Genomic DNA, 72,089 nt, shown 5'->3' on the forward strand with positions numbered 1-72,089 from the left:
CGGGGATGGATTAATAGTCACTGGACTCATTAAAACAGGGGTGGATTACATTCAAGGGTAATTGGTGTAATTGTTAATAAAGTATTAAAACCTTGGATTACACGCAGTCGATAATCTGGTATATTCATTAAACAAAGTATTAAGACCTTGTTACAGTTCGAATTCCCAATTAGTTGGAATATTTGATTTCGGGTATAAGGATAATTTGACGAGGACACTCGCATTTTATATTTATGACTGATGGACTGTTATGGACAAAAACCAGATGGACATATCGAATAATCCAGGATAAAGGACAATTAACCCATGTTAATAAATTAAAATCAACACGTCAAACATCATGATTACGGAAGTTTAAATAAGCATAATTCCTTTATTTCATATTTCATCGTACTTTTATTTATCGTCATTTTATTTATCGTACTTTAATTTATTGCAATTTTAATTATCGTCATTTACTTTACGCTTTAAATTAAGTCATTTGTATATTTAATATTTTACATTAGGTTTTAATTGCGAATTAAGACATAAAATCGACAAACCGGTCATTAAACGGTAAAACCCCCCTTTTATAATAATAATACTACTTATATATATAAAATATAGTTTAAAATATAATATAGCGTTATATTTAGTTGTATCCCTGTGGAACGAACCGGACTTACTAAAAACTATACTACTCTACGATTAGGTACACTGCCTATAAGTGTTGTAGCAAGGTTTAGGTATATCCCATTCAATAAATAAATAAATAACTTGTGTAAAATTGTATCGTATTTAATAGTATTTCGCTGTAAAATATAATCTATTTCGTACTACACCTCGCACACATCACTACCATAAATTGCTTGATCTGGGGTATAATTTTTCAAACCCTAATCTTTTAATCTATTATTTCATACATACTAGCTTAGAACCCGCAAATTGTGGGGAAACTAAAAATCTTTGCTTTATCAAGATTTTTAGTTTAAAAGTTATCTATATGTTGGAATCGATGTTAAAATTTGATTGTTTAAAAATTGCATTTCCAACCTTGGTGTAAACACGACCTCCAAATCCTCTAACTACTTCATAATCGATTTTAAGAATATCTAATGTATAAAAAAATTATCTAAAACTACACATTACAAGCACTAAAAACAATTAATCACAACCAATAACTTATATTTTTGTGATGTAGATTCTTCAAAATGTTAATCTCACTTACAACAGTGATGGTAAACACTTGGCAATCGAGCTTCGGCAAACCAGTGAATCTGAATTGAGGCTTTGTAAATATAAATATGTTGGATCATTTGTTTACATGTTCTTTCATCTTCGACGAATGCGAACTTCTGGTTAAGCAGGCTTAAGAATTATATGATGTGGTCAGTTCAACATTAACATGTGGTTTATTGAGTATCTATTCTAAAAGGTGCTCATTTCCCATATACATACTAAATTCATTACATTCTCCCACTATTATGTTCTATGTAGTTTTGTTAGTATCTACTCCGTATATAATAAAGAGAAGAAAAGGTTCGTAAATACATAGCTAGTTCTAATTTACGATTTTTGCATAAATGCATAGTATAGATTGAATATTGTTAAAATATATTAATGTATTTCTAGTAGAATCTAGAATTAACTACAACTATAAGATATTAATTAAAAGATATTTAGTATGCATATACTAGAAGAGAGGTCATGGTTAAATTAGTCAAAAAATCAGAGTTTGCTAGAAGATATACAACGGACATATGTAGTCTATAAATATAGAATTGTTGCTCTGCAATCTATGTACACAACAAAAACCAAATTCAATCAATAAAGCTTAATAAGTCTTCTACTTTTACAATATAAAATTCTTCTTTTAAAAGGTCCCCTCATAAAGTTCAACAACTACTCATTACTAGTGCACTAAATTTAAATTAATATTTATATGTAAAATAACACTTTTAAATAAACTAAATCTTACAAGTGGTATCAGAGCCGTATTGGGCGTTGTTCGAGTACACCATGACTACCGTTGGTGCATACAATATTTCCGTCCCCATCTTTGATGGCGACAACTATGATTTTTGGAGTATCCGAATGAAGACATATTTCCAAGCACAAAGCTTGTGGGATATTGTTGAAGTCGGATTTACAACTCCAAAAGAAGACGAAACTCTGTCCGCGGAAGAACAAGAAAAATACAACAAAAATGTTGTAAGAAATGCTGCCGCTCTAGGCTATATTCAACAAGCCTTGACACCGTCTATCTTTCCACGAATCATGGGAGCTACGACAGCCAAAGAGGCGTGGAAGATTCTTCAAGAAGAATTTCAAAGAAATGTCAAGGTGAGATCCGTCAAACTACTAACTCTAAGATGAGATTTTGAAAATTTAAATATGAAAGATACTGAGACCGTAAAAGATTACTATTCTAGAATTAAAGAAATAGTAAATCAAATAAGAGCCTATGGAGATTCCTTAACTGATAAAAGGATCGTAGAAAAAATACTTATCGGTATGACAGAAAAATATGATCATGTCATTACTGCTATCGAAGAGTCAAAAGACATCGAGACTCTGTCGGTACCATAATTAATTGGCTCTCTTGAAGCATACGAGGCTAGACTGAGTCGGCGCAGTGAAAACTCACTTAAAAGTGCCTTTCAGTCTAAACTCAAATTAAGGTCTCAAAAATCTAATAATGGGGGGAAAAGAATTTTTGAAGAAAAATCAAAAGGAGGAGAAAAACCCAGAACTGGGTTCGACCAAAGAAGGGACGACCACCCTGCATGTGGTATTTGCAAAAAGACAAACCACTTGGAGAATGATTGTTTTCACAAAGGGAAGCCAAAATGCAATAACTGCAAAAGATTTGGTCATCTAGAAAAAGATTGTCGTTTAAAACAAAATCATCGAGCCAACTATACGGAAGAAAATAAAGATATACAGGAGAATAACAATCAGCTATTCTATGCTTGTCATGCTGCAAATGAACTAAAAGACGACACTTGGTTCATCGATAGTGGGTGCAGCAATCACATGACAGGAGATGAGACGCTATTTCATAGTATCAATACCTCCGTCAAGTCCCGCGTCAAACTTGAGAATGGAGCGCTTGCTGACACAAAAGGCAAAGGTACAATAACTGTTCAAACTAACAACTGCACTTGATCTGCTAGTGACATTCTTATAGTACTAAGCTTAGCAAGTAACTTGCTAAGTGTTGGCCAAATGATGGAGCACGGATACTCTTTACACTTCGAAGATAAATCATGTGTTATTCGTGACAAGAAAAACAACTATAAATTAATAGCCGAAGTGCCAATGGAGAATCGTGAATTTCCGCTTTGTTGGCCGTATATCAGAGACATGGCCATGAAAGTTCAAGTCGAAGAATCATGGCTATGGCGTCAAAGATTTAGCCACTTTAACTTTCACGCACTAAAAATCCTCCAACAGAAGAATATGATGAGAGACTTGCCTAACATAGAAGAAATCACTGACACGTGTGAAAGCTATATAATGGGCAAGCAACATCGAAAACCTTTCCCTCGTGACAAAACTTGGAGAGCGAAAGGTATACTGGAGCTGGTGCACACTGACGTATGTGGACCAATGAGGACCCCGTCTCTTAACCAAAATAGGTACTTTATTCTCTTCATTGATGACTATTCTAGAATGACGTGGGTTTATTTCATGCGTGAAAAATCAGAAGTCTTCACGATATTCAAGAAATTCAAGAATTACGTAGAAAAGACTAGTGGCCATTATATAAAAACACTAAGGGGTGATAGAGGAAAAGAATACACCTCTACACAATTCAATAAATTTTGCGAAGATGAAGGTGTTAAACGCCAACTCACTGTTGGTTACTCCCCTGAGCAAAATGGTGTCTCTGAACGTAAGAATAGAACTGTAATGGAAATGGCCAAAACGATGATACATGAAAAAGGCCTTCCAAACAGAGTCTGGGCAGAAGCTTTATTGAAAGGACCCGTTCATATACATTATAAATGATTCACAATAGTTGATTACATCGCGAGGTATTTGATCTCTATATGATACGTTTTACAAACATTGCATTCGTTTTTAAAAGACAAACTTTTTTTACATCTAAAATTGACGGCATGCATACCATTTCATATTACATCCAACTATAATTGACTTAATATTAATCTTGATGAACTCAACGACTCGAATGCAACGTCTTTCAATGTATGTCATGAATGACTCCAAGTAATATCCTTAAAATGAGCAAATGCACAGCGGAAGATTTCTGTAATACCCGAGAATAAACATGCTTTAAAGTGTCAACCAAAAGGTTGGTGAGTTCATTAGTTTATCATAATCAACCATTTTTGTAATAGTAATAGACCACAAGATTTCATATACATAAACATTTTAATAAAAATATTCTAAGTGGTTGAGCACTTGGTAACCATACTTAACATTTAATCAACGTCGCATATTCCCTTTATTATGAAATCTCACTACACTGTACCAAGTGTAGTCACTGAAACAAAGTACTGTGCAACCGTTGAATACTGGTCGTCCAGTCCGGTTGGGGTTGTCAGACCCGATAGATCTATCAACAGGATTCTCGTTTACAATACCACATGTAAATGGTAGTTACCAAGCTATTAGGGAAAAATATGCAAAGTGGTACAACTCAACGTAGAATATGTTTTTAGTACTTGTGTCCATTTTGTAAAACAGTTATAAAACAGTGCATGTATTCTCAGCCCAAAAATATATATAAAAAGGGAGTAATGAAACTCACAATACTGTATTTCGTAGCAATTATGTATATGACGGCACTGAAAAAGTGCAGGGTTTGTCTCGGATTCACGAACCTATATTAAGTATATATATTTATATGTTGGTCAATATCTGTCTAACAATTTAGGTCAAGTCATAGTGTATCACAATCCTAATGCTCGAGACCGACATGCAAAAGTCAACAAAAGTCAACTTGACCCAAAATGACTTCCAAAATCTATACATGTTTATTATATAACTTATATATAGTCATTTTATATATTTAAATATATTTATCAGATCTTATTATACTAAATAATACAAGTCATTTATTAATAAATAAAAATTTATATTTAAATTCATATATGATAAAAATATACTTTTATATATCTCAAGTAATAAAATTTATAAAATTCACTTAATATCATAAAAATATAGTGGTATGTATTATTAATGTAATTATATTACGTGTGGTAAAAATATCTTTGTACGCATATTTATTTGATAAAATAATATTGATAATAATAATAATGATAAAAATAATAAAATGATAGTTTCAATAAAAATATTAATTTTTATTAATAAAGATAATTTTAGTAATAACATCAACTGATAACAATTATAATAATCGTTTTAATAATAATATTAAAATTAATAATAATTCAGTTGACCATGTCTTTTAATCCGTTCATCGAATCCACACGAATTCTAAATAAAAAGTTATTAATTTTTCTTTAGCTTTTCAACGACATGCATATCATATACCTTATCTCAGTAGCATATGTATCAAATTCGTGATTTATCATAAACTATTTAACAACGAAACTAAGCATACAAACATGCATAATCATATATACTCGAGCACTAGTCAGGGATACGCTATTAATATATAAAAGATAAGATATGAATGCTCACGTATCAATATTGTGATTCAATATTGCAGGAAAGTACGTAGACGCAACAAAAATGATAAACGTTAGGTTGACCTCACGAGCAATACCCTCGAACAATACCCATAACCTCCATAGCTATAACCCATAATTTCCTTAGCTCTATCCCGTTTGAAAACTTAGCTCTATCCCGTTTGAATTATTAAAGTGAATTATTAAAGTATGAATTATTAAAGTGAATTATTAAATTATGAATTATTAAAGTGAATTATTAAAGTTAAAGTAAAGTAAAAGTAAAGTAAAAGTAAAGTAAAGATAAAGTTAAAGTATAGTAAAAGTATAAAACTATGTACGTATAATACGCGTATAAATATATTTAATATTAATTTAAATCGTTATATCATAAAACATTTTAGAAAAGTAGAATTATATATATTCATAATAGGTTTCAAGTTTTTAAATTACAGTCTATTGGTGAAGCATGTGATAAAGTCCAAAGGTTTAATAAACGTATGAAATCATCTTAATGAAAAATGTCGAGTTATTTAACTTATCGATATCCAACATCTAAGTTATTTACACTCCACGTTCTTACTTATAGATCACTTTACCATTTTCCGAATATTGTCAAAAAGAATAGATTTCTTAAATCACAGTGGACCTCATAACATTGGCCCGTAATCATATCATAATGTATCTGATAATTCAATCATTTGATATTATCTCTTAATTCTGTCGATAAATATATCGAAACAAATACGTTCATGTAAAGTATCATATATCTAATACTTTGTTAATGTTTTCAGTTAATATTATATATTATATATACATATCTATATACACATAATTGTTCGTGAATCGTCGAACACGATCAAAGGGTAATTGATTACATGAATGTAGTTCCAAACTTTTTGAGATTCAACATTACAAATTCTGCTTATCGTGTCGGAAACTTTATCTTATCGTGTCGGAAACATATAAAGGTTAGGTTTAAATTTAGTCGAAAATTTCCGGGTCGTCACAGTACCTACCCGTTAAAGAAATTTCGTCCCAAAATTTGATCGAGGTCGTCATGGCTAACCATAAAAATGTTTTCATGACGGATATGTGTTGATAGATAGTATTTTATTACCATAGAGTAGTAATATGGATAAAATGATCCAATTACTCGAAGCGTATGAGTGAAGCTATCACAAAATAGTGGAATGAGGAAAATAAGTTTCGTCATAATATTTGACGTAGTCATGGTTGAATTCCGGAATTCAAGGGATTCAAAAAAAAAATCTTGGAAATCTATAAGATCTGTTTCTTCGAGATTTAAGGAAATTAGGATCTCTTTAATTAAATGCGATGATCTGTCCCGATTACTACGTCTGATATTTCCCTTATATATTTACCTTTTACATTCCATTAGTTTTTACCACTTCTATACTCAATTCCAATTTCAAAAGATTGCGAAAATGCTTAATCCAGTTCTAATCCTTGTCCTTATCCTTACTATCGCAACAATCATTCTCTTTTTCCAACTTTCACCGGAGGAATCTATTTTCTTCTACTTTGCCCTTGGGGTTATAGTGTTTTTTATTCTCCCGTGTCTTTATGTTGCGATAAACATTGATATACACAGTTTGTAATTTATGTGTTGTTATTGTACTTTATATTCTCCCTTACATTTCGGAGTTTCATACTTTTGTTGTCTCTTCCCAGCTTTAAGTCAAGCGAATAATGGTCCAGAATTAGTAGGTATGAAGTTTTGTATGAACATAGTTAATGTTCTAAAAAGGAAATCGTAATGGTATGATCTTGATTTGGCAAATTACCAGAATATCCGAAAAGATAGAACTATCAAGAAGATATGTTCTTAATATGTTTAAAGATTTGGTAGAATGTAAGAGTCGTGTAAATGGCACATGATGATGGTATGTTCTGTGAATCATCACGTTCCATTAGAAACTCAGCATGAATTACTGTAATATAATCACGTTGATCAAGTGTCATTATATTATACTAACTCATGCTTCAGTTCCCAACACTACTTCAAAACATTCATATTTGAATTTTTTTCAGAATTTAGAAACCAACACAGTTTCTTTTATGTTGCAGATATTATGGAGAGATAAATGATCTCAGATAAGAATAGTTGCGAAAATATCTCCAGAAATATGGGGAATATGTATAATGAGAGATACAAAGATATCTTATAATATTTAAGATAAGATGATGATGAAGAATAAGGTCCGCAAAGGTTTAGAGTCAGGAGCAAGGTATTCGTTAATGACTTCGTCAGAAATAGAATCATCAAGATTCTTTAAATACAGACTTTGGTCCTTGTATTTGTCCTTGGTCTCCTTCACGGTCTGCTCAATCCATTGCTCAGTACCAACTCTTCTCTTTTTCTGGGCTTTACCAACACATTATTCTTTGTCATCAAACTTTTGACTGTTAAAGTCGTTTACAGTTTCTGCTGCTTCATTAGCATTTCGAGAACTAATTCATAGTTTGAGATGTTTTTCAGAAACTTCACATTCGAAGTGTGTAAGTTTAGAAGATAGACGTTATATGTATATATAACTATTGAAGTAGAAACGCTGCGAGATTTCAAAATACTGATTGCTGATTTTCAGTAATTGGTATGGCAATTCTTGTTGCAAGATGCGGATGAGTAAGAGATAGAGTTTCAATGAATAAGTATAGTGACTTTTTGGAGAGGTTTAAGTCGAAGGTTAATGAAGTTGTTGATAAGTTTACTGCTAATGTGGTGAGATATGAAAGGTTCCCCAGTAACGATGGTGAAAGGGCAGCGTATCTATCGAAGTTATAATAAAATTAGTTTTACTGAAAAGTTGAAGTTGACTTGTTGGAGCTGTGACAAAACTGGCTACTTTGAAAAGAATCGTAAGGTTGTTTTTGCTAATAAATGCTAAAGAATTCAACGCGGGTACATGTTAAACTATGACTTTGGGTTCGAGAGTTTTTCAGTTACAAGACTTCGGGTAATGTGTGATTGGATCATCATCTCGATTGTTCCTTATTTGAAGTGTCTTCTGAAATTTCGAAGCGTTTTAAATGCAGCTTGTCATTGTCAATATCCAAAGGATAAATTCGTCATAAATCTCGATTGATTCTCGTATCCTTTTGAGTGTTACAATTAAAAGTGATGTTCTATCACAGTTTTGAAGTCAAAGTATAGCTTTGAAAAAAATGTAAGGATCTAAGAGTGATGGTTTTGCTTATATCTCGAGTTGCATTCTGAGATTTCAAAAATCAGAATAGGTGATTGAATTTGAATGAGTATGGTTGTTTTGATTTCTTATAAAAGAAGGTATACTGTTGTGAAAATAGGGAGTATAGTTGATGATTTACTGAATTAGAATCGAAGAATGTAATATATTAATTGTGCATTTATATATCTCTCGGGTATTACCTACCCGTTAAAAAAATGTCACAAATAATATTTTGAACAAGAATTTTTCATTACAGTCTTTATGAAAATATATGTATATATATTTTCTTCAGATGTAATACAGATTTAATGAGTTAATATCATATTAAGCTCATTTGATTTTCGGCTTGGATTAGTAAAGAATAATCTCTAAAACATTAGAGATTACATAATCTTCGCGGAGTATTTCTCTAATGTAATCAATACTTCAATATTTATTCTTATAGATATTTCCTTAGTGAATTATGCTGATGCTCATAGAACTCTTGCTAACTTCACAAGATACGAATGTTGTTTTCCAGTAAGTTTCGAGTACGTTGAAGATGAAAGTGTAAAATCAAACATGTTATTGAATGATACACTTGGTTTATTATGAAACCGAATTCATTTAATTGAATCAAAGATTGTAGTTACGATGGTTAGGTTGTTAACGAAGGATGTACATCATAGCATATTAGTAATATGAATTTAACTAAGTAGTATCTACCCTTTTTCAATTCATATTCAATAGCTTAGTACGAAAGATTTTTATAGTTTCAGCATTCATATATATAATATATATATATATATATATATATATATATATATATATATATATATATATATATATATATAATTTCTTCAGAAGAATGAGTTAATACTTCATAACTCATTGATACAAAATACTCGTTGTTGATCAATGATGACGTCCACGACGATTCTTGAACTGACAGAACTTGTGATGTTATAGGTGCTGCTAGTGCTGATGATGCTGACAGTACTGACGGTGATGGTGGTGCTGACGATATTGTTGATGCTGATGATACTGCCGGTAACTGCTGGTGATGCTGCTAAAGCTTGTGGTATTGAGGCTTGCGATGTAGATGTTACTGGCGGTATTTGTTATGTTGCTGGTGCTGCTGATGGTGTTTGTAATCCTTGCACCATGTGTTCTAAAGCCACTACTCGGGCGCGAAGTTCGTTAATTTCTGCTAGTACACCGGGATGATTGGCGGTTGGAACGAGCGGATGAATAAGATTCGCAGTATGGGATAGTATATAATCATGACGAGATACTCTAGTAATGAGTGAGAAAATGGTGTCTCGAACAGGTTCGCCGGTAAGTGCTTCGGGTTCATCGCCAAGAGGGCAATGTGGTAGATGGAAGGGATCACCTTCTTCTTGTCTCCAATGGTTGAGTTGACTACGGACCCATCCCCAATTCATCCAAAATAGATGATGGGAAATTGGTTGATCCATTCCGGTGATGCTACTTTCGGAGCTCAGGTAGATATCCATATCGGAATAGCTGTCGGAATCTGAGGAATTCGAACTGGTTGAGGGATCCATCTAGTAGGATCAGGGAAAGAATTTTTGGTATGAAATAGATTGTAGAATTTAGATTTGGTATTCTTCAATTACATAATTTGCATATGTATATATAATACTAAAATTCTGTAAATTACGGAGAATCTTTGAAAAGATGTCAGTCAAAGTTCACAGTAATAGATGTGCTAAGATAAGAATCCGTCTATACACTATTATGCAATAAATGCAGGAAAACGCGTCTAGACTTAAGATGATAAGCAGGTAATTTCCTAAGGATGATAAGTAGATGATTTCCGACTAGAATTGATAAGCAAACTTTTTGACATGCAGACATGGTCGAAGTCCAGACTCACTAATGCATCTTAACAACTATCAGTTAGACACACTAATGCAAGACCTAGTTCGCTAAGACCACCGCTCTGATACCAACTGAAAGGACCCGTTCATATACATTATAAACGATTCACAATAGTTGATTACATCGCGAGGTATTTGACCTCTATATGATACGTTTTACAATCATTGCATTCGTTTTTAAAAGACAAACTTTCTTTACATCTAAAATTGACAGCATGCATACCATTTCATATTACATCCAACTATAATTGACTTAATATTAATCTTGATGAACTCAACGACTCAAATGCAACGTCTTTCAATGTATGTCATGAATGACTCCAAGTAATATCCTTAAAATGAGCTAATGCACAGCAGAAAATTTCTTTAATACCCTAGAATAAACATGCTTTAAAGTGTCAACCAAAAGGTTAGTGAGTTCACTAGTTTATCATAATCAACCATTTTCATAACAGTAATAGACCACAAGATTTCATACACATAAACGTTTTAATAAAAATATTCTAAGTGGTTGAGCACTTGGTAACCATACTTAACATTTAATCAACGTCGCATATTCCCTTTATTATGAAATCTCACTACACTGTACCAAGTGTAGTCACTGAAATGAAGTACTGTGTGTGATGACCCGGGAATTTCCGACTAAATTTAAACTTAATCTTATATAATTTAGACACGATAAGCAAAGTCTATTAAACTGAGTCTCATAATGTTTGAACAATTTTCATGAATTCAATTTGACCTTTGACTATTCCTGACGATTCACGAACAATTAATTGTAAATAAATATATCTATGTGTATATAAAAAATATAAATATATGTATATATATATAATAATAATAATGTGAAGTAATATATGATTAATTGTATGAACTAAGTTGTAAAATTATAAATGATATGATAATTAATTTGTTATTAAATTATACATATAACACAGGATGTTTGTACATATTTATCAGTAGGTGCATATTATAAAATATATAAAAGGGTATAAATATTCAATTATATATATTATATAACAATTATTAACCTATTACATAATTAATGAATTGTAATATTAATATATGAAATTATAATTTGAAATATGGTTATTATATTAATATTATTATTAATACTTCCATTAAAATAAATATTAAGACTAATGTCAATATCAATATCTGTAATACTAATATTATAAAAATTTTATTATATAAAAAGTTGTTACATATAATTTGTTACATTATTATTAGTATTATTTTTAGCAATACTATTATTATTATTATTATTACTAATACCATTATTATTCTTAAAGTTATTATTAATAAAAAAATGATACAATGTATTATTATTATCATTAATAATATAATTCTTATAATTTGTAGTATCATGATTGTGTATTATTGTAAATTATTATTATTATTTCTATTATTATTAATCTGTATTATAAATATAATTATTATTAAATCAGTATTATTATTACTAGAATATTTAATAATTATAATTATTTATATTAAAGAGATAAGGTTAGATATATTAGATATATATACGCATATATACAAATAGGTCTCAATCAGTTTTTTTTATTTTTTTCTCTGCTTTCTCTGCTCCCTCGTGTTTAACTGTTGAGCCAAAGGATTGATGAAATAATTAGATCTTCCACAATCTTTAACAATTACAAATTTCTAACAACCTTGCTGCTTTTAGATTATGAAAACAAATTTTTTTTTTTTAGAAACCAAACCAATTTTTTTTTTCTGTCCACGATCGATTAAATCAAGAACATGAATTCGACTCAATCATCAAAATTTGAGAATACAGAAGTGTTAGGAATCACGTACATAAACTATCTGTAAGTTTCCAGTTTTTAGTTCGTTCTAATCATGTTGAATTTTGGAGTCAAACTTTTAAAATTAAAAAGTCAACCATTGTTCTTGATCCAAATTCGAAATTTCTGTTATGAGTTGAGTTCAATTGATGATTCCATTAGTTTCTATGAAAGCTTTACCAACTAATTTGTGTTGTAACATTTGGCCAAAACAAGCTCAAAGTTAAAAATCATTTTTTTTTTCTTGGCAGCGACGGGCTGTACACATGTGTGTATATATATATATATATATATATATATATATATATATATATATATATATATATATATATATATATATATATATATATATTTTTTTTTTGTTGTTTCTATTAAATCAAACCTGGATGTTGATTGTTTATGAGTTGTTTGAGGTATCAAAGTCGTTGACATGATGCTTTGAATGAATTAGGATCGATTAATTTTTTTAAAGGAGTGAGGAAGAAGATGATATAGAGATACGGGATATATAGATTTAGGAGTAACACAAATCAGGAAAGGAATGGGACAGAGGAGTGGTCAGGATGTTGTGTCGGGTTACGAGAGGTCTCGGGTTCGAGTCCCGCTGGTGACATCTTTTATTTTTAAGCCATTTTGAGAGGTAGTTCTATCTTTAACTTATTATTATTATTATTTGTATCATTTTTATTTTTAATGTTTTTATGAATATTGTTATTGTTAAATATTGTTACTAGTACTAATTATTATAGTTATTATTATTATTATTATTATTATTATTATTATTATTATTATTATTATTATTATTATTATTATTATTATTATTATTATTATTACTAGCATGTATTAATTACCATTCATCATTATTATTAGTATAATTATGATTATAACTAGAAATATTGCTATTACTATTATTATTATTATTATGATTATTATTATCTTATTTATTAACTACTACTAGATGTGTTATCATTGTTATTATTACGTTAACATAAATACTATGATTAATATTATATTCATTTTGTTATTAAGTAACGCTATTAAGTGTTATTAGCGTTATTATTAGTATTACTAATATTAAAATATGTGTTACTATGATTAGAATTATTATTATTATTATTATGAAAATAATTCGAACAATCATTATTTTCAGTATTAGTATCACTTTTGTAATTACTTGTATTATTATTATTATTATTAAACAAATGTATTATTATTAACAATATCATTAGTTTTATTAATATTATCATTCTTAATTATGTTATTATTATTATTATTAGTAAATCATTAATATCATAACTATCATAAACAATAAAATTAATACTTTTACAAGTACTATTATTAATATCACTGTTACTATCACTAATAGGGATGTTATTAACATATGTATACTATTAATGTTATTATCATTATTTTTACTAATATTAACTTAGTATAATAAAACTATTGTTTTGATAAACAAATGAAATATATATATGAATATATATATATATATATATATATATATATATATATATATATTTAACACATATAACATAACAAAATTTAATATATTTTTTTTATATACAAAACGAACATATAAAACATATATATATTATTAACATAAAAATGATATAACTAATATAATTATATATATGTGTTCAATTACAACTATGAATATTAATAAATATACAAATGATATAGGTTCGTGAATCCGAGGCTAACCCTGCATTGTTCAATATCGTTATATGTATTTTTACTACAAAATACATTGGGTGAGTTTCATTATTCCCTTTTTATATACATTTTTGGGCTGAGAATACATGCAAATGCTTTATTAACTATTTTACAATATTTATATGCGTGAGTTTCATTATTCCCTTTTTATATACATTTTTGGGCTGAGAATACATGCAAATGCTTTATTAACTATTTTACAATATTTATATGCGTGAGTTTCATTATTCCCTTTTTATATACATTATTGGGCTGAGAATACATGCAAATGCTTTATTAACTATTTTACAATATTTATATGCGTGAGTTTCATTTACTCCTTTTTTTAAATGCTTTTGCAATCTATATTTTTGGGACTGAGAATACATGCGCTGCTTTTATAAATGCTTTACGAAATAGACACAAGTGATCGAAACTACATTCTATGGTTGGATTATTAAACCGAATATGCCCCTTTTTATGAAGTCTGGTAATCTAAGAATTAGGGAACAGATACCTTAATTGACGCGAACTCTAAAGATAGATCTATCGGGCCCAACAAGCCCCATCCAAAGTACCGGATGCTTTAGTACTTCGAAATTTATATCATGTCCGAAGGAGGATCCCGGAATGATGGGGATATTCTTATATACATATTGTGAATGTCGGTTACCAGGTGTTCAATCCATATGAATGATTTTTGTCTCTATGTATGGGACGTATGTTTATGAGAAATGGAAATATGAAATCTTGTGGTCTATTAAAATTATGAAATAATTATTTATGTTAAACTAATGAACTCACCAACCTTTTGGTTGACACTTTAAAGCATGTTTATTCTTAGGTACGACAGAAATCTTCCGCTGTGCAATTGCTCATTTTAAAGATATTATTTAGAGTCATTCATGACATATTTCAAAAGACGTTGCATTCGAGTCGTTGAATTCATCAAGATTATTGTTAAGTCAATTATAGTTAGATATATTATGAAATGGTATGCCTGCCATCAACTTTTGATATAATGAAAGATTGTCTTTTCAAAAACGAATGCAATGTTTGTAAAATGTATCATATAGAGGTCAAGTACCTCGCGATGTAATCAACTGTTGTGAATCGTTTATAATCGATGTGGACTTTGTCCGGATGGATTAGGATGGGTCCTTTCAGTTGGTATCAGAGTGGTAGTCTTAGTGAACCAGATCTTGCATTAGTGTGTCTAACTGATAGTCATTAGGATGCATTAGTAAGTCTGGACTTCGACCGTGTCTACATGTCAAAATTTTTGCTTATCATTCTGTCGGAAATCATCTGTTTATCATCCTTAGGAAATTACCTGCTTATCATTCTTAGTCTAGACACATCTTACTGCAATGATTGCATAAATAGTGTATAGGCAAAAATTCGTATCTTAGCGTATCTGCTAATTCATATCTTAGCATATCTGTTACTGTACACTTTGCCTGACAACTTCCGTAGATTCCTCCGTAACTTATAGGATATTAGTATTATATATGCATATGTAAATTATGTATTGCAGGGTACTAATCTACGTCCTATAATCTAATTCTTATCGAAAAATCCTTCATCTGATCGTACGAGATGAATCCCTCAACCAGTTCGAGTCTCTCAGATTCCGATAGCTATTCTGACATGGATATTCACCTAAGCTTCGAAAGCGGTGTCACCAGAATGAATCAATCAGTCAGCCATCCCCCAATTCATCTGATGGGTTCATAGTCTACTTAATCATTGGAGACAAGAATAAGGTGATCCTTTTCATCGACCGAATTCACCTCTTGGCGATGAACCTGAAGCACTTACCGATGAACCTATTCGAAACACCATTTTCTCTCTCATTTCTAAAGTATCTTGTCACGATTAAATACTATCTCAAATTCTAAACCTTATTCATCCGCTCGTTTCTATCAACAATCATCCCAGAGAAATGAGTCAACGAGCTTCGCGTTCGAGTTGTAGCTTTGGAACATATGGTGCAAAACGTACCAGCTTCAGCAACAGCACCAGCAACACCAATACCATCAACAATCCATGACTCAACATCTCATCCTATACCTCCTGTATAAACATCGTTCTACGTATTGTTCTACATCAATTATCTTCGTTCTTCATGGCGATTATGTAATCTCTAATGTTTTAGAGATTATGTATTCTAGTTCGAACGTTAAACCAAATGAGATTAATATTATATTATCTCATTAAATCCATAATTACATCTGAAGAAAATATATATATGTAAGTATATTTTCATAAAGATTGTAAATAAAAAATTCTTTTGTACAAAGTGTTAATGGTGAAAATATTTTAACGGGTAGGTAATACCCGAGGAATATTTAGATTTCACATTAATAAGTTACACTGTACATTCTTTGAATCTGATTCAATAGTCGTTTACTATCCTATTTACAACCACCGATATACGTATCCGTTCACCGCAGAATAACCATTTTCATTCAATTTTAAATTTGGATTTTGACCTATCAGAATCCAACAAGTGGCATAATGAAGAAAACATTTGATAAAATAAAATTTGTTAGAAACAGACTAATTAACTATGAAAAATTTTGTTAAGAATTCACGCTAACTGTTCCTAGCTAACTGATTACACTTTATTTATCGCAGTTTATTTATCGCAATTTAATTATCGCAATTTAATTTATCGTCATTTAATTTCTGTTATTTATTTTACGCACTTTAAATATCGGGACACGTAAACAAGGTTTTGACATATCATATCGACCCATCTATATATATTATTTGGAATAACCATAGACACTCTATATGCAGTAATGCGGGAGTAAGCTATACAGGGTTGAGATTGATTCTACAATAATATATATAGTTTGAGTTGTGATCGAGTCTGAGACATGTACACGGGTCACGATACATATTAATTAATTCGAATATTATATAGTAAACTATATATGAATTATTATTTGTACACTGCTAACTGTGGACTATCAACTGAGGACTATCAACATTGGACAATTAAAATGAATTAAAATATTGACTACAACATATGAAACTCAACAATTCTTCAAGTTTGCCACTTGATTTCGTCTTAAACATCATTTGTATCTTCACGATTACATTCTGTGTTCAAACCTTTCATGATTCTTGAAAACACCTCAATCGAGAGGATGAACCAACCGAACTTCATCTACGGGAGGAAAGATTTGGGCATATAGTTATGCACTTGAAAACACTCGAAACCTGAGTAAACGTTTAACACGTATCTGTGTTAGCTTATTTGGCATTGTTATTTTCGAAAATAACAATGCAAATCCTTTTCAAAGCAGCCAATTTTATCACAGCTTCAACAAATCAACTGCAACTTCCATTCGAATTAGCCTTATTATAACCTCGATATATAAGTTTGCATGTCGTCATCGTTACCGGAGAACCGTTTATATTTCACCACATTAGCAGTAAAATTACCAGCAACTTCAATGAATTTGGACTTTCCAAAAAATCATTATATTCATTGAAACCCCATCTTGTATTCATCTATACCCTGTAACAATAATTGACATACCAATTACCGGGAATCAGCAATCAGTATTTCGAATCTCGTAGCATTTCTACATCAATAGTTATGTGTATACATATAACAATTATCTCCTAGGATTACGATCTTCAATTCTGAAATTTTGAAAAGGCACCCAGTTTACGAATCGATACTCTGAATGTTGGAAAAGCTCAGAAACGTTGGAACTGGAAAACGGATAAAGTTAACCATGAAGGAGACCAAGGACAAATACAAGGACCATACCCTATATTCAAAGAATTCATATAATTCTGGATCCGTTGAAATCTTTAGAGAATATCTTGCTCCGAAGTCATGCTAAAATCTTGCGGAAAATCTTCCTCCATTAACCATCGAACTTAGAAATTTCAAAATATCATCATCAATATCTTCGATATTTCTGAGGATATTTTCATAAATATTCTCGTCCGAAATTATATACCTCTTCGTGCTTCCTGTGTATCATTATATTGGAAACATTCAATAGAAAATTTAGTACCGAAAAGCAGATTATGCGAAACTATGAAGAAAGCCGTGGACAAATCACAAAGAATAAGTTTGACTTCAAAGAATTCAAATGATTCAATGTCTGCTAAAGTCTTTAGTGAATATCTTACTCCTTACTCTAAACCCTTGCAGACAATAGTTTCTATCATCCTCTGATCTTAGATATTCCGAGATATTATCGTATCTTTCATTATAAATATCCTCCATATTTCTGGAGATATTTTTATAACTATTCTTATCTGAAATCATTAATCTCTTCGTGCTATCAGTATTACATCATATAGAAACTGTTAGTTTCTATATTCTGTAAACTTTCGAGCTTAAAATATGAATGTTATTGAAGTAATGTTGGGAATTGATGCATGAGTTAGTATAATATAATGACACTTGATCAACGTGATTATATTACAGTAAGTCATGCTGAGTTTCTAATGGGACGTGATGATTCACAGATCATAACGTCATCATGTGCCATGTTACATAACTCTGTCATTCTGCTTAACTTCTGAACATATCAAGAAAGTATATTCTTGATAGTTCTATTCTCAGTGAATCTGGTAATTTGACAAGTTAAATCGTGCTATTACGTTCCTTATTATTTAGAACATTAATAATGTTCATTCTGAAACTTTTATCTGCGAATTCTGGACCATTACAAGAGATGCCAAATCGCCAGAAGAAGAAACGAAGGGACAAAGCTCTGAAATAGAAATTGGAGTATAAATCGCAGCAAATAGGAGGGAGTATTAACTGTGGATGACAATGATTATAGGAAACAGAAAGGGGGACATTGAAATATAAGGAGAGATATAGAGCCCGATAACAACGCATAAATTACAAACCGTGTATATCAATGTTTATTGCAACATAAAGATACGGGAGAATTAAAAGCACTATAACCCCAAGAGCAAAGTAGAAGTAAGCAGATTCCTCGGGTGGAAGTTGGAAAAAGAGAATGATTGTTACGATAGTAAGGATAAGGACAAGGATTAGAACTGGATTAAGCATTTTCACAATCTTTTGGATGTATGAACTAAGGAAGAGAGTATGGGAATGGTGAGAATAATGGAACGGAAGAGCTTAATTTATAATGGAAATATTAGACAGAGTAATCGAGGCAGATCACCATATTTAATTATAGAGATCTTAATTTCCTTACTCGCCGAAGAATCAAATCTTTTAGATTTCGAAGATTTTTTCTAAATCCCTTGAATTCCGGAATTCAACCAAAGCAACATCAAAAGTTAAAACGAAACTTCATTTATTCATTTCACTCTTTTGTGATAGTTTCATTCGTGCTCTTTGAATAATCGAATTATTTTATCTGTATTATTCAATAATGATAAAACTCTATTTATCAACTCATATTCGGCAGGAAAACAATTTTATTGTTAACCATGACCACCTCACTCAAATTTCGGGACGAAATTTCTTTAACGGGTAGGTACTGTGATGACCCTGGAATTTCCGACTAAATTTAAACTTAATCTTATATAATTTAGACACGATAAGCAAAGTCTATTAAACTGAGTCTCATAATGTTTGAACTATTTTTATGAATTCAATTTGACCTTTGACTATTCCTGACGATTCATGAACAATTAATTGTAAATAAATATATCTATGTGTATATAAAAAATATAAATATGTATATATATATATATATATATATATATATATATAATAATAATAATAATAATAATGTGAAGTAATATATGATTAATTGTATGAACTAAATTGTAAAATTATAAATGATATGATAATTAAGTTGTTATTAAATTATACATATAACACAGGATGTTTGTACATATTTATCAGTAGGTGTATATTATAAAATATATAAAAGGGTATAAATATTCAATTATATATATTATATAACAATTATTAACCTATTACATAATTAATGATTTGTAATATTAATATATGAAATTATAATTTGAAATATGGTTATTATATTAATATTATTATTAATACTTCCATTAAAATAAATATTAAGACTAATGTCAATATCAATATCTGTAATACTAATATTATAAAAATTTTATTATATAAAAAGTTGTTACATGTAATTTGTTACATTATTATTAGTATTATTTTTAGCAATACTATTATTATTATTATTACTAATACCATTATTATTCTTAAAGTTATTATTAATAAAAAAATGATACAATGTATTATTATTATCATTAATAATATAATTCTTATAATTTGTAGTATCATGATTGTGTATTATTGAAAATTATTATTATTATTTCTATTATTATTAAAGAGATAAGGTTAGATATATTAGATATATATACGCATATGTACAGATAGGTCTCAATCAGATTTTTTTTTGTTTTTTTTCTCTGCTTTCTCTGCTCCCTCGTGTTTAACTGTCGAGCCAAAGGATTGATGAAATAATTAGATCTTCCACAATCTTTAACAATTACAAATTTCTAACAACCTTGCTGCTTTTAGATTATGAAAACAAAATTTTTTTTTTTTTTAGAAACCAAACCCATTTTTTTTTCTGTCCACGATCGATTAAATCAAGAACATGAATTCGACTCAATCATCAAAATTTGAGAATACAGAAGTGTTAGGAATCACGTACATAAGCTATCTGTAAGTTTCCAGTTTTTAATTCGTTCTAATCATGTTGAATTTTGGAGTCAAACTTTTAAAATTAAAAAGTCAACCATTGTTCTTGATCTAAATTCAAAATTTCTGTTATGAGTTGAGTTCAATTAATTATTCCATTAGTTTCTATGAAAGCTTTACCAACTAATTTGTGTTGTAACATTTGGCCAAAACAAGCTCAAAGTTAAAAATCATTTTTTTTCTTGGCAGCGACGAGCTGTACACATGTATATATATATATATTTTTTTGTTGTTTCTATTAAATCAAACCTGGATGTTGATTGTTTATGAGTTGTTTGAGGTATCAAAGTCGTTGACTTGATGATTTGAATGAATTAGGATCGATTAATTTTTTTAAAGGAGTGAGGAAGAAGATGATATAGAGATACGGGATATATAGATTTAGGAGTAACACAAATCAGGAAAGGAATGGGACGGAGGAGTGGTCAGGATGTTGTGTCGGGTTACGAGAGGTCTCGGGTTCGAGTCCCTCTGGTGACATCTTTTATTTTTCAGCCATTTTGAGAGGTAGTTCTATCTTTAACTTATTATTATTATTATTTGTATCATTTTTATTTTTAATGTTTTTATGAATATTGTTATTGTTAAATATTGTTACTAGTACTAATTATTATAGTTGTTGTTGTTATTGTTATTATTATTATTATTATTATTATTATTATTATTATTATTATTATTATTATTATTATTATTATTATTATTACTAGTATGTATTAATTACCATTCATCATTATTATTAGTATAATTATGATTATAACTAGAAATATTGCTATTACTATTATTATTATTATGATTATTATTATCTTATTTATTAACTACTACTAGATGTGTTATCATTGTTATTATTACGTTAACATAAATACTATGATTAATATTATATTCATTTTGTTATTAAGTAACGCTATTAAGTGTTATTAGCGTTATTATTAGTATTACTAATATTAAAATATGTATTACTATGATTAGAATTATTATTATTGTTATTATGAAAATAATTCGAACAATCATTATTTTCCGTATTAGTATCACTTTTGTAATTACTTGTATTATTATTATTATTATTATTATTATTATTATTATTATTATTATTATTAAACAAATGTATTATTATTAACAATATCATTAGTTTTATTAATATTATCATTCATAATTATGTTATTATTATTATTATTATTATTAGTAAATCATTAATATCATAACTATCATAAACAATAAAATTAATACTTTTACAAGTACTATTATTAATATCACTGTTACTATCACTAATAGGGTTGTTATTAACATATGTATACTATTAATGTTATTATCATTATTTTTACTAATATTAACTTAGTATAATAAAACTACTGTTTTGATAAACAAATGAAATACATATATAAATATATATATATTTATATTTAACACATATAACATAACAAAATTTAATATTTTTTTTATATACAAAATGAACATATAAAACATATATATATTATTAACATAAAAATGATATAACTAATACAATTATATATATGTGTTCAACTACAACTATGAATATTAATAAATACACAAATGATATAGGTTCGTGAATCCGAGGCCAACCCTGCATTGTTCAATATCGTTATATGTATTTTTACTACAAAATACATTGGGTGAGTTTCATTATTCCCTTTTTATATACATTTTTGGGCTGAGAATACATGCAAATGCTTTATTAACTATTTTACAATATTTATATGCGTAAGTTTCATTATTCTCTTTTTATATATATTTTTGGGCTGAGAATACATGCAAATGCTTTATTAACTATTTTACAATATTAATATGCATGAGTTTCATTATTCCCTTTTTATATACATTTTTTGGCTGAGAATACATGCAAATGCTTTATTAACTATTTTACAATATTTATATGCGTGAGTTTCATTTACTCCTTTTTTTAAATGCTTTTGCAATCTATATTTTTGAGACTGAGAATACATGCGCTGCTTTTATAAATACTTTACGAAATAGACACAAGTGATTTAAACTACATTCTATGGTTGGATTATTAAACAGAATATGCCCCTTTTTATGAAGTCTGGTAATCTAAGAATTAGGGAACAGACACCCTAATTGACGCGAACTCTAAAGATAGATCTATCGGGCCCAACAAGCCCCATCCAAAGTACCGGATGCTTTAGTACTTCGAAATTTATATCATGTCCGAAGGAGGATCCCGGAATGATGGGGATATTCTTATATATATATTGTGAATGTCGGTTACCAGGTGTTCAATCTATATGAATGATTTTTGTCTCTATGTATGGGACGTATGTTTATGAGAAATGGAAATATGAAATCTTGTGGTCTATTAAAATTATGAAATGATTATTTATGTTAAACTAATGAACTCACCAACTTTTTGGTTGACACTTTAAAGCATGTTTATTCTCAGGTACGACAGAAATCTTTCGCTGTGCAATTGCTCATTTTAAAGATATTATTTAGAGTCATTCATGACATATTTCAAAAGACGATGCATTCGAGTCATTGAATTCATCAAGATTATTGTTAAGTCAATTATAGTTAGATATATTATGAAATGGTATGCCTGCCGTCAACTTTTGATATAATGAAAGATTGTCTTTTCAAAAACGAATGCAATGTTTGTAAAATGTATCATATAGAGGTCAAGTACCTCGCGATGTAATCAACTGTTGTGAATCATTTATAATCGATGTGGACTTTGTCCGGATGGATTAGGACGGGTCCTTTCACTGTGCAACCGTTGAATACTGGTCTTCCAGTCCGGTTGGGGTTGTCAGACCCGATAGATCTATCAACATGATTCGCGTTTACAATACCGCATGTAAATGGTAGTTACCAAGCTATTAGGGAAAAATATGCAAAGTGGTACAACTCAACGTAGAATATGTTTTTAGTACTTGTGTCCATTTCGTAAAACAGTTATAAAACAGTGCATGTATTCTCAGCCCAAAAATATATATAAAAAGGGAGTAATGAAACTCACAATATTGTATTTCGTAGCAATTATGTATATGACAGCACTGAACAAGTGCAGGGTTTGTCTCGGATTCACGAACCTATATTAAGTATATATATTTATATGTTGGTCAAAATCTGTCTAACAATTTAGGTCAAGTCGTAGTGTATCACAATCCTAATGCTCGAGACCGACATGCAAAAATCAACAAAAGTCAACTTGACCCAAAATGACTTCCAAAATCTATACATGTTTATTATATAACTTATATATAGTCGTTTTATATATTTAAATATATTTATCAGATCTTATTATACTAAATAATACAAGTCAATTATTAATAAATAAAAATTTATATTTAAATTCATATATGATAAAAATATACTTTTATATATCTCAAGTAATAAAATTTATAAAATTCACTTAATATCATAAAAATATAGTGGTATGTATTATTAATGTAATTATATTACGTGTGGTAAAAATATCTTTGTACGCATATTTATTTGATAAAATAATATTGATAATAATAATAATGATAAAAATAATAAAATGATAGTTTCAATAAAAATATTAATTTTTATTAATAAAGATAATTTTAGTAATAACATCATCTGATAACAATTATAATAATTGTTTTAATAATAATATTAAAATTAATAATAATTCAGTTGACCATATCTTTTAATCTGTTCATCGAACCCACACGATTTCTAAATGAAAAGTTATTAATTTTTCTTTAGCTTTTCAACGACATGCATATCATATACCTTATCTCAGTAGCATATGTATCAAATTCGTGATTTATCATAAACTATTTGACGACGAAACTAAGCATACAAACATGCATAATCATATATACTCGAGCACTAGTCAGGGATACGCTATTAATATATAAAAGATAAGATATGAATGCTCACGTATCAATATTGTGATTCAATATTGCAGGAAAGTACGTAGACGCAACGAAAATGATAAACGTTAGGTTGACCTCACGAGCAATACCCTCGAACAATACCCATAACCTCCATAGCTATAACCCATAATTTCCTTAGCTCTATCCCGTTTGAAAACTTATTTTGAAATCGTCTGAATATAACTCCGTCGTAGTATTTTATGTATACTAATAATATCTTGAAATAATACTAAGTAAATATATATATGTAATTCGATTGAGAGAGTTTAGAGAAATATATTTTCCAATTTCTATAAAATAATGAAACCTATTGAATTCTATTTATAATAGATTTTTGAATTATTAAAGTGAATTATTAAAGTATGAATTATTAAAGTAAATTATTAAAGTACGAATTATTAAAGTGAATTATTAAAGTGAATTATTAAAGTTAAAGTAAAGTAAAAGTAAAGTAAAAGTAAAGTAAAGGTAAAGTTAAAGTATAGTAAAAGTATAAAACTATGTACATATTATACGCGTATAAATATATTTAATATTAATTTAAATCGTTATATCATAAAACATTTTAGAAAAGTAGAATTATATATATTCATAATAGGTTTCAAGTTTTTAAATTACAGTCTGTTGGTGAAGCATGTGATAAAGTCCAAATGTTTAATAAACGTATGAAATCGTCTTAATGAAAAATATCGAGTTACTTAACTTGTCGATATCCAACATCTAAGTTATTTACACTCCACGTTCTTACTTATAGATCACTTTACCATTTTCCGAATATTGTTAAAAAGAATAGATTTCTTAAATCACAGTGGACCTCATTACATTGGCCTGTAATCATATCATAATGTATCTGATAATTCAATCATTTGATATTATCTCTTAATTCTGTCGATAAATATATCGAAACAAATACGTTCATGTAAAGTATCATATATCTAATACTTTGTTAATGTTTTCAGTTAATATTATATATTATATATACATATCTATATACACATAATTGTTCGTGAATCATCGAACACGGTCAAAGGGTAATTGATTACATGAATGTAGTTCCAAACTTTTTGAGATTCAACATTACAAATTCTGCTTATCGTGTCGAAAACATATAAAGGTTAGGTTTAAATTTGGTCGGAAATTTCCGGGTCGTCACATTTATACACGGCTATATATATATATATTAAACCGATGTCCAATGAAAGTCGTCGAAAATAAGACTCCGATAGAGGCATGGAGTGGAAGGAAACCGTCGGCGAAACATCTGTGAGTATTTGGGTGTATCTGCTACATCCATATTCCAAAGAAGAAACGTCACAAGCTCCAAGAAAAATCAGAGAAAGGAATATTTTTGGGATATAGCACACAATCTAAAGGCTACCGAGTCTATAATCTAAAGACCAATAAAACCGTGATCAGTCGAGACGTGGAGTTTGACGAAGACGCTTCATGGAATTGGGAGAAAGACAAAGTTCAAAAACAAATATATCTGCCAAGGATATCTATGGAAACTACAGCCCAACAACCACTACAAGTTGAGCATTCTGAACAACAAGAAAGTACCGGAGAAAAAACAACACATGGGAGTTAGTTGATCCTCCTGAAAATAAAGAAATCATTGGAGTTAAGTGGGTTTACAAAACAAAGCTCAACCCTGATGGTTCTATACAAAAACACAAAGCAAGGCTAGTACCTAAAGGCTATTCATAACACCATGGAGTCTACTACAACGAAACTTTCACACCCGTAGCACGACTAGATACTATAAGAGCACTTGTGGCATTAGCAGCTCAACGAAGGTGGAAGATTCATCAATTAGATGTGAAATCAGCCTTTCTAAATGGGTTTCTAGAAGAAGAAATATACGTGGAGCAACCACAAGGGTTCATTCAAAAAGGAAAAGAAGATCAAGTCCTAAAGCTAAAGAAAGCTTTATACGGACTTAAACAAGCACCACGTGCTTGGTATAGCCGCATTGACAGCTACTTCACAAATTCAGGATTCAAGAGGAGTCAAAGTGAGCCCACACTCTACATTAAAACCCAAGGTAACTCTGACACTCTCATTATTTCCTTGTATGTCGATGATCTTATATATACAGGAAACAACGAGAGAATGATACAAGAGTTTAAACAAGATATGATGAAAACGTTCGAGATGAGCGACCTTGGATTGATGCACTATTTTCTTGGCATCGAAATCAGTCAAGAAAATGAAGGCATCTTCATATGCCAAAAGAAATACACGGAAAATCTTCTGAAAAAGTTTAAACTATACGGTTGTAAAACTGTAGCCACGCCACTAGTTGCAAATGAGAAGATAAGAAAAGAAGATGGATCGGAGAAAGCAGACGCTTCAAGATTCAGAAGTCTCATTGGAAGTCTACTATACCTAACAGCTACATGACCAGATATCATGTACGCAACCAGTCTACTATCCAGGTACATGCAAAACCCTACTCAAATACATTACGGAGCTTCTAAAAGAATACTAAGATACTTGCAAGGTACCATGGACTATGGAATATGGTACAAGCCCACTATAGATTCGAAGCTTCATGGATACACAGATAGTGATTGGGCCGGATCGGTGGATGACATGAGAAGTACTTCAGGATACGCATTCACACTTGGATCTGGTGTATTCTCTTGGGCATCAAAGAAACAAGAAACAGTAGCACAATCGTCAGCCGAAGCCGAGTACGTCGCAGCCGCTAACTCAGCTAATCAAGCTATATGACTAAGAAGAATACTTGAAGATATGGGCGAAAAACAAAATGAAGCTACTCAAATATTCTGCGACAACAAGTCTGCAATTGCGATGTCTAAGAATCCTGTGTTTTATGGTAGAACAAAACACATTGATATTAAATATCACTTTCTACGAGAAGTTTCAGCCAGGAAAGATATTGAATTACAATACTACAAGACAGAAGAACAAGTTGCAGATATTTTCACTAAAGCACTACCAAGACCCAAGTTCGAGTTCCTACGTAACATGCTCGGAGTAACGTCGAAATACATTAAGGAGGAGTGTTAAAATATATTAATGTATTTCAAGTAGAATCTAGAATTGACTACAACTATAAGATATTAATTAAAAGATATTTAGTATGCATATACTAGAAGAGAGGCCATGGTTAAATTAGTCAAAAAATCAGAGTTTACTAGAAGATATACAACCGACATATGTAGTCTATAAATATAGACTTGTTGCTCTGCAATCGATGTACACAACAAAAACTAAATTCAATCAATAAAGCTTAATAAGTCTTCTACTTTTACAATATAAAATTCTTCTTTTAAAAGGTCCTCTCATAAAGTTCAACAACTACTCATTACTAGTGCACTAAATTTAAATTAATTAATATTTATACGTAAAATAACACTTTTAAATAAACTAAATCTTACAAATATATACACCAGAAATGCTAACATGTTTAAAAGATTTTTTTGACTTGAAGAATCCCAGTAGTATACACCTATACATGGTGAGCCTAGAACGCTAACGTTGTTTAAAATTTTCGTTAAATATGATCATGTGCAGTGCATATGAGGGTAAATGGTCACTTCAAATAATCATTACATTTTCTTTATTATTCTACCACATGCTATACCACTTCTAACATCACCATCCTCATCTTTATCTCACTTCCACCATTAGAACGCATCACCATCCCCAACCAAAGTCAATAAATATGTCATCTATTAATTTCCAAGATCAATAAATATATGTGTTCATTGCTTAAAAACTACATAACATTAGCAATATTAAAACCCATCTTTGTAGTCTTTCACCAATTTTGGTAGATGCACCTATATTATCAATGTTTTTCATAGAATGGAATGTAGAAGGGAGAATCTACCTATTGAGCATTTGGATGCATTTTTAAAGGTATATATAATCAATTTTTATGAGCATATTATACTATTGATAATATAGGTATGGAAGTCTTTTTAGTTGAAGTCCGGCTTTGTTTCAATCTAAAAGACCACTTGGTTCCACCTTGTTACAGAAATATTCAGAATTAAAGATGGATTTAATCAAATCCGAACGCCATTTATTGAAAGAGATGGGTTTGATCTACCATGTTGAACATCCTCATAAATTCATATCAAATTATCTTGCTACCCTTGAGACACCATTCGCGTTGAGACAAGAAGCTTGAAATCTTGCAAATATAGGTAAGAAATTTTTTTTAGTTTGACCTTAGAAGTCAAATTATCCATTATCTTCTTTTAGACAAGAAACATTCTGTATTATGTTTATTGTGCTCATCAACTATATCTTTGATTCGATCAGTTTGCACACGACTTTATGTGTGTGGTTCAAGAGTGCAGTTGTGGCTTGCGGAGTTGTATATGCTGCTGCTCGAAGATTGAATGTTCCCCTGACCCCTGCTTGAAAACCCGCCATCTGGAAAGCATTTGATGGTGACAAAATGGGTATGGATGAAGTTTGTAGAGTCTTGGCTCACTTATACACTTTACCAAAAGCAAAATATTTACCTGTAAGCAAAGAAGGTGGTTCGTTATCAATGTCTTGTAGGATTAATGTGCAAGGTATAACATATAACTATATGGCCAACTTCATTTGAGCCTTCGGGGTCACATACATATACACCGAGACGTCAAATAAAATATATACATGATGTATGTATATTACTCAAGTAACAAAATAATAAATCGAAATTAATTCATTTACTATTCATATGAATAGTAAATGAAACGAAATTAATTAATTTACTATTCACATGAAAGTGACATGATAGAAATTATTAATTATAAGTTACATAACATACCCCTAAAGTATTTGAGAAATACGACTTTTTAAAACCAAATCAAACAAAATATGATATTATAGACAAAGAAATCGAAAACAATATATTCTTTTGATTTTCTTTTTGCTACCAAACAAACGGAGTATATCATATTTTCATATATATATGATCGTTGGGTTATGAGATCAGTAAGTGAGAAGAGAGAAAAATAACATATTTGTTTTGCTTTCCTTTGATAAATCTCAACATACACATACGGAGTATTATCGATTAATGTATTAATATAATTGGATTATATTAATACGATATTTGAGTTTGGACTAGCATCCATTGATGGTCGTTTGAAGTGTAGTGTGGACTATCCAAAGAGACGGTCATACGTTTGATCGTAAGTTTCTCTCCGTCTCATCAATTTCTCCAAGAAAGGTATATCGTTAACTCCTCTTTTATTTTTATATTCATGACAATTATTATGGTGTAACTGGATCATTGAGAAAGATTAATCGTGTGCATGTTTCATTAAATAAATGAAAATTTAATCTTGTTAAATTTTGTTCATAAAATTATAAAAGATTATTATTTTAACTATCCGCTGCGTTAATCTGAATTGATAAAAGTACACACGATTTTCCAACAGTAGTACCAGAGCTGCTTTTACACCATCTTAATTGTCGCGTGACTATTCTGTAGATTTAGCTTTGTGGTGTATTGGTGAAAGTCGAAACCTTTTTGGTTTTTAAAGTCAACGCGGTTGATTTAGACTTAGCCTAATGACGCACAAATATGATTGAAAGAATATCACTAATTTAAATTGTAGATTTTTTAATTATTATGGCTTGAATATTTATTATAATTGTTGATTGCTGTATTTCATGGTTGTACACATGCATTGTAACCATGGGCAAGCCATATGTAGGTTTTAATAATGTAGTTATTAAAATTGTGATTGCACACATAGCCCATAATGCCCCGACCTATGTATGATTGTTGTGATTGTTGATTACGGCAATATTAAGTCATATTGATTTATAAGAAAGGCCATTTTGAAGCCAAAGTTGTATTATATTTATTTTTCATTTTCATAGTATTGTATTTAAGTTTATTCTAAATTGTAAAAGTATTAGATTAGTTGTATTTTTCAATTTTAAATAAATATAATAAGATGAAGATTAAAGATAAAGATGCAACGTGAAGTTTGACTTAGAAGATGGCGAACAGGTCAATTTGACAACGATGACGTTTGTCAAGTTTTCACTTGATTCTTGAATTAAGTGGGAGCTACGATATTACCCTTAGTTTGACCTCTTGATCCCATGTCGGCTCATGAGATCAAGCATAGGATTTTTGGGCTAGGCTATGTGTGTGTGATGCATGGTTGTGTTTTAATTTTGCTTTTATATATAATTATTGATTAGAATATATATGCTAAATGTTTTTGATGAAAACATTAAATAAAACTGGTAACGAGTTTCAAATATTAAAATTGATGATTTTAAAAGGTTAAACTCTAATGAGTTTAAAGTTAAATAATTTTGAGACTCAAGTTATATATGTTTTTGATGAAAACATTAAATAAAACTCTAAACGAGTTTCAAAGATTAAAATTGATGATTTTAAAATAAGTTAAACTCTAACGAGTTTAATGTTAAATGATTTTGAAAGTCAAATAATATATATGGACGACATCTTTTAAAACTGTTTTAAAATGATACACGTTTGTGTATTTGTTATTTTTATATCATATAAATTAAATAACAAATTAGATCACAAACATAATCGACATATACAATTGGGAATTTTTTTTTTTTAACTAATAGTGTAGCGAATCTTGTGTGCATGCATTATTCGTTGACACAAACTTTTTCCAAAATACCCGTTAAATTTAAGTCATGCCATCCAATGAGCTTGCAAACACTCCTCGTTATTTTTATGATCTAGTGAGACTAGGCTGAATTATAGCCACGAGGTGGATTTTTCGATCTAGTGAGACTAGCGTGAATTTTCACTGTTTCTAAATTGGACGACTTAATCGTATTCACGGTGAGACCTGAGTTCGAGGCAATGATGGGACAAACATGCCATTAGATAATAGTGGTTTGTTGGACTACATATATCTCTAGGTCCCATAAAGATCTAAGAGTTGTACTTGTAATGCAATTGGTACCCGCTACCTACCAATAGACTCCATAACTGCTAGCTGATCAACAGATGTGGCTATGGAACCTCTATGTGGATCTTAGGCTTTCGTAAATTAATTGTTTTTTAAAAATATTATAAAAACTTGGGTAGTTAATTTATTAAAGCTCAATATCGAAAATACTAAATTGAATCTTATATCTGTTGTAGATGTCAAATAATCAAAACGTAAACCAAAACACACTTCCTTCTTTGTTGGAGAAGGATAAACTCAATGTTCAAACTTCCTAGACTGGCACTGCAACATGAGAATTGTTCTCAAGCATAATTGGAAGTTGAATAAAGTTTAGAACCCATATCCTTTCTTCCTGTTGTGGCAGTTGCTGCTGCTCAGTAAAATGATTATCGAATGTTGTTTGATGATCAGGAAGAAATAGGATTGAAGGGTGAAAAAGAATAAGCTGAATACTTTGTGGAAGGAAAATGACAAATCATTTGCTAGAAAAAAATATTCCACCTTCCAAGATGGAAAGCCCAACAAAAGACGCCGAATGTTTCCATTGTGGAAAGGTTGGCAATTGGAGAAGGAAGTTGTCCTATCTTCCAATCTGAGCTGAGAAAAGGCAACGCTGGTGAGACTAGCAAATCAGGTATATTCCATATATAGTTATATACTTCTTCTAGTGATTCCTAGATATTTGTTAAACTGGTTGTGGCCTTCACACCTGTAACAATATGAAGGGAATGAGAAGAAGTAATAGACTGAAGAAAGACACACTGGATTTGCAAGTAGGTAAGGGGGATCAAGCTTTTGTTAAAGCTATTGTTACCTCTGAACTTACTTCTCTAAGTGGTCTTATTGTTTTGTTGGAACAATAGCATTATGCTCTCAATACTGCGAGTGACATAGTTTGAAAGATGTTAGTATTGAACTTGCATTTACACATTTAGGTATTTCAGTTTCTAAGGATAATATATTTATCTTAATACCTATCCACGTGATGGTATTTTTGAAATTGATATGCATAGTGTAATTTCAAATGAGAATTTTGTGTATACCTACATCGCCAAAGTCTTCAAGCAAGACTTGAATAAGACCTATCTATGACATTGCCATATTGGTCATATAAACAAACAATGCATTTCAAAATTCCAATCTAATGGACTTTTGGAATCAATTGACTCTGAGTTATTTGATGTATGCGAATCATGTTTATGTGAAAATATGACAAATGCTTCTTTCTCAGATTTAGGTAAAAGAGCTAAAGATCGTTTAGGACTAATACATACTGTTGTATGTAGCCCTTTAAGAACAATGTATAGATTTAGTTAATTTTACTTCATTACATTTACTGATGAGTAAAGTAGCTATGATTATGTTCACTTGCTGAAACATAAACATAAAGCTATTTTAACATTCAAAAGTATTCCAAAATGAAGTAGATAATCAGCTTGGAAAGACCATTAAAGCACTTCGCTCTGATGGAGTAAGTAAGTTTATGAATCAAGAGTTTTTTGGACCACCTAAAGAATTGTGAGATTGTCTCATAGTTCACTCCACCTTACACACCACAGCAGAATGGTGTATCTGAACGGAGGAATCGAACTTTACTTGATATGGTTCGATCTATGATGAGTCTAACTACTCTACCGATGTCTTTTTGGAGTTATTCATTAGAGTCTGCTGCACGCATACTCAATATGGTTCCAACCAAGAAGGTAGACAAGACACCATATGAGTTATGACATGGAAAGAGTCCTAAGTTATCTTATTTGAAAGTCTGGGGTTGTGAAGCGTATGTGAAACGTGACACTTCAAACAAGTTAGAACCCATAGGTATCAAATGTCACTTTGTGGGATATCCAAAGGAAACAATGGGTTACTACTTTTACTACTAAGCTGAAAACAAAATGTTTACTGCTCGGTTTGCTGAATTCTTTGAAAGAGATCTTTTCTTACAAGAAGTCAGTGGGAGAAAAGTAGATCTTGAAGAAATTCAAGAATCACAAAGTGACATACCTTCTGAAGGTACTAGCCAACCGCACGTTGAAGCTGAACACACTGTTGGTGAGCCAAAACGTGTTACACCTGCACTTTATAGATCTAGTAGAACTCATCGGCTTATGAGGTTTAATTATCTGATTAATTCAGATAAACCTCAACTAAGGGATTATGATGAACCCTCTAGCTGCGTGAGGCCATATCAGATCCTGAATCTGAAAATGACTAGATTCTATGATTACAGATATGCAGTCCATGAAGTATAATCAAGTATGAGACTTGATTGATCTTCTACCCAATTGTAAGACAATGAGGTATAAATGGGTCTTCAAAGGAAGACTGATATGGACGGTAATGTAAACACTTTTAAAGCTCGATTGGTGACAAAAGGTTATGATGAAAATTTTTCACCAGTCGCGAGCCTTAAAACAATTAGGATACTTATTGCAATGGTTACTTTTCATGATAATAAAATATGGCTAATGGATGTCAAAACCGCTTTTCTAAATCGAGACCTAAGCGAGGACGTATATATGGTTCAGCCGGAAGGTTTTATGAATCCTAAGCATCCTAATAAAGTATGCAAGCTTCTAAAATCCATTTATGGATTAAAGCAAGCATCCAGAGCTAGAATCTTAAGTTTAATGAGAAAATCAAAATGTTTAATTTTTCTCAAAACCAAGATAAGCCCCGAGTTTACATTAGAGCTAGTGGGAGCAAAGTAGTCTTCTTGATCTTATATGTTGATGACATATTACTTATTAGAAATAACATTCCAACTTGCAAGATTTCAAATCTTGGCTTGGAAAATGTATTTCCATAAAGGATCTTGATGAAGCTACTTATATTATTGGAATGAGGATCTATACAATAGATCCAATTGGCTTATTGGTTTGAATCAAAGTACATACATTATCTTGCAGAGATTTAGCATGCAAAACTCCAAGCATGGAGCTTTGCCAATGAAAAAGGGCATAACCTTGAGAAAGTCTCAAAAGTCCTATCACAGCAGATGAGATGAGACAAATGAAATGTATCACATATGATTCGTCTATATGATCCATTATGTATGCCATGATATGTACTATACTCAATGTTTCGTTAGTTTTGAGTTTGACGAGTCATTGTCAACATAATCCAGGTGAAGTACATTGGATTGTTGTTAAGAATATTCTTTAGTATTTGCAGAGTACTAATGATATGTTCTTGGTTTATAGTGGTTTGGAAGAAGAGTTAAGTATTAAGTCTTATACCGATTCTAGTTTCCAAACTGATCAAGATGATTCTCGATCCAGTTACGTTGTTTCTTTGTCATGATGGGCAAGACAGTTGATTTGAAGAGCTCTAGGCAGAGCACTATTGAACAATCTACAACAAAAGCAGAATACATTGTTGACTGAGAAGCTGCTCAGAAAGCTGTCTGGATAAGGAAGTTTATTGTTATACTCAGAGTAGTACACAACATTTAATCTTCTATAATATGTACTGTGATAGTTCGAGTGTTAATATACTTTTGAAAGAATCACATGTACATAAAAGTATCTGGCACATTCTTCAAAAGTTTGACTACATTCATTAAGTCATTAAGAGGAATACCACGACACCTAACTCAAGGTCGTGTGTTTAAAGGTTCATACAAATAATAATGTGGCTGACCCGTTCACGAAGCCCATGATGCACAACAAGCATGATGATCATGCTAGTAGTATTGGACTTCGTTATGCCGCTGATCTTTTTCATTTGTAATTTTATATTTGGATATTTTTGGAACATTAAGCAGTTTTATATTAATGAATTGACATACTTGATATGGTCGTTTTCATTTATATCACTGTGTTCTATATTAGCATGTTTAATCCATGAATAATTGTTGATTATTCAAAATCTCCATAATCGGTCATGTTATGGGAATAACATGAATTAAGATTAATGTGAAATTTTGGTTATATTCATTGATGATGAATAGTTAACTTGTTGAGACTAAAATTCATATGTATTCATTGATGATGAATATTGGAATGACCCAACCATGAGATGTCACTACATGGATCGTAGTCAGTAGTAAATCTTTTAGTGATTATGTTTTTGTGTCCTTAGACTTGAGATGCACGCCCGTCTTGATGAGTGTAGCATTGTATTTTGATATGGTTAAACGTTGTCTTGAATGAGGCTGTTATAAAGGCCATTATTGGGTATAATGTAAAGCTCGTGATAGACACGTGTATGCAATATAGGATTTGTTCCTCTAAAATGTTTGGAGTTAGATACTTTTTGAGCTCCTCGATGAATGAATAAGATATTTGTGTGGCCGCACCCAGATGTAATTAAGATGATACTTAATTAATTTGGTGATCTAATTCACTTCTAAGATCGTGAAACAAAATTGTTAAACAAATGAGAATGACCGATGATCCATATCTCAAGTTTAACTAAAGTATCTGAAACAAAAGGACGAATGACATTTAACACTTACCATAAACAGTTTCGAGAAACTACCCTCACATGAATTTGGGGACAATGACATGTTGCTAGACGCTTACCATTGTTTGTATCTCTGTTGCAAAACACCCCGTCTCGAGCCGTCTCGACGCCCGTTGCGACGTTTTGGTGACTAGTCCGTCCCGTCTCGAAGAAAACCGTCTAATATGACAATCAACGGTCAAAATTCGGGTCAAAGTTGAAAAAAATCAGGTCAAAGTCTCTCAAAATTTGGAAAAGCCAGAAAGTCGGTAAAATCTGTCAAATTTGTCGTATTTTAGTTTGAATTTTCTGTATTATATTAACGGTGATAGTAAATATGAGTACAAATTAGTCAATTAAAGTTTTTGACTTTAAAATATGTACACATATATACATTTATATACTTATATATTTAAAAGTCAATTTTGGTCAACGTCCGTCTCGACCCCCGTCTCGACCCCGTCTCGAACGTCTCGACCTTTTTAGAACCCGACCGTCTCGACCCCGTCTCACGTATTTTGCAACCTTGGTTTGTATAGTTACTTGGTGTTGTGCCATGCACAAGTGGGAGTCTGTAGGATTAATGTGCAAGGTACAACATATAACTATATGGCCAACTTCATTTGAGCCTTCGGGGTCACACACATATACACCGAGACGTCAAATAAAATATATATATGATGTATATATATTACTCAAGTAACAAAATAGTAAATCGAAATTAATTCATTTACTATTTATATGAATAGTAAATGAAACGAAATTAATTAATTTACTATTCACATGAAAGCGACATGATAGAAATTATTAATTATAAGTTACATAACATACCCCTAAAGTATTTGAGAAATACGACTTTTTAAAACCAAATTGATATTATAGACAAAGAAATCGAAAACAATATATTCTTTTGATTTGCTTTTTGCTACCAAACAAACGGAGTATATCATATATTCACATATATATGATCGTTGGGTTATGAGATCAGTAAGTGAGAAGAGAGAAAAATAACATATTTGTTTTGCTTTCCTTTGATAAATCTCAACATACACATACGGAGTATTATCAATTAATGTATTAATATAATTGGATTATATTAATACGATATTTGAGTTTAGACTAGCATCCATTGACGGTCGTTTGAAGTGTAGTGTGGACTATCCAAAGAGACGGTCATACTTTTGATCGTAAGTTTCTCTCCATCTCATCAATTTCTCCAAGAAAGGTATATCGTTAACTCCTCTTTTGTTTTTATATTCATGACAATTATTATGGTGTAACTGGATCATTGGGAAAGATTAATCGTGTGCATGTTTCATTAAATAAATGAAAATTTAATCTTGTTAAATTTTGTTCATAAAATTATAAAAGATTATTATTTTAACTATCCACTGCGTTAATCTGAATTGATAAAAGTACACACGATTTTCCAACATGTCTAATAGGTCATGGGATTCACCATCCAATCCCATTTCCAAGGTACATCTGGTTCGTTATGTGTGGGTCACTCAAATTTTTGGTTGTAGTTATGAGCGCTATCATATTTAATTGTATGTGTATTAGTAGATATATTTGTCGACTCAACTAAAAAGCTAACATGATAGGAATAAAAAATAATGTAACCTTGCCCGTTTTGATCCACACCTGTTTTGACTTGTTACCCAACCCTCTCAACTCGTTTTGCAAACTGGAGTTAAATTCTACTTCACTACTCTACTCATTAACATCTTTTATTTTATGTTTTCCAGGAAGGATCGGCAAGTGGCCCGCATATCTTTAAGCATAATTAAGCTTGAGATTATATACACCTTACTTTGTTCACATATCTTTTTTTAAGCATAATTAAGCTTGAGATTTTATTCCCTGTTTTCATCTTAATGTAGCTTTATTAAAATATTATCTCATTCTTAGGTCACATACATTTAGCACATGTTACAGTAATAAATATCAGTTTTGTATCCCATACGCAACCATTGCCTCTCAGTTTGTAAACGAAAACTGGTGTTAGTCTTGGCGTCGAAACAGTTTCTATGATATATGGCTAAAGTATTACACTTAAACTGGTAGAAATTAGTGTCATAAATCATTGTCTATATTTTGGTTAAAATAGATTTAATTTTACAGTTAAATTGGTTGTAGTTCAGCTCTTTTAATTTGATGTCTTGTGTTACTCACTTTTAATTTGATGTCTTGTGTTATAATAAGCTATTTTCAAAGCTCTGCACAAAAATACTTGATTACATAGGGTAGGGATCCATGGAGAACTAATGAAGGAGAGAATTAAGAGAACTAATCAAGTGTGAAGCTCAAAGCACTTGTGTTAATTAAGCAAACAACTATTTTCAAAACCCCTTCACACTTGCACTAATCCTTATATGCTGATTAGTCATCTCCTGAATCATTTCTACTAAAGTGTCAAATTAACTACAGTTAATTTCTGTATGTGGAGGATTGCTAATGAAAATTGTCAACTTCTTCCTTAAAATGTTCAATGAGATCTTGAATTGTGAGCACCAAAGGCTCTTTCTTATCCCTTACTTGTACACTCACCTGCAAATACAAATTGTTCAACGTATATTCATTTGTAGCGTTCTACTCGTATATAAGAGCCAAAGTCATAGCATGCATAGAAACCAATAACAAATGAACATTAAAATCAACACATTTCCTCTCTATATGAATCGTGCCCATTTAAGAAAGAATATAAATAAACACGTGATTAAGAAGATATACCTTTCCTGTGGTAGCTTCTTCTTCACCGGCAACGAGAATGTAGTTGTACTGTGCCAGCTGAGCTTTTAGCACCTTTTCCTCGATTGTTCTATAAGAATAATCCATGTCAGCATAATAACCAGCTGCAACAACCTGGTGTTTTACCTGTCAAAGAAAAAATATAACATTTGTGTCCGTTATCATCTTACATCAACAACATATATCAATAAAACGGGGAGTTGAAGATGGTATTTATTTTCAGTAGAGAAGAAAACATATAAAAAGAATAAAAAAAAAACTAAGGTGTTTGTTTTTTTAAATGATTTAAACCACAAACCACATATGTAAACCACAAACCACATAATTTAAGGGTTAACATTATTTTTATCATATGTCTTTAAAAAAACAAACAGTCTGCACAATGAAAATCAAACAACACCTAACTAAACTAATTGTCTACTATTGAAAATACCAAAAAGAAAAAGAGAGCATGTAAAGTAAATACCTGTTCACCATAAGCTTTGTACTCGTTGGAAACAGGGCAAACAATTGCTTGACAGCTGAGCCAGAACGGCCATTTTCCCTTGCAGTGCTCAAAAAGTATATCAAACATACTTTTGAACGACCTAAAAATACTTGCGCGTATCATAATAGGCCTCTCCCATGTGGTCTCAATTTCAGCTGAGTATGTAAGATTGAAATGTAGAGGGAGTTGGAAATCCAACTATATAAACAAACATCCATTAGTCGCATAAAAAAAGGTAATGGAAAAAAAAATATGGTTAGGAAATAATGATTGGTGTATGAGAATAACCTGTATGGTTGCAAACTGCAAGTTCCTTTTATTGGCAACCGAAACAGATATATCAATTTTTGGCCCGTGAAATGCCTCATTAGATTCATTTATCTACCACACGCAACAACAGAAAAAAAATATCAATAGAAAACTATCTAGAACCTAAACCAAAAACATCAATAACCGACTGTCGGTATTTCATCTGCCACGTGTGTCCAAATTCATTCAATGCATCTTCAAAAGCCTTCTCAGCTTTATCCCATGTTTCCATATCTCCAAAATATTTCTCTGGCCTCTATAGATATAACCCAAAATAAGATCACATATTTACATTACAATTTACAATTCATTCATATTTTTACAATAAAGATATACATGTAACATGTAGAAAGTTAAGTAAGTAGAGACATATAATATCTTTAGAATATTAATAACTTATATAAATAAGTTGTGGATACATAATGGCACATTGGCACGTAACTTAGATAGCATCAATTCACAGGTGAAACCAAGTTTATCATACACGTGACTGATGAACTCTAGGACATGCTTGACTTCATCTTTTATCTGTGAAACAATGTCAAACTCATGTATCAAAAAAAAGTCGCACAAATATTCACCAAGTAAGTAAATTAAATTTTACCTGTGAGTCTCTACGGAAAATAGATACATCACCCTGAAGAGAGCAATAAAATTAGATTGCAAGAATAACGAAAGGAAATTAAGACGAGTGAAAAAAGTGCATACCTCGCGATCCTCCGCGAAACGAAGTGGAAGTGCTGTAAAAACAATAATAATCATATAAAAAATTAAAAAAATAGACAGCCATGTAAAAAAGAATTATACTAACCTCTGTAAGAATGGACTTCCATATGAAATATTTGACAATGTCCTGGACCAATAATTGGCGCACGGCCTAAAATTTCACACAGATGCGTATCCAACAACCTAGATGTGCCAACCTGCCAACACAATGCTACAATATGTAAGACGCTGAGATTCTATATATCTTTTGTTGTTTTTTGTCAACAACAAAAAACAAGTCACCTGTTCGTAACCTCTTTTGCGATACTCTCCACGTATAAAGGTCATCAATTTATGAAGTATCCAAACACCCCGAGGAAGAAAGAAAGTAAATTCAAGGCTGAAACATAAATAAATTGAACTAATTATTCACAGCCAAAATGAAATATTGTCGAGGTTTACTTTGGGCATTGGTCTGCACGATACACTTTAATCATAATCATCATAATCAACTATCAACTACTATTATTATGAGTAGACTATAATGTCTTTAACATGGCAATTCTAAAATTTAAGTACCCAAAAACGATTTAACTCATTTTGCCAATTAGATCTGTTAAGCAGAAAACACAATCGCATCAAGCCATAGTAAAGTTAACATGACAGAACTTTACTGAATTGCAACTTACGTATCCGGGTCGAAAAGGAAAAGTTGTTGTTCCCTGCCCAACTCTCTGTGGCCTTTTCTTTCTTGTTCCAACACGGCAATGGATTCCTGCCATGAAACATATTTTTTGAAGCGATTATAATTACCTTGTGTTCACAATTTCCTTAAATTTGTTTGTAAAACCTTGATATGGCTATACTCAATCCCAAACATTCACATAGTCAATATATTATTAACGACTTACAAAGCCTCCGTATCTTAATACTTTCTACTTCACAAACCTCTCGCGAAAGAAAGTGAACAAAAAGCGTATGAGATAACACTACAGGAACAACAATAATCATAACTAACATATTTCAAATATGTAAACAAAGACATCTTCAACAATTTACCACAAAATCTCAGAAATATATATCAATCCGAGCTCAGTATTATAAGAGCTTTGCTCAAGCTATTAGGTAAATATGGTATACGTTCATATAATTATATCATATATATTATATTATATTATATTATATTATATTATATTATATTATATTATATTATATTTATATATTAGTATATTATATGTAATTTAAAGCATATATTGATACGTAACTCAAAATTCAAGTGATGAAAACAGAAAGTTACCTTCAGATGTTCTTGGTCAGGAGTTGTTTCCAATCTCTTTTCTTCCTTCACAGTTCCATCAGGTAACGTAACCCTAATAATTTCAAAATAAAAAACATTCATACTAATTGTTTGATAAAACAACATTGAAACCGAATCACAAGTATCTAAACGCACAGCATCACAACTAAATCAATCTAACGGTCAATTAATATCTAATTCGAAAACACTAGATAGTAAAACTAAGTATATGAACTAACGCACAGCAACTATAGAGTGAAAAAAGCGTGAAACAGGGATAAAATTACTTGATGTCACCGGATACTGATTGAAGATAAGCATCATCTTTAAGTCCCATTGTGTACAGAGACGATGAAAATAGAGCTTGAATTGAATTTCAGGTGGAAAGGGGGTTTTATTTTATTTATTTAGAAGGGGGGTGTTTGGAGCCCTAGGTGTATACGATTAATTAGTACGTTGTAATTAATTTAATTTAATTAGTTGTAAGTGCAACTCATTTTGTCCGCGCAAGCAAATGGAAAGTTAATCCCATTTTTCATGTTAAATTGCAGTGATTTTTTCTTTCCTAAAATAACGAAGATAATTGAACCTGACCAAAACTAAAACCACTAAAACAAATCGAGCACAACCGATAGCAAAACAACTAAACAATAAACCATACGAAGTCAGAACAACACATCACCAAACAAAATAAACAATCTAAAAACCAATAAAATGCGAGACAAATTAACCATCTTGAGGAGCCTTTGCGATTGCGTTTATCCGGACGATTTGTAATCCAGTCAACTTTTTCGATGTGAACGCCTTTATCTTTCCGAGACTTGAAGTTGTATGAATTGACGTTAGATGAGTTGCTACCGATTAAAGAGTCGGATGAACACGGAGGTATGAAGCCTTGATCCGCTAAGTCATGAAAGAAACCTTTATTGACATCGTCTGAAGTACCAATGTCATCTTCATCCCGTAAAACGGAAGTCCCGCTATTCGCATTCTTTTTTTTTTTTTTTTCTTGTTCATGATAGCCCACCCAATTTCATGATGGCCTTGATCCACTAAGCCTTGAAGAGCACAACATGTCATCAATGTTTTTCATAGGAATGGAATGTAGATGGGAGAATCTACAAGAGCACAACATGTCATCAATGTTTTTCATAGAATGGAATGTAGAAGGGAAAATCTATCTATAGAGCATTTGGATGCGTTTATAAAGGTATATAATCAATTCTATGCGGGTATTATACTATTTGACCTTTTTTGACCACTTGTTTGACTTTTTTAATCCAAGGAACACTTGTTTGACCTTGTTACAGAAATATTCAGAATTAAAGATTGATTTAATCAGATCTGAACGACATTTATTGAAGGAGATGGGTTTCATCTGCCATGTTGAACATCCTCATAAATTCATATCGAATTATCTTGCGACCCAGAGACGCCACCCGAGTTGAGACAAGCAGCTTGGAATCTTGCAAATGATAGGTAATATTATTTTGTCAGTTTGACCCGGAAAGTCAAATTATTCCGATATTTTCTTTTAGACAAGCAACATTCTGTGTTACGTTTATTGTGCTGATCAACTATATTTTTTATTTGATCAGTTTGTGCACGACTTTATGTGTGAGGTTCAAGAGTGCAGTTGTGGCATGTGGAGTTGTATATGCTGCTGCTCGAAGATTGAATGTTTCCCTGCCTGAAAACCCGCCATGGTGGAAAGCATTTGATGGTAACAAAACGGGTATAGATGAAGTTTGTCGAGTTCTGGCTCACTTATACACTCTACCCAAGGCACAATATATAGCTGTATGCAAAGAAGGAGGTCCGTTTACAATGTCTAATAGGTCATTACATTCACCATCCCAACCCATTCCCAAGGTACATCTTTGTGTGTGTGTCTGTGTGTCTTCATTATCTAGTACTCTCTCCGTCCCAGTTCAATCGTCCTGTTTTTCCTAGAAAGGTCTTTCTTTCTCACTTTGACTTTAAATATTTTTGTTTGTATTATATATTATTCAATAAAATTTATATCAATGGATTAGATTTTGAATATATTTTTATTGGTATAATGTTCAAGTATTATATAACACATAAAAAATCATTTAAAGTCAAAGTTGGAAACAAAAGACCTCTAAAGTCAAAACAGGACAATTAAACTGGGACGGATGGAGTATTTCGTAAGTGGCATTGTCAACCCATTTACTTATGTGTGGGTCAATCTGGGCTGTATTATATCATTAACAATAAAAAGTTGAAATGGGTTGTGCTTAAAAGTTTAGCTAAAAAGGGAATAATGCAAGGAGGTCGAAAGTCAATCAAAGTCCATCTTTTAATGCATAATAATGTATGTATAGATTGTTTTGGTTGTAGTCATTGTTGTAAAAGTTGGTTGACGTGTCGGTTTGGTAACTAACCCGTGTCGTTTCGCCTCAAAATGCCTAAATGGTCTGTTAACGATAAAAAAATCAGGTCAAAGTTGCTCAAAGTCAGGCTGAGTCGTCGAGTTTGAGTTAGTTAAAGTTGGTCAAAAACAATTTTAAAATATTTTTTTAAGTTTTGTGCCCTTATATATATATATATATATATATATATATATATATATATATATATATATATATATATATATACTAGTTTTTGAACCCGTGCGTTGCACGACTACTCAAAATTTGTTTGAAGATTAGTTACATAAAAACATAATTTTTTTTTTCTCTAGCGATCTTGATTCAAAATAATGACATATAAATGAATAACGACACAATAATGAATATGTATCGTAAGTGGTCTACTAATTCACAAGTGGTAATTAATCTATATGGCTTGCTATAGAGTAAAGGGTTGTTTACTTTTTTTTCTTAAACAAATTATATTTTACTCGTGAGTTGTTATAAGGATAGATGTGTTCTACTATAATTAAGCATATTTTTAATTATTGGTTAGTAACAACGATTCTTTTAGATATAACCGTACTAATTGCTCTCATTTTTCTTATTAATTTCTTTATTCTCTAATATTGTTATTAATCATTTATTTAATGGATTTTAATCACAATCGTTGAAAATTTGACAAGTGTAAATTCCACTTGTCATTCATCTCTTAAAAAATGATTTTGTTGACAAATAAGCTAAACAATCTCTTTTTTATATAAGTATGTATATAATATATATATATATATATATATATATATATATATATATATATATATATATATATATATATATATATATATATATATATATATATATATAGGTGGGTTAAAATGAGAACCAATAAAATGTAAAGAACTGTGAGAATCAATTTGGACCAATCAAATATTTTCAATTCAAATTATATTAAAAGGATATATTAGTAATTTAAGTTTTAAAAAATCAGTTACGCTTTTGAATGAGGAACGGTTTTTTCTCACATGCAAAGTTAGTATTCCATTTAAAAAACACTTATATAAGATTACACATTATTTCATAAACTGCTTTTGCACATTAGTTTACATGTGCACATGTGACATGTTCATACGTACAAAAATATTGATAAACATGTTCGTAAAATCATTAACACTTTTGAAATGTTCATATGTGAATAATATATTATTAACAGTTATCACCAACTTATAAATGTTCATGTTCATATGTTATCAATTCAGTTTAGTATCGCATTTGATCTGTGTTCATATCGCACTATGTTCAAATGTACAAATATATATGTGAACAAACGACAAGCCGTAACTTCTAGTTCGTCATCCTCATTAATTAGCATAATCACAAGATTGCACATGTCAACATGTTCTCATCTCTTTAGACATAAATCCAAATGTGCATATTTCTTGACCCTAACTTTGTCCATGTGCACATCTGAACAATTAATCACACGTGAATGGTTTCATCTTAATTTTCGTATAAGCACGCATCTTTAGATATATAAAGAGATGAAGTAAAAAAGAAAAAAGATAGACGGTGTGAAGGTTCTGTTGTGGCCGATGGTGGCATGACGCTTGGACGGCAATATAGAAGATGTCAAACATAATAATATGCAGGCGGTTGGACGATACAAAAGTAAATCCGAATACAGCGGTGATAATAACGTTGTCACATAGAATATAATGATTGCTTTTAAATGTGAGAAATTGTTGTAAAATGGAAGCAGATGGTGGATACGAAGGATATATATACAAATATTGTAACTGAAATTAGCATTAAAATGGAACCAAATATCACGTTATCCTATAATTGTAGTAGTGGCAGTTTTTTTCTTTGTAATCATAAGACCATAATACCCTTAAGTCCGTATTTAATGTTACAGAAATTTCTTTTTAATTACTAATTGTGTTAAATCATTTTCGTCCCATAGATCATAACATTTAAAGGTCAAGATTAGTTCTTTCAGTTCTCTACTTTTATTTGGTTATATATATACATACATATATATATATATATATATATATATATATATATATATATATATATATATATATATATATATATATATATATATATATATATATATATATATATATATGTATATATATATATATATATATATATATGTATATATATATATATATATATGTATGTATGTATGTATATGTGTGTGTGTTTTTAATTATTTATTACTAAAAGTCAACATTGGTCAACACTCAACGCTTTCCCCGTCTCGTCCCTCCAAGGTCCGACCGACTCGTGTCTTTTACAACCTTGGTTGTAGTTATGAGTGTTATCATATTTAATTATTTGTTTATTAGATATACATTTGTTGACTCGACCAAAAAGCTAACATGACAGGATCAAAAATTAAGGTAACCCTACCCGTTTTGATCCCTACCATGAAGTTACGTGTTTTAACCCACACCGTTTTGACTTGTTACCCAAACCTCTCAACTCCTTTTGGGAACTTGAGTTAAATTCTATTTCGCTACTCTAGGTATCGATGTTTTTCTATATTATGTGTTCCAGGATGGATCTGCAAGTGGCCCGCCAATGCTTGATGATACAAATACAATCAACGTGTCTCCTGCAAAAGCAGCAATAACTGCTAAGTTGAAAGATTCAACCAAGAGTAGTGATGAGGATGGTCAAAGTCAACCGGTTGATGGAGAGATGGACGGATCTGTTTCGAAAAACAAAGAATATTATACAACAGTGGCCATCAACGAGAGGTCAAGGGACAAGGAACGTGAATGGGAAAGAGAGAGAGAGATAGACACAAGGTCGTGAAAGAGGGAAAGATTCTGAAAATGAAAGAGAGAGAGAGAAAAAGTCAAAGATAGAAGACACGGGTCAAATGGACAGAGGAAAGGATTCAGGTTAGCTTATTGTCACAACCCAATAAGTTTGTGGCCCAACCCACTAAGATTATGACCCACTTAGCCTGGAGGTCCCAGATATTCCCGATGATATTCTTCTCTTCTATTTTCTCGATGGTTTGCAACCTTGGGCTAAAACGGAGTTGGAGAGACGAGGAGTCCAAGACCTTGCCACCGCAATTGCTCAAGCGGAGGCACTAGTCGACCATGCTAATAGGAAAGATTCGTTCAAGTCAAAAGATAAGAAGGTGAGCCATGAGAAAGGTGGGGGAGATAAGCCCGCCCAATCAAGGAATGATAATACACGTAAACCACCAACCGGGAATAACAAGAGCATAAAAACTTCTTACAAGAATGATGGATGTTTCATATGTGATGGACCGCATAGAGCCCGAGATTGTCCGAAAAAAGCTAGCCTTCATGCTATGGAAGCTCAAAAGGTGGGTTGTCAGGATGAGGATGTGTGCATGGGATCAATGCAAATACTCAACACTATCAAGGCCAAGGTGGAGGTACCCAAAGTAATGGCTAAAGGACTCCAATTCGTGGAAGTTTATGTTCGAGGAAACCGGGTACGAGCTTTGGTAGATACGGGAGCTACTCATAACTTTGTCTCCACCGAGGAAGCTAAGAGATTGGGGATTAAAGAGATAAAGGAGGGCGGAATGATGAAGACGGTGAACGCGAATGCTAAACCGATTATTGGAGTGGCTAAAGACGTATATGTGAAGATTGGAGAATGGGAAGGAATGATTGATCTCTCGGTCGTGCCTATGGACGACTTCAAGTTGGTACTTGGGATGGAGTTCCTAGATAAGGTACGCGGTTTCCCTATGCCGTTTGCTAATTCACTGTGTATCTTGGATGGTGAGAAGACTTGTATGGTGTTGAAATGTCCGCGACTAATCCTCCCGGACGAAGTCTTCAACAGTTGGTCCCATTGCGATGATCGACTCCAAATAATATCTTTAATATGAGCTAATGCACAGCGGAAGACTTAAATCGTACCTGAGAATAACATGCTTTAAAAGGTCAACATAAAGTTGGTGAGATATATAGGTTTGATGCTAGCAGTGTTATAACTATGGACCACAAGATTTCATATACATACATAATACACTCGCAAGTGTATGGAAAAGTCGTTGAGCACTTGGTAACCATACTTAACATTTAAATCACAGCAGCATATTCTTAAATAATCCCTACACCGTACCAAGTGTAGTAACGAAACGAAGTACTGTGCAACCGTTGAAAACTGGTCGTCCAGCCCGGTTGGGGTTGTCAGGCCCGATAGATCTATCAACAGGATTCGCGTTTACGCTCCTCACGTAAATATTAGCTACCAAGTATAAAGAGATATGCCATGGTACAACTCAACGTAGAATTTATTTTTGATCACTTGTGTCCATAACGTAAATCATTTATAGAAGCAGCGCATGTATTCTCAGCCCAAAATATTTAGAGTTTAAAAGGGAACTATATACTCACCTAATGTATTTTGTAGTAAAAATACATATAACATCATTGATCAATTATAAGGTTGGCCTCGGATTCACGAACCTATATCATTTGTATATATATTAACTCACATAATTGTAGTCGATCAAAATTATATAGATATAACTTAATTTTTATATTATTAATATATATGTTTTTAAATAATTAAAGTTATTAATTTTGATAGATTATATGTATTAAATATATTGATATATAACTATTATTTATTTGATAAAATTATATCAATAATAATAATAATTGTAATAACTATATTAATATTAATGATAGTTTAAAAAAAAATGGTAATTTTACTAATAGTAAAATTTTTAGTAAAAATGATAATTTTACTAATCATAATAGTCTTAATAAAAATGATAATTTTAATGAAAATGATAATTTCAAAAATAATGGTTCTTTTAGTAATAGTGATGATAAAAATAATAATTTTTTTTTTACTAATAATAATGATAATAATAATAATAATAATAATAATAATAATAATAATAATAATTTTAATTCTAAATTTAATTCTAATTCTAATAATAATAATAATAATAATAATAAAAGTAAGTAAACTACCTTTGTAAGGGTTTAAAGGCTTTCTCAAAAAAATGGTCATAGCCCGGACTTGAACCATGACCTCTCGTTTAACACAAACACCCTCCACCATTGAAACGCTTTATAAATTCTGTTAACACACGCGTTTCTAATTATTTAATGTGCCCAAAACAAATTACCATCTTTATCAATTAATTTCATAGTTTCATCAATATCTGTTACAAATCGGTCCAACAAAATTTCAAGCTGGGTCACGGTTCACGGCCCAACAAATAAATCGAAACCCAGCCTTTCATAAATTCAATTATAATCCAGTAAATGTTGTCGTCTATTTAGGAGTAGGTTAGGAGAAATTGAGAGGAGAACAAAGGGTGGGGTCGTCGGTTCCCCATTATCACAATCAGACAAATACCGACACTTTGATGATCAAGCTTTGTATATTTAGATAATAAATTAAGTAGGGTCATCGGAATCATCTTCCTTCTCTTTATAAGTTATCTTCATCGATCATCATCATAGAAGCAAAAAAATGTATAGTTGCAGATGTATTACTATTCGAATTAATGGAAACAGAAAGATCGATGTAGTAGAAAAAGATATACGAGGATTATAGTAGTGGTGGTTCTCGTGACAGGAGTAGAAACACAAAGGTAATAATAATTCAATGGAGTTCATGAGGATAGATGATGATGTTTGTAACTGAATTCGAATCAGAAACAGAAATTGTAGCAATAGAGAGGTTCGCATGGTTGTGGTAGAATAAAGAAATAGATGAAGGTGATGATCAATAGTAGAACATAAATAGGTTTCGATATTGAAACTTTTCGGATGTGTAGCAAAACACTAATGGGTTTCAAAAGTTTTGCATATGGTGGTTATTTAGGTTGAACGAAACAGAAAAATATAAAAGATAGTGGATTGGTGGTGTCCTCAGTTTAGAGTACAAGTAATAGTAGTAGTATGACGGGTTTGTGGTGTCAAAAGGTGAAGGTGTTCTCGTGCATGAAGAAGACACCGAAGGTGGTGGTTTGGATTTTATGAAGGTTAGTAGGAGGGAGAGAAAAGATGGTGGTTTGAGCTTGATTAGAAACAGGAAGATAGTTTAACCGGTGCACTAGACAGAAAATGGAACCAATCGAATTTAGGTGCAATTCACACTTCCTTCTTGAGTTATATACACATATAATTGTTTAGTACAGAAGACACTTACTTCGACTAGAGAAAGAAAAATATACTCGTTATTTTCTCGCTTCCATTACAAACGGGTTGGTTTAGTTGTGGGTTTAAGATAGAAATGGAAGATAGCGAAAAAAATGGGTTTGTTGATGGTGACGAACAAGGAGAAACAAGAATTAGTTTTCGGGTTGTGATGGTTAACGGTTAAGAGGTTGATGATGAAGGAGTAATGAGGTTATGTGTGTGGGTTATAAAATTGGAGTGTATGATCTTATATAATGCAAAAACAGTACATCCATTATCTAACATAATACTATAATATTAATTTAATTTAAGTAACGTGAATTAAGGATTTTCAATCCTGCCGACACTTTTGGATTGATTATAATACGGGCTAAATTTCGTACTCTGTTGTTAAACGATGACGGATAAACTTATTCAGAAAAATCCTAAATTTTTACATTAAGTTTCTTTAATTATTTCAGTCATTATGGTATAAGATTCGATCATTAATTGATTAATTAAAAAAAACATCATTTTTCATACCTATTTCTAACAATAAAGTTGTATAATATTTTACATAATAATTTCATACAATGACTAATAACATTTATTATGTACATATATTTACTTATATTTATATACATATCTACTCACAAATAGTTGTTCGTGAATCGTCAGGCATGGTCAAAGAGTATCAGATTTTCATAAATATAGATTTCAAACTTTCTAGACTCAATATTACAGATTTTGCTTATCGTGTCGGGAACATATAAAGGTTAAGGTTTAAATTTGGTCGGAAATTTCCGGGTCATTACAGTACCTACCCGTTAAAGAAATTTCGTCCCCGAAATTTGATAGAGGTCGTCATGGATAGCAACAGGAATGTTTCCATGACGAATATGAGGTAATAATGAAGTTTTATCATTATTGAAAGATATAGATAAGAATGATTCGATCATGTGAAGCGCACGAGTGAAGCTATCACAAAAGAGTGAAATGAGTAATATGGATTTGTTTTAACCGATGACGTGGTTATGATTGATTTCTGGATTTTTAAGGGATCTAAAGAAAATCTTACGTAATAAGATTTGGTTCTTCGGCGATCAGGATCTTCTTTGATTTAATGCGGCAAGCTGTTTCGATTTCCTTGTCGGATATTTTACTATAAATCCACCTCCTTCTCTTCCTTACTTCCATACCTTACATCTCCTATCCTTTCTCCTTCAATTCATACCTCAAAGTATTCTCTAGAATGCTCCATCCCGTTCTGAGTCTTGTTATACTTCTAACTTCCATATCTTTCATTCTTCTCTTTCATCTGCCACCACAAGAATCTATTTACTTCTATCATTTCCTTGGAATTATATTGTTTTTAATTCTCCCGTGTCTTTACGTTGCAATACGTATTGATATACACGGTTTGTAGTTTCTGGGTGGTTGTTGGGTTTGATATCTTCCCGTCCTCGAGTCAAGCGAGCAATGGTCCGGAATTCGTAGGTATGAAATTTGGAATGAATATAGCTAATGTTCATAGAAAGAAATGGTAATGGAATGGTTTCGAATTGTCAAATTACCAGGATATTCTGGAAAGATAGAACTATCAAAGTGATATGTTCCTAATGTGTTTGGAGATTGAATAGAATGTAAGAGCCGTGTAACATGGCACATGATGACGGTACTGAGAATCATCATGCTTCATTAGAAACTCAACATGAGTTACTGTAATATAATGAAGTTGATCAAGTTTCATTATATTATACTAATTCATGCATCAGTTCCCAACACTGCTTCAGAACATTCCTATTTTAAACTCGAAGGTTTTAGAACTTAGAAACTAACACAGCTTCTTTTATGTTGTAACGCAGATGTTACGGAGAGATAAATGATCTTAGATAAGAATAGTTGTGAAAATATCTCCAGAAATATGAAGAATATGTATAACGGAAGATATGGGGATATCTTGTAATATCTAAGATAAGATGATGATGAAGAATATCATCCGGAAAGGTTTAGAATAAGAAGTAGGGTTCTTACTAACGGTTTCAGCAGGAACTAATTCATTTGGATTCTTTGAAGTCAAACTTATTCTTTGTGATTTGTCTACGGCTTCCTTCATAATTTCGCATAATCCGCTTTTCAGTACTAAATTTTCTATGGAGTTTTCCCAATACTCCATTCTTTATCATCAACTTTTGGCCATTTAGACCATCTACAACATGCTGCTTCTTCTATATTCTCAAAGTTAACGGATCTGGGTCATCGGTTATCAAACCAAGGTGGTTTCGGGAGAATTGTGTTTTTAGATGATTGAACGCTGATGGTAATATGGTGGAATATAAAAGGTTCTCCGGTAATGATGAGAAAAGCTAATCGTATATATCAAATTTATAATAAGATTGATTCGAACGAAAAGTCGCAGTTGGCTTGCTGGAACTGTGACAAAATTTGCTACTTTAAAAGGAATTGTATGATTGTTTTTGCTAATGAATGATAAGGAATTCGACGCGGATACGTTTTAACTATAACTTCGATTTCGAAAGTTTTCAGATGCATAACTGTATGCATAGATCTTTCTTCCGTAGACGAGGTGCGGCTGGTTCATCCTTCCGATCGAGGTGTTTTCAGGTATCATGAAGGCTTCGAACGCAGATTGGAATCGTCGAGATACAAAGGAGGTTTTAAGATGAAATCAAGTGGCAAACTTGAAGAATTGTTTAGTTTCATATGTTATAATCCATATTTTAATTCATTTTAATTGTCCAAAGTTAGCAGTCCAATAATCCAATCGTCCAATATATTCATATATAAATTAATATATAATATTCGAATTAATTAATACGTAACGTGACCCGTGTACCGATCTCAGTGTCGATCACAACTCAAAGTATATATATTATTTGAGAATCAACCTCAACCCTGTATAGCTAACTCCCGCATTACTGCATATAGAGTGTCTATGGTTATTCCAAATAATATATACAGATGCGTCGATATGATATGTCAAAACCTTGTATACGTGTCCCGATATTTAAAGGGCGTAAAATAAATAACAGAAATTAAATGACGATAAATTAAATACGTAAAGTAAATAACAGAAATTAAATGACGATAAATAAAATTGCGATAATTAAATTGCGATAAATAAAATGTAATCAGTTAGCTAGGAACAGTTAGCTGGAACAGTTAGCGTAGATTCTTAACAAAATTTCAATTAGTTAATTCGTTTGTTTCTAACAAATTCTATTTTGTCCAATGTTTTCTTCATTATGCCACTTGTTGGATTCTGATAGGTCAAAATCCAAATATGAAATTGAACGAAAATGGATTCTGTGGTGAACGGATACGTATATCTATGGATACAAGTAGGATAGTGACTGACTGTTGAATCAGAGTCGAAGAATGTACCGTATAGCTGATTAATGTGAAATCTAAATATTCCTCGGGTATTACCTACCCGTTAAAATATTTTCACCATTAACAGTTTGTACAAAAGAATTTTAATTACAATCTTTATGAAAATATACTTGCATATATATTTTCTTCAGATGTAATCATGGATTTAATGAGTCAATAAGATATTAAACTCATTTGATTTACCGTTAATACTAGATTACATAATCTCTAAAACTTTAGAAATTACATAATCGCCATGTCGAGCGAAGATAATCGATGTAGAACGATTCGTAGAACGATGATTATACTCGAGGTGCAGAATGAGATGGTGAGGCATGGATTGTTGAAACTTGGGTTATTGGTGGTACTGGTACCGTTGGTGCTGAAGCTGGTGATGTTACTGGTGTTGGTGATACTGCTGGTGCTTGCAAATTGTGTACCGTGCTCTCTAAAGTTAACACTCGAGCTCGGAGTTCTTTAACTTCTTCTACTAACCCTGGTTGGTTATCAGTGTGAGGTAAAGGTCGGATATCTTCTCTAGTTCCGTTAATGGTAGCCTCAAGACGAAAAATTCTTGCAAAAAGGGTATATACGGTGTTGCGAACAGGTTCGCCGGTGAGCGGGTCGAGCACTCCGACGTTAGGTGGTAAGTTCGGCTCGTGATATGGAGTACTTTCTTCATTTCTCCCTAGGGTAAGTATTTCGCGAACCCATCCCCACTTTCTAAAGAAATCACGGTAGTTGATCGGTTGGTGCGCTCCCGTCACGCTATCTTCGGAGTCAGAAGAACTTGGTCGATTCGTAGAGGCCATCGTACGCGATCACAGAAAAGATTTTTGGTATGAAAAGCTTAGTGACAGCAAATAATAGTTGGATGGTATTCTCAATGCGTAATATGCATAGATATATATAGTACCAGGATCCCTTAAATTACGGAGAAATTTACGGAAGATATTAAGCAAAGTCTATCGTAATAGATACGCTAAGATATAAATTTGTCTATACACTATCTATGCAATAAAGGCAGTAAGGCATGTTTAGACTTAGGAATGATTAGCAGGAAATTTTTCCACTAGGAATGATATACAATACTTATAATATGCAGCTAAGGTCGAAGTCCAGACTCGCTAATGCATCCTGACAAGTATCAGTTAGACACACTAATGCAAGACCTGGTTCGCTAGGACCAACGCTCTGATACCAACTGAAATGTCCGCGACTAATCCTCCCGGACGAAGTCTTCAACAGTTGGTCCCATTGCGATGATCGACTCCAAATAATATCTTTAATATGAGCTAATGCACAGCGGAAGACTTAAATCGTACCTGAGAATAACATGCTTTAAAAGGTCAACATAAAGTTGGTGAGATATATAGGTTTGATGCTAGCAGTGTTATAACTATGGACCACAAGATTTCATATACATACATAATACACTCGCAAGTGTATGGAAAAGTCGTTGAGCACTTGGTAACCATACTTAACATTTAAATCACAGCAGCATATTCTTAAATAATCCCTACACCGTACCAAGTGTAGTAACGAAACGAAGTACTGTGCAACCGTTGAAAACTGGTCGTCCAGCCCGGTTGGGGTTGTCAGGCCCGATAGATCTATCAACAGGATTCGCGTTTACGCTCCTCACGTAAATATTAGCTACCAAGTATAAAGAGATATGCCATGGTACAACTCAACGTAGAATTTATTTTTGATCACTTGTGTCCATAACGTAAATCATTTATAGAAGCAGCGCATGTATTCTCAGCCCAAAATATTTAGAGTTTAAAAGGGAACTATATACTCACCTAATGTATTTTGTAGTAAAAATACATATAACATCATTGATCAATTATAAGGTTGGCCTCGGATTCACGAACCTATATCATTTGTATATATATTAACTCACATAATTGTAGTCGATCAAAATTATATAGATATAACTTAATTTTTATATTATTAATATATATGTTTTTAAATAATTAAAGTTATTAATTTTGATAGATTATATGTATTAAATATATTGATATATAACTATTATTTATTTGATAAAATTATATCAATAATAATAATAATAATTGTAATAACTATATTAATATTAATGATAGTTTAAAAAAAATGGTAATTTTACTAATAGTAAAATTTTTAGTAAAAATGATAATTTTACTAATCATAATAGTCTTAATAAAAATGATAATTTTAATGAAAATGATAATTTCAAAAATAATGGTTCTTTTAGTAATAGTGATGATAAAAATAATAATTTTTTTTTACTAATAATAATGATAATAATAATAATAATAATAATAATAATAATAATAATAATAATTTTAATTCTAAATTTAATTCTAATTCTAATAATAATAATAAAAGTAAGTAAACTACCTTTGTAAGGGTTTAAAGGCTTTCTCAAAAAAATGGTCATAGCCAGGACTTGAACCCATGACCTCTCGTTTAACACAAACACCCTCCACCATTGAAACGCTTTATAAATTCTGTTAACACACGCGTTTCTAATTATTTAATGTGCCCAAAACAAATTACCATCTTTATCAATTAATTTCATAGTTTCATCAATATCTGTTACAAATCGGTCCAACAAAATTTCAAGCTGGGTCACGGTTCACGGCCCAACAAATAAATCGAAACCCAGCCTTTCATAAATTCAATTATAATCCAGTAAATGTTGTCGTCTATTTAGGAGTAGGTTAGGAGAAATTGAGAGGAGAACAAAGGGTGGGGTCGTCGGTTCCCCATTATCACAATCAGACAAATACCGACACTTTGATGATCAAGCTTTGTATATTTAGATAATAAATTAAGTAGGGTCATCGGAATCATCTTCCTTCTCTTTATAAGTTATCTTCATCGATCATCATCATAGAAGCAAAAAAAATGTATAGTTGCAGATGTATTACTATTCGAATTAATGGAAACAGAAAGATCGATGTAGTAGAAAAAGATATACGAGGATTATAGTAGTGGTGGTTCTCGTGACAGGAGTAGAAACACAAAGGTAATAATAATTCAATGGAGTTCATGAGGATAGATGATGATGTTTGTAACTGAATTCGAATCAGAAACAGAAATTGTAGCAATAGAGAGGTTCGCATGGTTGTGGTAGAATAAAGAAATAGATGAAGGTGATGATCAATAGTAGAACATAAATAGGTTTCGATATTGAAACTTTTCGGATGTGTAGCAAAACACTAATGGGTTTCAAAAGTTTTGCATATGGTGGTTATTTAGGTTGAACGAAACAGAAAAATATAAAAGATAGTGGATTGGTGGTGTCCTCAGTTTAGAGTACAAGTAATAGTAGTAGTATGACTGGTTTGTGGTGTCAAAAGGTGAAGGTGTTCTCGTGCATGAAGAAGACACCGAAGGTGGTGGTTTGGATTTTATGAAGGTTAGTAGGAGGGAGAGAAAAGATGGTGGTTTGAGCTTGATTAGAAACAGGAAGATAGTTTAACCGGTGCACTAGACAGAAAATGGAACCAATCGAATTTAGGTGCAATTCACACTTCCTTCTTGAGTTATATACACATATAATTGTTTAGTACAGAAGACACTTACTTCGACTAGAGAAAGAAAAATATACTCGTTATTTTCTCGCTTCCATTACAAACGGGTTGGTTTAGTTGTGGGTTTAAGATAGAATTGGAAGATAGCGAAAAAAAATGGGTTTGTTGATGGTGACGAACAAGGAGAAACAAGAATTAGTTTTCGGGTTGTGATGGTTAACGGTTAAGAGGTTGATGATGAAGGAGTAATGAGTTTATGTGTGTGGGTTATAAAATTGGAGTGTATGATCTTATATAATGCAAAAACAGTACATCCATTATCTAACATAATACTATAATATTAATTTAATTTAAGTAACGTGAATTAAGGATTTTCAATCCTGCCGACACTTTTGGATTGATTATAATACGGGCTAAATTTCGTACTCTGTTGTTAAACGATGACGGATAAACTTATTCAGAAAAATCCTAAATTTTTACATTAAGTTTCTTTAATTATTTCAGTCATTATGGTATAAGATTCGATCATTAATTGATTAATTAAAAAAACATCATTTTTCATACCTATTTCTAACAATAAAGTTGTATAATATTTTACATAATAATTTCATACAATGACTAATAACATTTATTATGTACATATATTTATTTATATTTATATACATATCTACTCACAAATAGTTGTTCGTGAATCGTCAGGCATGGTCAAAGAGTATCAGATTTTCATAAATATAGATTTCAAACTTTCTAGACTCAATATTACAGATTTTGCTTATCGTGTCGGGAACATATAAAGGTTAAGGTTTAAATTTGGTCGGAAATTTCCGGGTCATTACAGGTGTCAACCGAACGTGGAAGCAAGAGTGCATCCAAGTCACTTTCGGCCATGCAATTCAAGAAGGGGTACAACAAGAATGAGACATGCTATTTAGCGGTAGCAAAGCAAGAGACGGTTGAAGATAAGGGAAAACTAGAGGTACCTAAGGAAATTGAGAAGGTCCTTGATGAGTTCAAGGATGTCATGCCCAAGGAGTTACCAAAGAAGTTACCACCTAGAAGGGAGGTTGACCATGCGATCGAGTTGGAGCCGGGATCAAAACCACCTTCCAAAGCCCCATACCGAATGCCACCACCCGAGTTAGAGGAGTTGCGAAGACAACTCAAGGAGTTGCTGGATGCGGGATACATGCGACCGTCAAAATCCCCGTATGGTGCTCCGGTGCTATTTCAAAGAAAGAAGGATGGGTCCTTGCGGATGTGTATAGATTACCGGGCACTCAACAAGGTAACTATCAAGAACAAATACCCAATCCCACTTATTGCTGATTTGTTCGATCAACTTGGGAAGGCGAGATACTTCTCCAAGTTAGACTTGAGATCGGGATATTATCAAGTCCGAATTGCCGAAGGAGATGAGGCTAAGACCACATGCGTGACGAGGTATGGCGCTTATGAATTCCTAGTCATGCCCTTTGGTTTAACCAATGCCCCTGCCACATTTTGTACTTTGATGAACAAATTATTCCACCCGTTCCTCGACAAGTTTGTCGTGGTCTACTTGGATGACATAGTCGTGTATAGCGATACCATGGAAGATCATGTGAGGCACTTGAAGCAAGTATTCCAAGTACTAAGGGACAACGAGTTGTATGTGAAGCTAGAGAAATGTTCTTTCGGATTAGAGGAGGTGGATTTTCTTGGACATCGAATTAAAAATGGGAAGTTACTCATGGACGGGGCTAAGGTCAAGGCAATTCAAGAGTGGGAGGCACCAATGAAGGTGACTGATTTACGATCTTTTCTTGGTTTAGTAAACAACTATCGTCGTTTTATCAAGGGATACTCGGCGAAAGCGGCTCCATTGACAGAATTGTTAAAGAAGAATAAAACTTGGTTGTGGGATGAGAAATGTCAAGCAGCATTCGAGGAGTTGAAAGGAGCTGTCATGGAAGAACCGGTGTTGAGACTTCCGGATGTGACCATTCCGTTCGAGTTACACACAGACGCATCGGACTTTGCTATTGGAGGAGTTCTAATGCAAGAAGGTCACCCAATCGCGTTTGAAAGTCGAAAACTTAACGAGACAGAAAGGAAGTACACTGTGCAAGAGAAAGAGATGACAGCGATTATTCATTGTTTGAGGACATGGAGGCATTATCTTTTGGGATCAAGGTTCGTGATCAAGACGGATAATGTGGCAACGAGTTATTTTCAAACCCAAAAGAAGTTGAGTCCCAAACAAGCTCGTTGGCAAGACTTCTTAGTCGAATTTGACTATGTGTTGGAGTATAAGCCTGGGAAAGCCAATGTGGTAGCTGATGCCCTAAGTCGTAAGGCGGAGTTTGCAGCGATCACAAAACCACAATTCTTCCTTCAAGATCGTATAAAGGAGGGATTAGAGCATGATTCTATAGCCAAAAACCTTGTTGGATTGGCTCGAGATGGGAAAACGCGAAGGTTTTGGCTCAAGGGTGATCTATTATTCACCAAAGGAGACCGGTTATATGTGCCTAGGTGGGGTGATCTTAGACGGACAATCTTGAAGGAGTGTCATGATTCAAAGTGGGCTGGTCATCCAGGTATCAAGAGGACACTGGCATTAGTAGGAGGCACTTATTATTGGCCAAGGATGGAAGACGACGTAGAGACGTACGTGCGGACATGCCTAATATGCCAACAAGACAAGATAGAGCAACGCCAACCAGGAGGACTATTACAGCCGCTACCTACACCTAAAGGACCATGGGAGAGTGTTTCCATGGACTTCATTACTTGCTTACCTAAGTCGGAAGGGTGTGGGAGTATTATAGTCGTGGTAGACCGGTTTTCTAAGTATGGTACCTTCATAGCCGCATCATCCGAAGTTACCGCGGATGAAACCGCAAAACTATTTTTCAAGAATGTGGTGAAGTATTGGGGGATACCGCATGTGATAGTAAGTGATCGAGATCCGAGGTTCACAGGGCGTTTTTGGACGGAGTTGTTCAAGATCATGGGGACGGACTTGAATTTCTCCACGAGTTTTCATCCCCAAACAGACGGACAGACGGAAAGGGTGAATGCACTATTGGAGCTCTATCTTCGACACTATGTAAGTGCAAATCAACATGATTGGGCTAAGCTTCTTGATATTGCTCAGTTCTCTTATAACATGCAAAGGAGTGAGTCCACGGGGAAGAGTCCTTTTGAGTTGGTGACAGGACGCCAACCATTGACCCCGAATGCTTTGGCCGCTTCATATGATGGAAGCAGCCCAGCCGCTTATAGAACGATGAAGGAGTGGCACGAACAAGCCGACTTGGCGCGAGCATCACTAGATAAGGCGGCCAAGAAAATGAAGAAATGGGCGGATGAGAAAAGACGACATGTTGAGTTCAAAGTTGGGGACCAAGTGATGGTGAAGCTTTTACCTCAACAATTCAAAACATTTAGGAAGGTGCACAAATGATTGATCCGGAGATATGAAGGCCCATTCCCGGTAATTGGACGTGTTGGGAATGTATCTTATCGAGTTCAACTACCGCCCAAATTAAAGATTCATCAAGTCTTCCACGTAAGTTTTCTAAACCTTATCATGGGGACGAGGAAGACCCAGAACGAGGAGTTTCCAAACGAGCACCAATGGCAGTTGCGACTTCATTCGATCGTGAAGTGGAAGATATCTTGTTGCATCGAACGGTACGGAGACGAGGTGTGCCGAGCTATAAAGAATACCTAGTTAAGTGGCGTAACTTGCCCGATAGTGAAGCAAGCTGGGAAGCTGAAGACTTATTGTGGCAGTTCACAGACAAAATCAAGAAGTATCACGAGGATCACACATCGAGGACGTCGCGAGCTTAGGTGGGGGAGAATGTCACAACCCAATAAGTTTGTGGCCCAACCCACTAAGATTATGACCCAATTAAGGGTTTTAACCCAAGAACTTCATGGAAGGCCCAAGAACATCATGGAAGCTCCCTAGAACTTTCCCATGAGTTCTTCCATGGAATGGTATAGAATGTCCATGGAAATATCTAGATACATGAAGCTTCTAGTTCTTAGATCTTAGCCATCCATTGTATTTAATCCTAGCCATCCATTTTGTGATATGAGTAGTATAAATAGGGGTGGCCTCATTTGGCACACCACACCTCAAATCTCAAACATTCTCTCTTGTAAAGCATTCTCAAGCAATATAAGTATTTTCTTCAATTCCACTTGTTCTATAATATTTTCTCTTTTGGTTACTTGAATCGTTATAAGGTCCGAGTAAGGCTGACTTAGTAGAGACTAAGTGCCGCACGTGAGCTTATCGAGATAAGTCCGTGACATTATTATGTTCTATATTTGCTATCTATCTACTTTATTTACTCTTTATTATAAAGTCTTATTGGAGTATATGTTTTCTATTCTGATTGTGAATACACCATTCATCTCGAGGTACATGATTGGAAAATAGTGTCAACTTTCTTTCTGTTTCCCTTTATTTAACAACCTCATGAATTATAAACTCTTACATATTATTCTAAATAGCAGCAAATTTAACAATAATGTTATGTTTTTCAGATCAGGAATATTACTATGGCTCTTCATACTCTTCAAGGGAGAAGGATCGACACAGGCACCATTCAAATACTCTTCAAGGGAGAAGGATCGACACAGGCACCATTCAAATACACTTGTTGTGTATGTTTTATACACCTTTCTTTGTTCACATCTATATTTTAAGCATAATTCTGCTTGAAAATTTTCTTCCCTGTTGTCATCTTAAGGTAGGTTTATTGACATATTATGTCATTCTTAGGTCAAATACATGTAGAGCATGTTAATGAAACCACAGTCTCCCTCTGGTAGCGGTAGCTTGAATTGATGATTTGCGATCTAACGACACCGCATAAACAAAATCGTCCATTTTAGCCATATCAAGCACTGATCTTCTCCCTAATCATTCTTTTAAGAGGAAAGCGGGTTAAAGGTTGGCAGAGAAAGGTGGAGACTTATAAAGTGGCGAAACGGGGGAGTTCCTTGGATATCCGAGAGATTTGATAGATTTTTGTTTACGGGATATCCTTTTCTATTGGATAGATGTTACGTTATTTTCGCGAAGATTTTGTGTAGAATTTTCTTAGCTAATACTGCAGTCATCTTGGGTCACAATCTTCTTTTCCTCGGGATTTTCATGCCTATATTCGGAGACTTTGCTCTCATCATTTTTTTTTTTTTTTTTTGGCATATCCGATCTTCATCACTTTTGTCTCTTTTTTTTCTTGTGCCCAGAGAGATTGGTGTTTCACCGGAAATAGATCTTTTTGATCTATCAATTCAGAATCTTTCGACCAACGTTTTGAAGCAAACTTAGTCGATCTTATCTCTTTGGATTACGGAAATGAGAAATGAATGAAGGTGAATGGGTGACGTATTTTGTTGGTGAATTTAGGGTGAATATTTTCTGATTCATAAACTCTTTTTGAAGTGAGTTGGTCGAGATAAGCTTTTGGGAGTGAAAAACGAATGGTTTTTATCTACTCTATTCAGAAAGATTTCAGAATGAGTATCGCACCTACACTACGTATGGCGCTCACCAACCATTGGCCTCGAAACGTATGTCAAGAACAAGTTCTAACTCAAACAGTACACCGGCACGCTCATCAATCGAAATAGCAAGGTATTGTAGAGTGTATTGTTCATACAATTAATTTGGGCTCAAGTTACCTCACTACTTGTTGGTAGGGGTTGTGCTTGGTCATGCGTAGCCTTTTTACACAATTGTCCGAATTTTTTTTTAATAAAATCATAAGTTTTAGCTTAATCATTCCTTTCTATTAAATATTTGAAAACTGATTTTGGCAGCTTACATAAGCTTCTGGTGAAATGAGATATAGAATTTTTCGAAATTCGCCCATATTTATTATCATTTCTTTTGAGGACTAAAAGAATTTTTAGAAATTTTTTAGCGTGTGTGTTATTTTTGTTCTTAATATACTCTTCTCATTTACTACCATCTCGCACTTAGAAGAACACACTTAGAAGAACATTGTCTCTAATGTCTCTTTTAAGAAAGTTTTTATAATTTTATATATAAAGGATAATAGTTTTAGAATCTCTAAGTTGCGGGCAATGATATCACACTCAGAAATATTAGTGAGTGGTATTATTATAAAATCTCGAAGCTATTGCGGAACCAATCCCACACTTAGAGATTTTACTATATATAATTGAAAAGGGATACTAAGGACAGATTACTTCCCTACGGCCGAGTTACTGGAGAAGGACCAGATTCAATGCTGGAGAGGACCAGGCTTTCCAACACGTGAGTCTGCAAAATAAACACCATCTCCACTAGACAAGCTTTTTAGTACAATGATTTTTTCATAAGTAAAATAAAATAAACTAGAAAGGTCTATGATTACTATCCTGTGTGTGTCGTGGTGTAGCCCCGATAGTCTCAATCCCTTCAAGCTGTGCTATGTCTAAATCATCCAATCCTGTCCAATCCTCCAAACCTTGACCCATGGATGCTCGTGGGTCTAGTGGTGCACCGAGATCTAACTGTGATGGTATCTCAAGACCAGAAAAATCTAAAGGGTCGTCATGTGTTGGTATGGTAGAGGTAATCTCGAACAACTGACCAAACGGAGCAGGTGGTGGAATGAGGGGCTGAATGGTGACAGGCTGGGTAGTGATGGGTACTGTGATGAGGTGTAAATCGACAGTAGGATCAACAGGTGGTGAAATGAGGGGCTGAATGGTGACAGGCTGGGTAGTGATGGGTACTGTGATGAGGTGAAAGTCGACGGTAGGATCAACAGGTGGTGGAATAGGTGAGATCCGATGGCTCGGTCCCGGGGTATCAATGATAGGTGGTTGAGTGGTGATGGTAGGTGTTGGTGCAGAAGCGACTGAAGCGGCAGGTGATGGGCCGGGAGGAGGAGGCGCCGCTCTACGCATAGGCGGAACATGATGCTCTAGCCTATATGAAGAATGTCTCATCGTGCCAGATGGCATCCCTATATACCTACATAACTCTCCAACTGTGTGGTACAAGCTACTCTGGTCCTGTAAAAGGTGCCAGGTAACGGCTGGATCATCGAGAGTCACTCCGTAGTGAAACACTCTCGCATCTGGCCGTGGTTCAGTTGACCATTGAGGGTAGTCAGCATGTGGCACTAATCGCGCCATCAACCTCAGCTGTGGCGGTCTCTGATCATCATCAGTCGTATCATCAATCATGACTCTCGGTCCTAGCTGCTCCGTGGTAGGTCCGTGGGTGCTAGTGCTCTCCGTTATCACTGTCTGTGTCCTTTTCCTCTTTACAGGAGGCATCTGTCTAACACATTCATCAAATAAGTCTAAGAAATTTCACGTATACAACGATGAAGAAGGTTTTGAGAAAAACTCTCAATAGCAATGGTGTAGGGTAAATACTTCGGGTTGTTAGTACATAGGTTATAATAAATCATAGATAAAATAAATACAATAATAAATTAAAACAATAAAGATAAGCTTGGGGTGCCTCCAAAGAGCGCTTTGTTTAGAAAATCTTTATAGCTCGACTTTTCAAAATACCTAGCAGACTTTAAAGTCAAGGTGGATCAAGGGAGAAATATTTTTCTTCCCTGGGTTGTCTTCTAAATATGCTTTCAGTCAGCAGGCCGGGTACACGAGACGAGGGCGACAGCCAGGTGGAGTGGATGCTCGGATATGCCAGCTGGGTGGCTTGGTAGCCTTGGAAGCCCGTGTGGCTTGTGGCAGCCCGGGTATGGTGCCCGGGTAGTTCTTTGTTTCCGGGATCGTAACCCGGTTTTCGAGGTCGTAACTTAATTTTCACCGTTTTCGCTCTAGATTTTTCGTTTTAAGCCCGTTTTCTTCTATTCTTCTTGGATTGCCTTCGTAATTACTTGATCTACAAAATAAAGTAAATAAATGCTTAATTATTCAATAAAGTTCGAAAATTTATTATTTTTAGGCTTAATATTGGGAGGTAAAAACGTGACTTTTTATCCCATATCAAATATCTCACACTTAAGCTTTACTTGTCCTCAAGCAAAAGGCTGAAACTATTAGGTTGTTTCTACTAGATTCTTTATCTTGCCAAACCTCAGGTTCCTTCAGTGTGCCTTAATCGATAATAAAAAATTGTTCGAAAGTATAGAGGAAGTTTCAAACTTTATGTTCTTCTCGCTAGATTTTATTCGTTTCTTGGTTTGGAGGCATACTTCTCAATTCTCAGCTGTAGAATATACATGACCAAGCTACTTACGGACGGATCACTCATATCACTCAAGTGTTTAGGGTGTCATACTCTAGTTGTATTGTAGCTCAGAAGCTAGTCGTGTAAGAGTTATCGTCATAAGCTTGGTCAAGAATGAATATCTCCACCGGTTAGATACGGATGACACTGATTCTCCCTAATCATTCTTTCAAGAGGAAGAGCGGGTTAAAGGTTAGCGGAGAAAGGTGAAGACTTTTAAAGTGGCAGAATGAAGATTTCCTTGGATATCGGAGAGATTTGATAGATTTTGTTTGCGGGATATCCTTTTCTGTTAGATAGATGTTACGTTATTTTTGCGAAGAGTTTCTTCAGAGGGTGCGGATTTGCAAAGACTTTGTCTAGAATTTTCTTAGCTAATTTTGCAGTTCTCTTAGGGGTAAAAAACGTAACTTTTTGGTCCATATCATAGAGCTTTTTGGGTCTAAAGCCAAAAAAAATGAGCCACTTGGGGCTAAGTCCAAGAACCATTTATCTAAATATAAGTCACGTGGGACTTAAAGTCCACGACCCTCCTTCAAATGTGAGCCCTGCTCTGGAGTCATTAGAGTGATCGTTGGGACATTTGATGAGTTCCTTTATCCTGAACACGAGGATCACGAGGATGACTATATTGATACACCCACTTTTTGCAACCAAGTTTCATCTGGAATTTACGGAAAACGTCCCAAGTGTAACAGCTAGAACGTAGTATGAAATCTGTACGTTGGGTCTACGTTGGGTCTGTTGTCATGATGCTACTTTTGGTGATCTTATGAGACTATGATTATATACACATTTTGAAGTTTGGATCTTGCTGAAAGATTTGTTTGAGGACAAACAAAGTTAAGTATGGGGGTTTGATCGGTCCCTAATGTATGCTCGGAATAGTGTTTTATGACAAGGGTTTTATGTGTTTTTAATGGTGGAACAAGGTATTTTTGTTGGTTTTTATATATATCAAGTGTTGAAGAATAATGCGCAAAAAGAAGATGAAAGATGCTGAAAATGATGAAAAAAATCGACACCTGCGAGCTGTTACGAAATTGGCCATAAATCGGTCATACGATCTCCGTTTGAGGTGAATCGTTTTGCCAGACGTACGTATTTCAGAGATCTACAACTTTTATGGCCCAAAGACAGTAAATTACGGTGGTGGTTTTTAAATCTTGAACCGAGCCTTTCTAGCCGTAAAATTAAGGCCATTTTTACGGCTAAACTTCTGAAGGCCGTAAATTACGGCCAGGTCAGATTTGGCGACTTTTGGAATGTCAAATTTCGAGGAATTTTGACTTAGGGGTCAAGATACTAGTTTCCTATATAACCATAACCCCTAACCACGAATTGGGGGACTTCTACCTTAGTTTTTGAGCTACAAAATCAATCCTAACATCAAAACACTCAAGCTTTTCAAGATTCAAGGCATGTTCATCATTCTTCATCAAATATTCATCATGTTCATTATCATCAACATGCGCGGCAAGTTCCTTTTACTTTATTCTTTTCATGAACAATTAAAATATGTAAGAATTCATTTATGTGGTTTATAATATTGTAATGCTTATGTTTTTTGTATTACGATTTTTATAAATCGATCCTTATGATTAATGCAAGTTTATTGATCATTGATTATTGCAAGACAAGTGATTGTGATTTAGCATTTAGTGTTTAATCCACTTAATGATAATTAGTTTAAGGATAAAGACAACGTGTCTAAGTTATTTACCGTGCTTAAGATAATTGCATTAATAGACCTAAGAATTCTTGTCTATGAGATTTATTTAAAACTTGATAGCATAAAACTTGTTTGAATGAACACATGATTAATTGAGATTGTGAAAGGATAAAAGTTTTATTCCATTGATTACAACATCTTATTAGTTATTTAGTTTATATACTATTTGCTTAATTCAATCAAAGCTTTAGCCTTTTTAGTTTAACCTTGTTAATTAGTTTATCAAATCCTGAGAATTGCTTGCTTTTAGACCACAATCTCCCGTGGAACGCATCCCACTTACCCTAACTAGTTTAAGGTAATTAGGTTTTTTTACGGGTACTTCGACACACATCACTCGTATGTACGCTATGAAGATACCTTGACGCATAAGTTAAGGCCTCTGCCACATACCCCTCATCAATAGAACCTGCAGGCCTATCTTTATTTCTTACATGATTTTTCAACTTTTTCATGTATTTTTCAAATGGATACATCCACCTCATGTAAACAGACACACCTTGAATAGCCTTTTCAGGCAAATGCATAACCAAATGAATCATTATGTCAAAAAACGACGGAGGAAAGATTTGCTCGAGCATAAAATGTTAATCAACTTAACTTTGACATCTTCCATGTCATACGTCATCAAGGTTCGAGCACAAAGTTGCTTAAAGAACAAGCAAAGCTCAATTATTGGTGTTGAAATAGATGTGTCTAAGTACGCTCGAGTGCCAACAGGAAGCAAATGTTGCATCATTATATGATGGTCATGAGACTTGAGCCCTGCTATCTTCATATCATTTTCAATAACTTTATTTTTAAAGTTTGAGCCAAACCCATCAAGTAAATTAACTTGTCTAATGAATTTAAAAAATTCATTCCGGTCAGCAGATGAAAATAAGTACTTGGGATGAGGTTTAACCGACTTACCATTACCGAGTGGTTTTAGCCACAACTCTTTGCGAATACCCCACTCTTTTAACACCTTCCTTGTTGTCAGCGTGTCTTTGGATTTTTCCTTATTCATTAGGAAAGTATTCAACAAACTATATGCATGACATCTAGATTATGTTTTAATTCAACAAAAGACTAATACTCAAGCTCGTAGAAAATCGATTTTTAACTCTAGTTACCCTCAACCGTTGAATCACGTTCTCTCTTCTTACAGCCATATTTCCTCGGATCAGGATCCCGCACATTTTCAAGTAGTTTTAAGATCTCATCATTTGTTCTTCTTCGAGGAGGATGCCTAGTCTCGTTTTTTCCATCGAATGACTTGCAAAACCTCAATTTATTTTTAATGGATAGGTACATTCTATGACCAACATAAACTATTTTAGTCAAAACATGTTTAGATGGAGTGTCGACATTACATTACATGTATGGCATTCCATGTATCCTTGACCACTCCAACCGGACAAACTACTACGAGCAGGAAAATCATTTATGGTAGATAAAAGAATGGCACGCATATTGGAGTAATTGTTTGCGGCATGGTCTTTAGTTGTGACTCCGTCAGACCATAAGACCTTCAATTCATCAATCAATGGCCGGCCTCAGAAAACTATCCATGTCTTTCCCGGGAGATTTGGGGCAAGGTATTAACGTCAGCATGAAGGTTGACTCTTTCATACATAACCAGGGTGACAAATTGTATGTTGTCAATATGACCGGCCACATGCTGTAAGAAGAACTTGTGTTGCCAAATGGATTAAAACCATTAGCAGATAACCCTAATCTAACGTTTCTAGGTTCACGTGCAAAATATGGATACCTAGTATCAAAAATTTTCTATGTTGTACCATCCACCGGGTGACGCATCTTACCATTTTCCGTACACTTTTCAGTAGCATGCCAAGTCTCATTACATACCGGACATATGTCCTTATTTTCGTCCTCTTTCCAGAATAGGCAACAGTCGTTCTTACAAACGTGAATCGATTCGCATCCCAACCCAATCTTTCTCATTGTCTTCTTACTTTCATAGTGTGATGACGGGATTTTAGCATGTGGAAATGTAGACCTAAGCAATGCAAACAATTAGTCAAACGATGTATTACTCCATTTATTAGCAACCTTCACGTGCATTAACTTCGCCAAAGAATTAAACGAAGACATCGAATCACAACCAGGATGTAGCTTGGTTTGCTCAAGTATAGTTAATTCATCAAGCTCGTTTGTATCACTCAGTGCATCTGTATCACCCGGTAAGTTCATGATCTCATCAGTATCCATCGAGTGACTCTCCAGATGAACATCGGTAAGAAGATCATGTAATTGGTCTGTTGTAGGAGGTATGACACGTTCTATTGGCGGTGGATTAACGACTTGTTCACCGTGCCACTTCCATGTCTTATAACGTCGGATAAAACCACAACTATGTATGTGTGTTTCAACCATTTCGAGCGAATGAAAGACAAATTTATCACAATTCTCACATGGACAACGACATTTGCCATCTTTATTTAGGTATTCCTTACAACTCTTGATGAATTCTTTTAGACCGGACCAAAATTCTTTAGAAAAAACGATTTGTTAAAGTGGTATAACTCTTATCGATCGACATTTTACTGCGCTAACGAAATTTATAACTAACAATCACTTCGATGTGCGTATATTGTTGTCACGAATAAAAAAAATCATATTGAATGCACAAATACAAATAAAATATTGAAGCAACAAATTCTATACTGGGGAATGTATGTTTTTTGTAACAAGGTGGTTGTCCTAACCCACATCTTGAATGTAAGTCTCATATATGAATGCGTTTATATGATTTACTATTTAAGAAAAATTCGGCAGCATTTCCCCTAAGCTCCCCAAATATGTGCAGTAAACACATATTTGTAGGAGCAAAGGGGAAATGATTACCGAATATTTCTTAAATAGCAAATCAAATATACGCACTCATATCCTATATGAGACAAAACATTCAAAAGCAGTCGCAAAATTGTGTACAATCCGAAATCAATTTCTATTAAATTAATTTCGGGTGGGTGACCTAGGGTATAAAACGGAGGAGAATTAACATACATCTAAACAAGCATCATACAAAATATACACATATATAACAACAATGACGTTCGAAAAGTTGTAGGTCTGTACTAACTTTCTAATGTAGCAGAAAGTTATTATAATTCACGAATTATTTTCTTAACTGTATCATCTACTTCTTCAATTACCAACAATTACTAGTTAATTTTGTGTTCCCATTAATTAGTACTACATTTTAGCTTTAAAAGTATCTACATCAGTTAACTATGTATCTCAATTCTAAGAATTAAACCCATCCATTACCTATGTCAACTGTGGATCAAATTTTCAACTGTGGGACAAATTTTCAAATATGGTAACTTGGTGTACTGATCATATTATGATATATATCCAAGATAATTATGGGTAACAATTTCTTATATCAATATTAACCTAAATCATAAAAAAATCTTACTTAAAACATAAATTTTTTGGATTTAAACTAAACCCTAAGAAAAACACGAATCATAAACATATCCTAACATGTATAACAAGTACTTATATCATTATTAACCTAAATCAAACCAAAAATCTATCTTAATTTAAATATCTTTCGGATTTAGCATAAACCCTAACAAAAACACAAATTTTAAACATATTCTAGCATGTGTAACAATTGCTCCATTACCTATATCAACTATGGATTAAATTTTCAACTGTGGGACAAATTTTCAAATATAGTAACTTAGTGTACTGATCATATTATGATATATATCCAAGATAATTACGGGTAACAATTGCTTATAACAATATTAACCTAAATCATACCAAAAATCTTACTTAAAACACAAAATTTTTGTATTTAACCTAAACCCTAAGAAAAACACGAATCATAGACATATCCTAACATGTATAACAAGTGCTTATATCATTATTAACCTAAATCAAACCAAAAAATCTTACTTAATTTAAATATCATTCGTATTTAGCATAAACCCTAACAAAAACGCGAAATTTAAACATATTCTAACATGTGTAACAATTGCTTCTATCAATATTAACATAAAGCAAACGAAAAGCCGATTAAATTCAAGAATTTTAGGATTTATCTTGAAATTTCTTAAAAATATAAAATTTATGAGAAAAGGAAGGTAAATGATACCTTAATCAAGATTAATGAAGAGATTCGAGGTATAAAGTCGAGAGAGTCGCGAAGTTTTACTCCCAAACCGCTAAAACTTGAGAAAAAAATGAGTGTTTTGAGTTATGTTTGTGAAAAGCTGCGTGGTTATCAGATCCAAACAGAAAAACGGGTCAGGTTTTATTTACATGGGTCGGGTCATTGGCGGTGACAATTAATTAGGTGGAGGGAAATATAAATTTTCATTGTTTTAAAAAATAAATAAATAAATTTTCATGAAAATAAAAAAAGTGGCGTGTTTAATATGGAGTAGTAAATAAATACAAAAAGTAAAGTAAAACCAAAAAAATATATATATAGAAATCAACTAGTGAAATTTAAAATGATGAATTTTCGACGGATCGTTAATAAAAATATAAATAAAAGTGACAAAAAAATGGTGTGATGATGTGTGCCGCAAAACTAATAAATATAATATTACTAGTTAAATAATGTGTTTTTTTCCTTTAGTGGCGCTGGTGCGCCACAAAAGGGTTAAGGCACGCCACAATAGAGTTTCTGCGATTATTTTTTTTCGTTTGGTGGAAAAAATTAAAAGGAAAAAAGAAAAAGAAAATACATTAAGTAGTGATTTTATGCGCCGCAAAAGAGTTGACGGGATTTTTCTCGGTCACTTTGTTTATTTAAATTTAAAACAAAATCACTAAATCAAATGCGTCGCTATTAGTGCTACAAAAAGCGCCACAAAAAGCGCCATAAAAGACAATGTTTGACCAAAACTGAGCGAGCGTTGAAAATTTTATCGTTTAGTGACCCTTTAGTGGCGCTTTCGGAGCACCACAAAAGGTATGAGTCGCTTGTTCTCATTT

The 72,089-nt window shown here is 32.7% G+C and overlaps 3 protein-coding genes and 2 pseudogenes across 3 annotated transcripts; 2 read left to right on the forward strand and 3 right to left on the reverse strand.

Annotated features, from left to right (window-relative positions):
• The first annotated feature begins 27,560 nt into the window (after positions 1–27,560).
• Positions 27,561–29,397, forward strand: LOC139889753 (cyclin-L1-1-like; annotated as a pseudogene).
• A 9,235-nt stretch (positions 29,398–38,632) lies between these two features.
• On the reverse strand, positions 38,633–39,793 carry LOC139889755 (threonine--tRNA ligase, mitochondrial 1). Its single transcript, XM_071872689.1, has 6 exons — positions 39,780–39,793; positions 39,705–39,729; positions 39,396–39,614; positions 39,302–39,304; positions 38,912–39,055; positions 38,633–38,728 (listed from the first exon to the last, which is right to left on the reverse strand). The coding sequence occupies exons 1-6, from the start codon at positions 39,791–39,793 to the stop codon at positions 38,633–38,635; spliced, it is 501 nt and encodes a 166-aa protein (XP_071728790.1).
• Positions 38,870–42,064, reverse strand: LOC139889756 (uncharacterized). The gene is made up of 13 exons (XM_071872690.1): positions 42,015–42,064; positions 41,728–41,800; positions 41,490–41,548; positions 41,379–41,419; positions 41,120–41,243; positions 40,734–40,830; positions 40,537–40,648; positions 40,434–40,465; positions 40,330–40,362; positions 40,167–40,253; positions 39,705–39,981; positions 39,396–39,614; positions 38,870–39,055 (listed from the first exon to the last, which is right to left on the reverse strand). Exons 1-11 carry the CDS (start codon positions 42,062–42,064, stop codon positions 39,838–39,840), a joined length of 852 nt encoding a protein of 283 aa, XP_071728791.1. The 3' UTR covers positions 38,870–39,055; positions 39,396–39,614; positions 39,705–39,837.
• A 519-nt stretch (positions 42,065–42,583) lies between these two features.
• On the forward strand, positions 42,584–47,019 carry LOC139889757 (cyclin-L1-1-like; annotated as a pseudogene).
• A 16,273-nt stretch (positions 47,020–63,292) lies between these two features.
• Positions 63,293–71,329, reverse strand: LOC139893135 (uncharacterized). Its single transcript, XM_071876281.1, has 2 exons — positions 71,242–71,329; positions 63,293–65,044 (listed from the first exon to the last, which is right to left on the reverse strand). Exon 2 carries the CDS (start codon positions 64,462–64,464, stop codon positions 63,532–63,534), a length of 933 nt encoding a protein of 310 aa, XP_071732382.1. The 5' UTR covers positions 64,465–65,044; positions 71,242–71,329; the 3' UTR covers positions 63,293–63,531.
• Between the last annotated feature and the right edge of the window lie 760 nt (positions 71,330–72,089).

This window comes from Rutidosis leptorrhynchoides, chromosome 2 (assembly GCF_046630445.1).
Source record: "Rutidosis leptorrhynchoides isolate AG116_Rl617_1_P2 chromosome 2, CSIRO_AGI_Rlap_v1, whole genome shotgun sequence".
NCBI classification, from domain to species: domain Eukaryota; kingdom Viridiplantae; phylum Streptophyta; class Magnoliopsida; order Asterales; family Asteraceae; genus Rutidosis; species Rutidosis leptorrhynchoides.

What these genes read in the sequence shown, in the direction of transcription:
- LOC139889755 (XM_071872689.1), bottom strand. An exon ending in TGCAGTTTGCAACCATACAG is followed by an intron (nt 39,615 to 39,704) that starts GTTATTCTCATA and finishes TTGTTTATATAG; the next exon opens with TTGGATTTCCAACTCCCTCT. An exon ending in AAGAAGCTACCACAGGAAAG is followed by an intron (nt 38,729 to 38,911) that starts GTATATCTTCTT and finishes TTGTATTTGCAG; the next exon opens with GTGAGTGTACAAGTAAGGGA.
- LOC139889756 (XM_071872690.1), bottom strand. Translation starts at nt 42,064, where the DNA reads ATGGGACTTAAAGATGATGCTTATCTTCAATCAGTATCCGGTGACATC. An exon ending in TTCACTTTCTTTCGCGAGAG is followed by an intron (nt 41,244 to 41,378) that starts GTTTGTGAAGTA and finishes TGTGAACACAAG; the next exon opens with GTAATTATAATCGCTTCAAA. An exon ending in TTCCTTTTCGACCCGGATAC is followed by an intron (nt 40,831 to 41,119) that starts GTAAGTTGCAAT and finishes TTTATGTTTCAG; the next exon opens with CCTTGAATTTACTTTCTTTC.
- LOC139893135 (XM_071876281.1), bottom strand. Translation starts at nt 64,464, where the DNA reads ATGCCTCCTGTAAAGAGGAAAAGGACACAGACAGTGATAACGGAGAGC.